Source organism: Pararge aegeria, chromosome 5 (assembly GCF_905163445.1).
Source record: "Pararge aegeria chromosome 5, ilParAegt1.1, whole genome shotgun sequence".
Taxonomy (NCBI): Eukaryota; Metazoa; Arthropoda; class Insecta; order Lepidoptera; family Nymphalidae; genus Pararge; species Pararge aegeria.
The window spans coordinates 16,446,130-16,518,218 of record NC_053184.1 but is presented as its reverse complement, the minus strand read 5'-3'; the positions used below and the strand labels follow the sequence as shown (position 1 = coordinate 16,518,218).

Genomic DNA, 72,089 nt, shown 5'->3' with positions numbered 1-72,089 from the left:
CATGTAGTAAAATAATTATACAAGAAAAAAGAAACATAAATATAGAAGCAGAATACAAAAGGCTGCCTTATCGCTTAGCGATCTCTGCCACGCAACTCCAGAATTAGGGAAATAAAACTACGAAACGAATGATATTGTATTAATTGAATTATTGTGTCGTGTATAAGCGACAGCATATTGCAATAAAGTCAATAATATTATCAATAGCAGTTAGTTCTTGTAAACCTATCTGGTGACGTGAGGGACAAAGAATAGTCACTTCCAGGCGACTTGCTTAATCATTGCACGGTAATGAAATGCGAAGTGAACGTGCTAAGTAAACGATATACGAGCAAGCCAGTTCGCATACGAGAGAAGCGAGTGCTTATTGATCTTAGCTTTCAATTCAATTTTAGCATCCCATTACGTAAACTGTAAAAGATCTCAAAGTTGAAGATATGAATATAACAATACAATTCATTTATTAAAAAAAAAAAAATTGGGTAAAATGCAATTCGAAATAACTTTTCTGACATTTCGGCATGCAAATATACAAATATTATTTACAGATGGTAAATTAATAATCTTGATGAATAAAAATGTTCAGTAAATTAAAATTTGAATTTCCTAACACAATGTCACAGAAATAATAAAATGATTAAAATACAAATTTAATCATAAATTAAATTAATAAAGATTAAAATAACAATTGGTCATTCAAAACTCATTGAAACTATAAGAGTAATTTAAAAAATATATTTCATTTTAATTACGTTAAGTAACCCCTTCTCATGGTGGGAGGAGACCCGTGCTCTGTAGTTGGCCGGTAATGAGTTGATATCATGATGATGAGGTTAATAAATGTCGTAGTATGTAGCCGTAATGTAAATAATTTTATTTTAAAGAATTTTCTCGGATTTTAAATATTTTTTTTGTCTATTTCCAGGATGAAAATTAAAAAGAAAAGAATGAAAGTTACTTTAAACTTGACATAGCATTTAATCTTCTCATAATTATTGAGTCCCAAATATTGAAGTCTAATTAAACCGGTTTACGAATCGATATTTTTCGTAATCCGCAAACATGTAAGTGTAAAACATTAAAGTCGGTTTAGATTTTTTATTTTTTCGAAATTCCATACCAGTTTTAATTCTTTGGCATTATAAGGCTACTCTGTTTTGTTGGCTTATCTATTGTCGGTTTTTGGCGGTTTATTTTTTCAAATTTCTTATGCACGGGCTACATCAAAGAGATTACCGCTTCTTGATAAGACAGCCCTTTGCATGTTCCTTTTGTATTCGTAGCCTTCGTGTTTTCCTTGTATTTTTTTTAGTTTCATTGTGGTGCAACAATATGTATCTTTTTAAAAGGTATAACTTGTTTTGTTCTTTTGGTGCTTCAAATTCGAAATAAAAAAAAGTGTAGTTGAGAATATATCCAGAAGTTTTAAACTCAATCAAGCCTCGACGTTTTTAAAAGGTATAACATGTTTTGTTCTTTTGGTGCTATGCATTCAAAATAAAAAAAAATTAAATTGAGAATAAGTGTAGATGTTTTGAACTCAATCAAGTATCGACGAATTTAAAAGGTATAAAAATTTTTGTGTTTTGATGCTTTAAATTCAAAATAAAAAAAGTGAAGTTGTATCTTTTTAAAAGGTATAACTTGTTTTGTTCTTTTGGTGCTTCAAATTCGAAATAAAAAAAGGGTAGTTGAGAATATATCCAGAAGTTTTAAACTCAATCAAGCCTCGACGTTTTTAAAAGGTATAACATGTTTTGTTCTTTTGGTGCTATGCATTTAAAATAAAAAAAAATTAAATTGAGAATAAGTGTAGATGTTTTGAACTCAATCAAGTATCGACGAATTTAAAAGGTATAAAAATTTTGGTGTTTTGATGCTTTAAATTCAAAATAAAAAAAAGTGAAGTTGAGAATAAGTATAGATATTTTGAACTCAATCAAGCATCGACGATGGAAATAAATAATAAGTTTTGTATACGTATCAATCATATTCGGGATGAACGTAAAAATTACTTTCATCCCGGGAAAATATTATCGTTAGAAATTACGCGCAGAATAGGACGTCGGCGATAATAAATATGTATAAAGCAATTTAAAGCAGTATGTAACATATTTTTATAATTTATCAAAATTGCGACTTGTGCTACTAATTTTTTTTCTCTTGGTGCGGTAACTGACAGTAAATTAAATTTTTATGGCCATACAAAATGCGCTTTTGTGTTACTAATGTTCAACATTCACTTAGGTAATGAAATGTGTGCTGCTAAACTCTAATAAACATTTGAACCATTTCCGTGAACTATTTGTAACCTTTTCTTTAATCGGATTAAGTTATCACATTATAACTTGCTTTAATATATATAATAAAACTTATCTGAGGAGATTAACGTGAGCACAGTAGCAGACTAATCAAAACAGTTTCCAAACAGACGTCAAACGACTTCTCTTGATGAATATAGTTACACACCCGTATCTATAGCATACCCGTAGCATTTAATCCCAACTGATACGTGACTATTCGGTCGATTACTTTGTAAATAAGTCTAGATGAAGTTTGTGCTAGTCTGTAGGATTAGTTAATCTAGGTTCAATAGTATAGACCTTTGGTATTTATTTGTAGTGGTTGATATAATTCTGCAGTTATAAATTTACTGTGCCATTATATACTCTTTGGCACTCAAATGCTCTATGGAACTAGCTCTATGATTAGTGTTTATTACTATTATTATTATTATTTGATTCTACAATTATATGTTTACTTTGCGATTGTATACTCTTTGGCACTCAAATCTGAACCAGCGCTATGATTGGTGTTTGTTATTAGTTAAGTCGGAATATAACCTTTTGTGTTCTACAATTGCCTGTGGCAGTGTTGGTTCTTATTCAAATAAATAGTTCTATCATCAAGGGTAATTTAGCAGTGAAATAATTTTTAATTTATTCCAATCGCAAATTTGATGTAAAAGTTATCGCGAGTTTAAAAAATTTAAGGACTACACCTAAACAAAACTTATTTAAATGTTATTATCAAAAACTACATCCGAAAACAAAATCAAATGCGGACAAAGTCGTAAACAGTTAGTTATCACTTAAACCGACTTTGTGCGATAGTTATTATTACAGCCCACTCTCATTAGAGCAGCGAGGTAACGTAAGTATATGACCGAAAACCTTTTTCCTAGCTGTGCCCAGTTGTGGGATGAATTTAATAAGCTGATATGATGGATACTCTTGTGTTAAATTTGATTTCAGGGCTTCAATTGTATTTATCTTTCTATAGTAATTAATTTACATAATGAATGGTGTTTAAACAAAGTATGTTATACATAAATAGTACTTACTTTTAAAGCTAATGGTGATTTTTCATTTGAATCTAACAAGTGGAAACATTTTTATCGCCTAAGTCCTTATAGCGTTCAGTAATTAACCCCTTTATCATCTTTCATAACGAAGAGCTATCAATAACGTTTTATCAGCTCAAGGTATGTGTCAACGTATATTCAAACGTAATTACCATTAAAATAACAAAATGGAACTCGGCTTTTAACTAATTGTTGTTTAACTGGTCTCATGACAATAATGTCCCACGCTATTTTAATTATGTACCTCCGGTTTGTTACGTCGGGGGATTGTAATTATGCAATCGTCGTTTATAGGGGGTTTGATTTTTTCGACAGATTTTTATTGGTATCTATTTAGCTAAGCAGTTAAATGTCAATGGAGTAATCGATAAAGAAAAACGGTTTGATAAAACCTGAATGCCTGAGAGTTCTTCAAAATGTTCTCACAGATATGAGAAGTTTACAAACTGCACTTGGACAGCTTTTCTGAGAGTTGACCCCGGAATGGATCGGTAATGTTTTGAGAATAGTTATTCAAGATAATTTCCTTACTTTAATCAGATATTTATACTTTGCATACATGCGCATACAAACTAACGGATGATCCAAATACAACATGTTTAACTACTTCCAATTTTAGATTATTTTTGTTCCTTATAAAACTTTTTAGTGTAACATATTTTTGTTACAGATAGCCTTAGTATTATGTGTTTTATTATTTTAATGCATATCAGATTCCTAAATTACTGGCAAGATCGCTTAGTAAATTATAAAAAAATAACAATGTTGTTTTTAGCCTGTGCCAGTCTAGTCCCGGATAGCAATCACTACCTCTTGAGTATAATTTTCAAAGCCTACCAACCCGAATTAAAGCAGCGTGGTGGGTCTATGCTCTAAAATCTTACCTTATATGAGAGTATAGACGTCCCGTGTATGTCCAGCAAATCGTTAATAAACTGCGGATTATGAGGATAATATTTTTTTTTTTAATTAACATATTTGTTATTTTTATTAGTAAGTATAATGGAGTGACCCAGCAGATGGCCCATAAAGAAGTGGTGATAGCTCAGTGTTAAGGACTTCCGCTTCACTTTTAGGGGCCCGAGTTCGAATCCCAGCACGCACCCCTAACTTTTCTAAGTTATGTAGGTTTTAAATATTTAAAACAACATTTGCAACGGTGAAGGAAAACATCGTGAGGAAACCTGCATGCCTGAGAGTTCTCCATAATGTTCTTAAAGGCATGACAACACTGTGCCCTGTTGTGGCGAAACCGTCAACAATTCTAGTTGTTCCCTAGTAATCAACATCGGACAGTGAAGAGAGGTTAGGTTAAGCCAGTTTATTTATAGACATAATATTATGGATTTGTATACCCGTACTTAGAAAATATGCACAGTTGGTTTAGCAAATTACTGTGTACTCAGGGCTAGGTTTGCGTATTTTATTTTAACGCAACAAATTGTAGAGAGCACGGACGCGTACTTCTGCTTCGCGTTTATTGCTTTGACCTCGGCTTTGAATCGTTGGTTTAGACTAAGTATACACTGAGTGGAATAATAAATCTTGTATAAATAAACGTAATTATGTTTTACGTTTTAACCTTATTATTAATTTTACCAAGCTTCAGGCAGATTGGAATTTCAATCTAGCATCTAGAGAATTCATTTCATTAAAAAAAAGATACAGTTTGCTGATAATAGTTAATTTTTTTTTTTCAAATTATTGGCAAAAGCTAAGATATAAGCGTCGTTTATCCATTTACGTGCTCCCTTTATAGGGATCAATAAATAGCCTAAATACAGTCCACTTCTGGACTAAAAACCTCTTTCAAATGGAGGATTTGCTCATAATCACCAATCTGAGCAGACAGATCCCTGATTTCAGTAGATGGTAGTAGTTGAACAGAGTAAGCTTCTTTCCGTTCTCCGTTATATACCCTTAGACGCCTCGTAGAAATAAAAGGTGTATTGAAAGTTGTATTCTGAACTGCCGTCACCACATGTCACAGTAGTCATATATATGTATGACTAATGTATTTGATATGACGCAGAGTGCAGGGTCTAATATTCCCCACTTTAAAAATAAATCGAGGTACGGGATTTATTAAAGCAATGAATATATAGGATATCCGAAAAAACAAAAAAAATTTGGGAAACATTACCTACACCGCGGTTGATCTTTGCGCAAAAGATCAGCCTGGCTGTTTATTAGCTAGCAATTTTGGCTACATGAACTTTACAGTAATCGGTTTAGTTATAAGTTTTATTGTAACATTATCAATAATAAAAAAAAAATTGTACAAAAGAGACCGTCAACTAAGAAGTAAGAAATAAATATTTTCTACAACATTCTTTAGTCGGTGCTAAGTGAAATGTAAAAATTACTATGTATAGATATTTTGCATACGATTCCCTTTTATAAAGTAGCAGATAGTCACTTTTATAAAATGAGACCACTTCTGAGGTATGAACTGCATATTTAGTTGTGCTATTGCATATGAATCTCTGTAAATTTTCTCGGTGATGTACAATAAAGTGTATTAATTCATTCATCGAACAGAAAAAGAATCATCAAAATCGGTTCATAATAGGTGGAGTAATCGCGTAATAATTATACAAAATAAAACATAATTTTTTTTATGACAGTTAAAAAAAAAAAAACATAGTGAACAGTTTTTAACAATACATTTTGAACAAAGCATAGTCAATAATGTTATTTCTCCCTTTTATATTTTGGTATGGTTAAACGATCAAGTTTAACATGGTAATGGACATTTTTCTCGCCCTTCCGTGCCGTGAGATTTGGTAATTTATGTTAAAGCTCATTTCCATTATAGTAAAGTCCGGCTGTTTTGTCGGTTCCAGGTAGATTCGACAGGGGGAAAAATATTATCATAACGGAGCTTACAGCTCCACTGAACTTTGCAAGTTTAGCATAGATTATTCGGCTTTATTCTCCACGTGCTGAGTTATTAGAACCCCTTTTAATACTTCCCTGCCAGAACCTTCAAGACCATAGAGCGTATATTTTCCAAAAAAAGTTTGGTTTTTTCACTTATTTTGAATAAACGGGGCAACTCGAGCTACATTATTTTAAATAAACCATTGATTATCAACGAAAACTCAAACTTGTTTTATAATTACATGCACTAAGTATAAAAATCTTTTCTTTAAAAAAAAAAAATATATAACTAATAAAATAAATCATATTTAAAGAAAAGTAACTATATTCAAACCATCATTTTCACCTACATGCTAAATGGTTTATTTACAAATCATTCTCTATAGATGTTTAATCAAAAACCAATTTTAATGTCCTCATCATTTAAATTCAAATCATCAAATAAATTCTTCATTCAGATAATTTATCACAGGCATGATTTTTACTTTGACTTTATTCCTCTGCCTAAAGTTAAAGCTACGAGGTTCTCCCTGGTTTAAGAAAAAGGCGATAAGTATAGGTATATTTACAGATACATTAAAAATAATGTGAGTTAAAAGTTCGCCGTCGTGAAAATCGGAAGTAGTAGCCCACACGAGAACGGGCATTCGCTCTTAAAAGTTACATTGCGTGTTGCTAACACTAGATTTTATGAGGATAAGCTGAAACAAAAGTTTGCTTTGGCGCAAGGCCTTTAACTTTGTAACCACAATTTAGTTTTAGCATTTTCGCTTATTCACTTCCCTTCTTTTTGGCCAATTTAAAACAGATTTGTCTTTAAAATTTATCTTTAAGAAATTAAAACTTAATAATGTTGAGTATTATAAAGAGATTCCCTTATATCCAGATTGCAATACTTATAAGTGAATGATAACAAACGGCACAACAATATTGTGTACAATAAGTCACACTACCATTACGTGCATAACGAGTTCAAGTTAAGACAGTGTGGTCGTGGTTGATCAGAATGCAATTTCTCTGGCTAATACAGCCCCAGCGATGGGCCTACATTTGTTGCGGCATTGGACTATGGAGGTTTTTTTTACCAAGTACTGTTGAAGGATTCTTTAGCATATTTCATAAGGAATCACCCTGTAAAAATATTAAATCAAAAGAAGCATAAGTATTTTACTATGCAAACTAATTCAAAACATTCAAGTGTTTACTGATGACAACCCTATTGAAGATAAAATACCGACACGCGCATAGTACCTATGCTAAGACGACGCGACCTAATAATGTGACAGGAGTCACTTGATTTTAATTTTGCATGTGAGGTTTGGGTGTTAACAATTCAAGATCGGTTTGGTGTGGAGTATAAATATTGAAGAAGTTGCAAATTACACCATACATATTCTCCTGCTTTTCACGGAGTATAGCAAATTAAGCTTCATTTTATATACATAACATAACCTCAAAATTTATTAAGCTTAATAAAAACGTTAAAATTTTAAACGATGTTCGGTTGTTAGTTATTTAATAAACGGTCGAGCGGAAGCCATTTCAATGTAACTTTATGTCTGACTCTAATCGAGGGCGTAAAAACCGTTCTGAAACTAAACTTTTTAGAACATCATCACTGAATTAGTTAATCTGAGAAAAAACTCTCAAACATAACACTGGCCATGTAGCATATAAATAAGTCTTTTTGAATTAGGGAAGTCATCTTTCATCTCTTTTCGGTGCGATTAGATATTCATGAGGCGCCACTAGGCCCGGCCATGTCTGTTTACTCCCACCACCCCCGAACGGTTTTCGTATTTTCCTTGCATGTAAGCAAAAAGTTCTACAACACAGCCGTAGCATGAATCTATAATGCGTTATTCTTGCCCCCTTGGCCTTCTATATGGTCCAAGAGCAAAATTGTGTCGAGGTATTTGATTAAGTTTAAAGGATATTTGAAAACGGTGAAGGCCTAGTGGTAAGACTTTTTTGTATCGCTGGAAAACTTTATGACGACTTCCTTGGCGCAATGGTGTCCATTCAGAGGGATTTTGAGAATGTATTATTTCTGAATTCTCTCTGGTCTGGTCTGTTGGGAGGCTTTGGTCGTGGCTGATTACCACCCTGCCCACAAAGACATGCCGCTAAGCGATTTAGTATTCCGATGTGATTGTGTAGAAACCGATTAGGGGGTATGACTACTATACTCCCTAACAGGTTAGCCCGCTATCATTTTAGACTGCATCATCACTTACCATCAGGTGAGAATGCAGTCAATGACTAACCTGTAGTAAAATAGATGAAATAAATAAAAAAAAACATTTTTTACAAAACGGAAGAAATCACTGGGAACAGCTAGTGAATGCTAAAATAAAACAGTGGGTAATGAATTTCGAACTTATACGTAAGGTATGAATGGTCTTCAAAAATGACAAAAGAGTGGCCCTAACATAAGTCTACTTTAATTTTGGCACCGTTGCAGAACTTGTTTAACCTCATACCAAGATCCAGAATTTTATATACTGATTTTAACTCGCGACGCAAAAAAGACAGGGTGTTATAAGTTTGACTTGCCTGTGACATCGTCTGTGGCATCGTTCCCGAACGGATTAACCGATTTAGCTGTTTGATGAAAATCGCTGGTTTCAAGTGTAAGGTCTTCTTGACTAGAAGTATTCGCTTCACTATGATAAATTTCAAATCCAAGATGGCCGTCGCTACAAAATAGACGATTCATTTTTTTCTCCCTCAATATGTTTATCAAATAAAAAGGCTTGACTAGGAGATTACTATTTTTAATATCTATTTGCAAAAACTAAAAACGCTCATAACTTTGAAAGTTAACTCTAGCCCCCCGAAAGAGACCAAAAGTCCATACCACTAGGCTATCGACCAGTGGCGTGCATAGAGGGTATGCACAGGGTATGCAGATAATTTAAAATGAAGAAAAACCCCAGTACGAGCTATAAATACTTAAGGATAGGCTTTTCATAACTCTTACAATGCCTATCCATAAGTTTTTTATAACTCTTACTGGAGATTTTCTTCATTTTATATCATCTGCATACCGTGTGCATTCCCCTTTATTTACGCCACTGCTACCACCGCATTTAGGCTCGCGTCGCCATAAATATAGGTATTTTTGCAACACAAAAGAATAGGAAAAATAAAAGGAAAACAGTTAGGATTGTTTTTTTTTTTCACAAAAAACTATTTTATTTTGTGTTTTGTATATAATAAATTATTACACTTTTACTGTACACTTGAGAATAGTTATAACGTTATAAAAATTGTCATAGCACAGCACATAAAATTTGAGGGCCTCTAAATACGCGATTGCTAAAGAAAAAGAATGCATGAAATGTTATAGGATTCGTGGGATTAATAAACTCACATACATCTAGTTATGTATGTATTTATGTAAGTTTCTTAATTCCTGAACACATTAGATAACTTCTTTTACCGCTGCTATTTTCTGGATTCATAGAATAAAGAAACTCACAAACATTACTACAAAAAAAAACCACATTGGAACACCTAGCCTAGTTTTCCACACACCTCTCAAAAAAAGATTCGGAGAACAAACACCGTGTCACTTAATTTTTATCTTTGTTAGGTTAGCTTCTAATTCGTCTGGGATCTTGTCAGTTCTTGCGCGTATCGCGAACAAGTTAAAAACTATGAATCTTCAAAACTAGTCGGGCATACACCGACTAAACAACGCTCACCTCAGTGATATTGAATTATTTATCAACTTTATCATCAGCGTCTAAAAGAAAATATTCTATTTCGTATGGGATATAGGGTAAACAAACTAACTTTTTTTTTAAACTTTATTATTTCTTTATAATGTTTATTATAGATGTAATTTATAGATCGTGCACATAGCACAATCAATTATCCATAATACATACAACAAATATTTATACTATTGTTACTTGTACAATAATAAACTTTTCACATAATAATAACTGGTTATAGTAAACGAGTTCTGTTACGTAACCTATTAAGTAGCAAATATTTCGGTGAAATATTTTATCTCCTGTTACATTTTTACACAAAGATGATTTCTCAAAATTCTATCGGACAACATGTAGAGACCCATTTACAAATGCTTTTTACAAGACGTTTTCGTTTATTGTCAACAACATCACCTAATGACACCCTTAGTAGTACTCCGCTAAATGATAATATATTTTCGACATCAATGATTTATAGTTCAAGCATCTCGCATTCGTAACCTGCTGTGGAATCTCAAGAAACGTAGTTCAAAATGGCCAAAAAAATTTTTTTTAGCTGCTATACATCGTCGTATCATCGCTGATAAGAGTATGTTTGCTAATATTTATAATTATTATTCTAAACTGCGATCAACTAAATGTATTTGCGTGAATGATAAAGAGGAGGAGGTTAGTATCTTAGCTCTTTCATCTCGTATGCAAGTAACTTTAGTTTTTTTACATTAATTATACATATTTTCATTGACTTCGTTTAGCTGCTTTGATTTTAATGTTGGTACCTACTGGCCTGTATTACGGACATTTAAAGGACACCTTGCATTGGTAGTAGTTTTTTCCTAAAGATGGCAAATCGTCCGATCTGTGGTTTCATTACTGACACCAGTAATGAGTTGGGCGTAATTTTAATGACAAATTTTTACCATCGCTGTAATGGACAAGTATTCATATTACATATTACAAAAATATATTTTATAAATGCAGTGGTGTCGTATCAAATCGCTTTGCCAACGATACCCCTGAAGGTGTCGGTTAGATATGTAATTGACAATGAAGAGACGTTTTTGCCTGTGCAAACATAAATTTCAAAAACATTTTATTAGGAAAGCCAAATAGATTTTTTTCCTTTATTCATAAAACTTTTTTTTACATTTGAGTACAGTTGTGTTACCTGGGATTTTTTTCGGGAGGATTGAAAATTGATACATTTTTATTCTGTAACGTAGTTTAGTTTAACAAATCTTTCTTACCGGGTTTTTGGCTCGCACACCCACCCGAAAAAAAGCATCCTGTTATCTCTCCTACCTTATCAAGATAAGTTTGACAGTAACCAAAAAAATCTGATTGTTGTTTTTATTTATTTTAAAACCATTTGTGTAGCATCTTCACATTTAAAGTTTTAATGCTAATAAAATTTAGTTTTACGTAATCTGCTAAAGTTCAATTGAAAAACAAAGTTACATTTATTATCTGTACGCAGCAAAGCACGTTGCGTTCGACGTATACTGTAAAAAGAAATCTTTCCATCTCTTTCTGGTCTCTCACTAACAAAATGTATTGCCCATTCTCACCCCTGGTATCTCCCTGAGACACAATGAACGACTTCTATTTGGCGTCCAAGGATTACTTCTGTGTAACGTAGAACTTACCTTTTATCTTTACCAAATACCTTTACCTTTTATAAAAAGTAAGTTCTACGAACTTACCTTTTATCTTTACACATGCAAAACTTGAAATAAGATAGTATTACGTTCATGAATTTAGGATTATATACATTTTAGAGTTGATTTTTAAATCAATAGAATATTTAAGTATTTAATGACAGCATCTGTCTTTGAAAGCACTTAAAAACCTCAATACTACAAATGAGGGCAATTTAAATGTGTTAGGACGGGGAACGATTACATGTGCTTTGACTTTTAAATCAAAATATTCGGACGAAAACATACTTAAAACACGCGAGTCAAACGAAACTCCTAAAACCCAATATTGCGACCCGGATGGTGCGAGTTTAAAGTATGTTTTCTTCTTTATTTAATCTTTTTTTTATAATTTACAACTGCATACTCTTTACTAATTCGTAAACACATAGTCCCTAGACAATCCGAAACATTTATTTATCAAAAAAATATTCCTATTTTAATACTAAAGGAAAGTTCACGCTTAGAGGAAGGTAATTTACAGATTGTTAAATGAAATCTTAATACATCGTTTATCTAAACTGTAAAATTTATATTTTCTCCTATGTTATTACTATAAAATTTAACCTATATTATAACTAATAATATGTTTAATTACATAAGACTGTACACAGGTCATTGCATTTACAATTTGACTTTAAAATAATTTAAGTTTATATCTCGGGTTAAATTTTACGAAATAATGTTGTAAAATAGAGACTGATAGTAAATTACTTTAAATAAATGCTTTAAATTCACATATAACTCGACAAAGTTGTTTCGATCGACAACAACAAACAATTATGTGACATTAGTATTCAGTTATTCGATTGCATGTTATTTGTAATTATTATACACTCGAGTTCTGTGCTCCTGATATTTTAATAACATTAAAAAAAAATGGATCTGGACTCTATCCATACCTTGTTTCAAAATTTTTACCTTTGTGTATAATTATGATCTCCTGGTTTTTGTCTTTAAAGTTGTTTTATAAAACTTACAGTTCGTTTTAGTTTTATTAGTCACATACTCGTACAAACAAAGACTAACTTCAAATAAAAGCTTTAATATGCTATAGTGAAACCATCGATAATAATAAATTTTGAGTGGATCGAACATTATTTTATAATATCTTTGATCGACTATAATAAACACGTCCAAGTCAATTGTTTTAAAACAATTTATTTTCGTTTCGGACATTTTTATTATTATAGTATCCTGTTATCTGGCATTGATCGCACTGCAATACTTTCAATAAAATACCGCGAGATAAAATAAAATGCGTTTTATCGATACACGTTTTTTAAACAAAAAACGTTCCTCTTTGAACTTTCATTCAATATTGACATAATAAACTGACAAAATGTTATTATAAGAGAATGTTATTTTGGACTCATTGCTGTTAATTTGTTTTTTATAACATGTTATCTATCCGGTTCTTCTTTTTGAATAATGAAATAAATAGAGTTTATACATAGAAAGATTACCACCATTAGTTTTTTTACCACGCGGCTCTGTTTCTCTACGGTGTTCAAGTCAACTTCGTGCTTAATGCATTTTGTGACGTCTATTTTGGCACTTCTTCATATTAGTACAATGAAATTGTAAAGAGAGAATTTAGATGGCTGCTTTTAGTTTTTAAGTTGTCAAATGTAAAGCTAAAGTGGCATTTATCTGGCTCATTTACATTCTTATTATCAGCAATTCCTAGAAACATGCCATCTCTCTCGTTATTCAGTGATAATTGAGCTCCTATCCATTCCGCTACTTATACGCAGGTTGGCGTGCTTATTTATCTGGAGATGTTAAATCGCTACATTTAGCCACAGTTCATAATTAAATGAGACATACGTTACTTTAGGTTCTTGTAAATCTTATTTTTTTTCTTATTTTTTTTTTTCCACGACGTACCTATATTAAGAGTTGGAGAATAAGGTTTTTAGGAAAAAATTCTTGAATAACTGCGAGAGCTTCATGCGGATTTAGTATTTTCATAAATAAATTTACGATTATTATAAGCAATTATAAAAATGGTTGAGGAAATTCTTGTTGCTTCTATTTTTGAACACATTTTCTTATGATTTGTTTTTCAATCGTAGCTTTAAAATAATGATTAAACATTTTGAATGACCTGTGTTAGTCGTTTTTGTACATAATATTTACAACAGTTTTAAATCCTCTGATTAATTAAATATTATTATTTATTTACTAAAACTTTACTTACAATTTTACATTCCTTATTACAGAGTTTAGCTAGATAGAATGATTCGTATATCTTTACTCTTTATTATAGATAATTATGTACAATCCTTGTATTCTCTAAACATTTGTGTTAATATAGTATTGTCAGCTGTTTTTTTCATTCCTGTTTACTTATTTTTCTCACCAATTGTTCTCTTACGCTTTCCTCTGTTTTGACAGTCACTTCACTTTTCGTCACTTTTCGATATCGGAAGGAGAATGCGAAAGTAATTCCAGCTTATAAATGGTCACTTTATGTTATAACTTTGAACATCCTATCTACATTTTAAATGTATTTATATGCCATAGTTAAAAAAAAAGAAGTCTGTTATCAAACAAAAAACTATTTTTTATCTCACCCCACATCACGCAACGCATGGGTGAATAAAATACTATTATTTAGTTTATTTCTGTTCAGATTTATGCAGTCACACACTATAAACATTTGAAATAGTCTCATGTTTAACTGTAGTATTTTTGTAACGATATACATTTTTCTTATATTTAGTTGATTGCATATTGCCGTCAGAATTCAGATCCGCAAAAGCAGTAATAGGCGTAAGATCCAAAACTCAACGTAATCTTAGCACCTACTGAATATGAGACTTACCTCAGTAATAGAAGTCAAATTTATAGCGTCTTTTTCGGCAATCTGCAATCAACATGACTAAGTTATTAAAGAATTACCTCCTTACTAATAAACGTCGTAGAGTGGTTGAATAGTTATCCATTTTTGTCTTCTTTCGAATGTCAAATTACTGATGGCAGATAGAGACGAAAAATTTAATAACTAATAACCAGCTAATTTTTATTAGTAAGGTCCTAATTGTTTTCCTACTTTTACGTGTTTCCTTTTCTAATAACACGAGATCTTTTTTATCTATGGCATAGTTAAGATACTCTATAATGGTTCTAAGAAAACATATTCTTACTGCTATACATGATAAAAACCAGTACAGTCATAAGTCTTAGAATAGATTATATACATTTCTATAAGAAACAAGCACATCTACTTGCTCAGGGATTAATTAAATTTATATAATACATAACACAACCCACACTATAAAATAGCAAAACTAGTTCGTCTGTTTATATTGATATTTGCGCCATAAGTACCTACAATATTATAAAGATTCAGAAAGTCATGTAATACGGAGCAACTTATATATAATCTTAGATTGGCGGCCCTTTAAAACGAAACTTGTAAACATGCTAGTTTTTTATTAATACGATTTAAAACCATATTTTTGTTTGCATTCATAAACGACCGATCATGTTAAATATATCTATGATTATTTTTCCAATGTCGCCGATTTTCACCACGACCTGAAAGTGGATATTGTAACCGCGCCGCGACTTGACAATCGCCATAGGGTATTTTTAAAAGCGAACAATATTCAATATCTTTTGCAAAATGTTCTGTTTTACACCAGTACGTTATGTTTTGGGGTATTAACTGGTTTGCCCTTCCAAGTCAATATAAAATAACTACAGATGCGTAGATCTTACAGAGTAGATGCGCTAAATATATAAAATAAATAAAAAAAATATGTATTAGAACAACGAACCAAATCTTCAAAAAAATGCGCAATTGCGGCTTTATCGCTTAAAGTGAATTAGTCTGTATCACTGAGCTGTTATTTTACCTCTAAAGCCACACTATTCTGTCAAATTATTTAACAATATAGTCTAACTGACGCGCTGTAGTTATTAACGTTTTAACTCTTTGTATTTGTATTATTATAATATAGAACTAAAGCCATGGCAGAAATTTAAGGTCTGGGATAAAATGATGGGGTGTTATCAATCACATGAGGTAACTTTTAAAATAGATCATTTAAAACGTAAAATTACAATCGACTTACTTTACTTTTTACTTTAAAACAACAAATAACTTAAGACTAATATTAAGTTTTGTTTCTCTTTTTTCCGACAGTTATATAAGTAAAAGTATGTTTTATTGAACAAATAACACAAAATAGAAGTTGAAACAGTATCAAAATAAATAAATTAAGTCCAATAATTATAAAGAACAGGGTTTTTTATAAACGACTGCGCACTTCGATGTGGTTATGCGATAGCTTTGAGGCGAGTGAAAAGTTTACGCTATGGTTTTCAAAGAGAATTGTAAGACAGCCGGCAATTGTTAAGTCAATGGCACGAGCAACTTTATATCTATAACTCCTAGCACAGTGCGAATCTCCATAGATAATAACATCTCGTTGGTGGCACGTCTTATTAAATTAAATAAAACATGTAATTGATTGTAGAATAAAATACATTTTCAGAAAATATTTTTTATTTAAAAACGCATGTTTGATTTTCGTAAATGATTAATTAATTATTTTAAAACTATTATTCAGTAATTTTTTGCCCTTATATTTTGATTAAAATAATATAGTTTCACGTATTTAAAAAAAAAACTTACCAGCCGAATATGATGTAGCATTTTTAACAATTCAGACTTGACAGATAGCTTTTGTTGAAACAGTTAATAATAAGTACGGTAGATAATCAAGTATTATTTTATAATATTTTATCGTATGAAAATTATTTCTTAGAATAGGGTATGTGACTCCATCATGGTATTTGACAATGTTTAACAGTGACACGAAATTAAATTCCGATTAAGTTATATACGTTTAATAATGGTTATAAGACAGATTATAGTGATACAATCCCATGAGGTTTATAACTCCATAGAATGCACTTTATTTGTACGACAAATTAACGTAACTTCCCCTCCATTTAAAACGCTTCTAACTTTAATATTAGGGGTACATAAACAGTCAAAGTTTTGATTAGTGTCAACAATCCTATTCTTAATATTATATAAAATCACGTTAAAATAGGACCTGCTATAATATCACAAGCATCATTATAAACAGCGAAATAGATTGGGATACTATTTACATGGATAAATCTGTTTGCAGATGTCAAGATAACGCGAGGAACAAACTGATGGCAAGCACGACGCAGTGGATCGATGTTGGGGCGAATGCTTGGCCTCCTCTCTGCATCGCGGCCGGGTATTCACCTGACAAAGGGAAAATCGAATTTGCTTCTTTGGCAAACATTAAAACTGTTCTCAACAATAGCATTGCCGATTGAACAAAATGTTAACGGATCTTTTATTCGTGACAATAGTGGCAATATTGCCATTTTTGCAAGAAGTTACTTGTGAGAATATTATCCAAAGTTATATAATTAACATTCTTCAAGAAAGCTTACTCATGAGAATATTCTCGCGGGGCAATATTGATATGCTTGCAGGAAGTTGGTAGTGAGACTATTCTCGTGAGGCATTAATATGTATAATATTGCAGTAAGTTTCTCATGAGAATATTCTTGAGACGATTTATTGTCATTAAAGCACGAAGTTAAATGGCAATACAGTATATGTAATTCCACAAACTTATATGGCCTGGTATCAGCGATGCTGTTATTACCAATAAACACTTAAATATGGTTTTATAATTACTATTTACTTTAAAGTGTTTTTACCTACACTTGGATTAAATATAAATTTTTATACATTTTAAATGCATATAAAAAGTTTCGGAACTCTACGGACTCACTTAGCTACGGCCGTAGCTAAGTGGTCAAAGCGCTAAAGCTATATGAATTTTAAATTTATAAAAAAAACTTAAATATGGTGTCAGTAAGTTTTAATTTTTTTACCAGGCCTCATAAGTTTTTGGGCAAGAAGTTCTTCGTGAACACTGAGGCTACTCATGCGGAAAAGGTTAATTTTTTGCAAGATTTAATTGTAAGACTTTTTTCTAGAAATCCTCGTTAGCTGCTTGTAGTAGTACTAGTGGTTAAAAAAGCTCTTGCGTCGCAATGCAATATATTGCACACATCTTTTTAATATCGTTCAAGCTGCGGAGTAAACTTATTATAAGATTTACATACTCTATTTTCGGACACCAAAAAATAACGCCAAAGTGAAATGAACCGATAAGAGAAACGAGTTGAAAAATCAATAACACTATTTTTTTTTTATATACGTTCCGCCCAGAGCGAAGACTGTAGCAGTGTGAATGAGTTTTTGCTTTAAAACAAGAGCGGCAAGTTCTAATTTGCTTTGTCGTTAGTGTTTGACTACTCGAAAACGACTCTACTATTGCGAGTGTAGAAATCCAAAACTAAGGATACGTGTAGAAGACATCTATTCAAAATTATAAGAAAAAATTGCGGAAGATTTTATTACTGCTGTTTCTTAAAGAAAAGCAACGGTCCAATTAGACACGTTTCATTTCTTTGATTCATCGCTGTCGTTTTTTTAATGGTTTCGGCATCTACGGATTTTACTCAGTCTTGGGATTTAAAAATACTTTGCTCCTTTATCTTACGGAGGTCGTTTATCAAGGAAATTGGGATCCTAATAGATAGTGCTGTCATAGACTTCGGATATTGTTTTTATTTTATAGATGGCTCCTTCCTCCTCCTACTCCTTTTGGCATCATAAGTTTCATACTGGAAGTTTAATAGGCTTAAGGCTTCTAAGCTTTCTTTTTTTTTAGTAAGCAAGGGTTTAGCTCATGACACTTTTTGCATGTCAGATTGAGCGATTTTAATGTATTTTCATATTGACTCTTCTACCAATCAAATATCTATTTAAATTGATATCAAGCAACTCACGCCATTTTTATAGAGTTTTTTATTAATTTTCCCGTGTGATGTCATTACTCTATGTACCAATAAAATGTATTTTTATTTAACTTATACGCACTTTTATTTCATAATGACTTAAGAACCGGTCTTTTTGTCATTTATTTTTTGAATGAAAATTATGTTGTTTAACAGTTTTATCAGTACTATTACCATTGTATTGTGTATAAGCAATCTTCAACAACATCCGCAGTTTATACAACTTGAATAAACACGTAATGGCATAGACAATTAGACATACAAGCAGCCAACGAATATCGATAATCAAGTAAAGGTACTCGCACACCATATAATTCCACAACCATTTTGACTCAAATTAAAGCATTGAAGTGTTTTGAAGCCTCATGTAAAGTAACATAAAGTACAATTTGAAATTGGTAACTAGTGAATTACAACTGTATACTACTGATCCAATAATAGTGAACAGTTTGCTTATAGCACATAGAAAAAAGCCCCATACTCCAATGCTAAAATTCAGCCGAGTTGATGTTGAGTCGATACTGCTATTTTGTAGGTGATGGTAAATTGGCAATGGGTAATGAGTGTTACTTCTTTTCATACCAAAAAGCTTATAACTAGGTAACATTAAGCTAATAAAAATATGGAAGTTAAACTCTAGTAAAATTGTATGAAAAAAAAATATGACCACCTTAGCCTCATAATTTAGAGGAAGTGGCAAAAAACCTCCTGGATAAAGCCGAATATTCTAATGTTGGAAAAAAATTATCAAATCCTCGAATAGGCAGTGGCGTGCGCTGGGTTTTTGATTAAGATAGCTTGGAAGGAGAATGAATGAATGAATTGATTAATTAATGAATGAAGGAATGAATGAATGAAAGAATTCATATACTTTTATTGCACAACACAAAAAGTACATAAAAAAAGAAAAGTATAACAAAACAACGTATAAAATTTTCGGCCTTATCACTTCATAGCGATTTCTTCCAGGCAACCAATGGCGAAGTAAACAAATGCAGAATGGTATACAATGGAAAACCTTCTCATAAACGAGCTATACAATTATTGTGGTAGGCATTGCTTATATGTAATAAGTGCATGCCACTGCCGATAGGAGACTTAGGTTTAGTTAAGAATCTGAAACTCACCGTTTAGAACATGTACCACGATGCTCTTAGCCTGAGCGTTGCTCGGGTTGCACTGGTACGTCCCTGAGTCCGAGGGACGTGCTTGCTGGATGAGTAGGAAGGATGTGGTAGTCTCCCCCTTCTCGGTAACAACTGATACGCCACCCCTTGGCGAGTCGTAGCTTATTATCTGGTTAATAAAAACAAAACACGACATTTAAAGTCAAAGTCCAAGTCAAATCAATTTAATTTTATCGAGTCAACTTTAATTTTATCTTCACTTTTTGTTTAATTAAATTCCAAGTTGTGTACACATACTTTGGGTTGTAGCTTAGGACAAAACTTGTAATTACTTATATTTAGATCTACTTTTAGTTACCTAATAGCAATAAACAAATAAACAATTAATCTATTTAAAAAAATAAAATCCTTTTTCAAATAGGTTACATGTAACGTAAGCACCAAAAATTCACTTTTGGTGCTCCCATTACATGTAATATACGAGTATGTAAATAGAAGTGAGTTGATGGCGATAACTAAATTCGTCAACTTAACACTCAAGATACAAGATTCCGAACGCACCCTGGTCTAAGAAGAAATCACAACTAACTTAGCCGGTTGTTTTTTTTGTCATCACCATCCCACATTGTCATTTAAATCTATTTAAGAAGCAACCTGGTTAGAGCAGTCGTTTATTCTCAAGCTTTCTTATCGTTGACGTAGTCGTTAATACTATAATAGGACTTTTCTATAAGCTTAATACAATTAATAATTACTGAACATCATTGAAAAACTCATAGCAAGACACTTATAGAAATCTTAATATATAGATTAAAGTTAAATAACATGGAGTAATATTTAATTCCGAATCTATGTTATCAATACAAGAGTCATAGCATAAAAGAATAAGCTAGCTGAAGTGGCAGAGGGCGTGTCATGTTTATTTTTTAAAGATATATTTGTTAGTAGAAAAACATCGCCGGAAAAGCCTATGTTGCAAATTTTTTTTAAGTCCTCTAAAAATTTGCCTTTGACTGCAATCTCACCAGGTGATAATGATGCAGTCTAAGATAGTAGGGGGCTGACCTGTGAGGAGTATGACAGTTATTTTAAGTTATAGTTAAATCGCCGAGAGGCGTGTCTTTGTCGGTAGGGTGGTGACTAGTCTCGGCCGAAGCCTCCCACTAGAGAAAAACAGTCAATGCACATTTTAATTGATTAGTATTTTAATACGTACCGCATCATTATGATTCCAAAATATGTATGCCGGTGGCTCAGGCGAGTACAACACTACACATGTTAGGTTGATAGTGCTGCCCCGGTCGATGTACAGGTCTGGACCTCCTATTATTTCTGTCGTGGGTTCTGAATCAAAATATAATATTAATAGATTTCCCTGTAGTAGTTTCACAGCTAAAAACTATTAAAAATATTACACCGCATCTTGACGAATAATTTCACCGAAATATCTAAATTGGATTGATTTATCGTCGAAAATCCCTCGGTGCCTGTAGACCAACAGTCTTTGAACAGTGCGTGTTGCCAGTGATGACTTGAAACATGGTCGCTTATTATGGGCCTCATAATAAGAATCAGAGTCACTTGTCACTCATACAGTGCTGGAATGACGACCCCGCAAAGGTAAAAGGCATCGTTGGTCGGCCCCCAGCGAGGTTGATAGGCGACATCAAACGAGTCGCTGGGAGCGGCTGGCAAACCAACAGCCCAGTAGGATGGATGTTGTAACTCACTACAAAAGACTGTCCAGCAGTGGACTTCAATCGATTGAAGGGAAAATGATGATGATGATGAATGACCTAAATTGATAATATCCTAATGGTATTCTAAGCTTCAAGACTTTATACACCTGACACCAAAGAAAGAAAATAATACGACATTATTAATAACAGGACCGCATAAATAACAAGACGCAGCGCACTGCTATATAGGGTACATCTACACACATCTATAAATCAGATACCAAATGTAAAGTGTTTTCTAGAAGTAATAAATAAACAAATCCATGATAAGTAAATAGTATTTCAACATGTTTAAACAAACGACTGAAGTGTGTGTAAATAATATATCTTCCTTTTGGAGCTTTAATCCTTGCTTTAAACATTCATGCCCGTTTTTTCTAATGACGTACAAAGCAATACTTAAATAAGTAACACCTTATTTTTTTGAATATATTCAATGTACAGATCACTGCGCGCAGTCACTACAGATTTTTACTTAAGACTTCCTAAAAAATATTTTACGCCACCCTTTTTTTGCTTCTGAGTCATTTTTCTTTGTGTTGTAGACTTACGTACTTTGTCTGATATAATAATTGATATATACATATATATATATATATATATAGATGTATATTTTTAATTTGGTAACTGCTTCTTGTGCACAACGTAACCCTAAAGTCTAAGTGTTTTTTTCCCTTTCCTTTGTTGTGTTGCCTGGCAGAGATCGCTTTTTAGCGATAATGCCGCCCATTGTACCTGTGTTTTATTTTGTGTTGTTTTTGTTTATAGTTTAATTTCCTTTAGGTGTAGAATAATGTGTATTTTGATTTTAATTTCATTTTCAGATCTTGAACCGTTATATCATAGAATATGATGTAATTTTGTTTTGTTTTGTGAGTGTAGTATTGTTTATTTTTATTTATTTTTTAAACTAATCAATACTAACTTAGTGGTTAAGGATTTTTTACTAATATACTAACAATGGAAATGGATTGAAACGTCTTAATAAATGATTATTATTATTATATTATACCTAAAGGAACTGCAAGTTTGCTGTTCGGCAACCTTTTCAACAACTTACAAGCTATACAAGTCTTCTTATAAAATAAATAATTTATCAGTTTAAATATTATTTTTATATGACACCAATGATTATCATTTGGCTTTTGATAATTATGGCACATATATATTTTGCATCCTGGAAATGACTATAAAATGCTTTTTATATAAACAGCACCAGGGTAAAATTCCTGGCGAGTAAAAAAGGCATTCCTTAACTAGTACCCAGTACCTGGGAATATAATATTTCTGTCCCGGGAGCTAATGATTCCCGTGGGATTTTTTCAATGAAACTTGGACGTAATCACGTAAGTTTCGTTTAAGACCAGTGTCGCCATTTTTCGTCTCCTTAATTATCAGCCGGATAATCAATAATATCCCACTAGTAGGCCTAACTACTCATATCAAAGTTGCAGAAACATTGTAGTTTGATAACAAGATATTTAAATACAAAATGACCAGAACTACAATTTTATGAATAACAACTAGCTTTAATAAATTTTGTGTCGGCAAGAGACTCAACATAATAACGAAAAATCTGTCCCTCTATTCTGAAGAAATTAATTTCAGTCGCGAAGACGTTTTTTACAATTCTCCGGGGTTGTCGCCCCGGACTTTTATTGCTTGATAATAAACGGGGCGATAAACATCGTTAATGTCAGCCATGTTTTTACATCAAGATATTAATTTATAAGATTGAGCAGAGACGGTGGCGCTTTTAGAAACAATTACATGGACTTACAAGAATTAATTAATTATTTCATTCATAAGGAAAAGTTGGCTTGCGGTTGTGCATTACAATTTTGAATTATTATTAATCTTTTTACAAACCCTAAATTTACAGTATTTACTTACATATCCAGGATGCAAAATTGTAAATGTAAAAAAGTGTTTGTGTTTCCCTCGTTTACGTTCTGACTAAGCAACCAATTGACTTGATTTTTGGCAATAAGTTATTTCAAAAGATGCAGAGTAACGTAGGCTAACTAGCAGTGGCGTGCATAGGGTTTACCACGTAGTTATAAAGCAGGAAGATCGCATAAAATTGAAATATTCTCCTTCTATACACGTCGTATGACATTTTTAGGGTAGGCAGTGCATTTGTGTATCTATGAAGTGCACGCCGCTGCTAACTAGGTAATTTGTGATCCAGGGAAAACGTGGGTTTGATTCCCACAACTGGGAAATATTTGTGTGATGAACAGGAATGTTTTTCAGTATCTGGGTATCATATGTATTTTTAAAGTATTGGTATATATTTATTTATTTATTTGTTTATCTAGCAGTCAAAATTCAAAATTAATTTATTTCAAGTATGCCTAATATAAGCACTTTTGAAGTATGTCTGTTTGTAGTGACTCTACTGTGTCATGCTAACTTACTACATCTCTGAGGCAATTTTCAAAAGCATCTTATTAAATAGCATAATAGTTGTACCATGAGGGCGTATGGCCTTCGGTAGATATTAATCCGGTATCCCTCCAAACATGTTTTGTAGGGTGAAGAAATAATTAAACATTTCGTGTCACTCTTGCATGCCAATAAGAACGGCATGGAAGTTGGAAAAGGGGTTTAGGTTGCGTGCGTGCCATTAATATGCCGCACATAATTAACGAACTTGTTCAAACGTAAACATTTTAGTACCCGCTAACTTGTGGGGGCTCGTGACTCGATTTACTTTGGTGGAACTTTTTAACGAAATTCAACTTTGAATGTTGGTTTATGATACTTCAATTTACTTGTATGGAAAGTTGTGAAACAGTTAATTATGTTCTAAAGTTCTACAATTTTGTTTCCAACAAAAGAGTATCGCATTCCAAAAATCAATTTTAACATTTTGCAATTTATCCTAAACCTTCATCATCATTATCATATCAACTCATTACCGACCCACTATAGGGCACGGGTCGCTTCCCACAATGAGAAAGGGTTAAGGCTGAAGTCCACAACGATGGTCCAGTGTGGATTGGAGGACACACCTTACTAATATTATAAATGAGAAAGTGTGGTTGTTTATTTATCCTTCCTTCATGCCCTAACCAAGCAACTAATGTATCAAGAAACTCTATGCTATACAACGTGTCACCGAATTACGAATTAATGTTGAAGGATGCGTAAGTATATTTCATAAGGAATCAGCCTGTAAAAATATTAAATCAAAAGAGGCATATTAATTTTTCCAAGAAAACGAATTCAAAACACTTAAGGTGTTTACTTTTGGCAACCCTATTGAAAATAAAAGGCTGACACACGCGTAACTACCTAAACTACGCGACGCATACATAAACATAAAGTCACATGATTTTAATTCTGCATGTGATGTTAGGGCTCTATCTGATTTATTTCAGTATAATTTTTGGCAGTGGTTTACTCTAGGTTTTCGGTTTCACAGATAAGTCTCAGACACAGTACATAATGTACCTCTAAAGCCTGTGTAGTATTATTTCGGTTTTTATTAACACGTTGTATAACTCTATCTAAGGACGATAAGTAGCACTTGCAGGCTACTTTAAAACTTAGGAAACCGTACTGTTCCCACAGGATTTGAAATAACCGTAATAAACACGGGCGACAAACGCAGGCAACAGGTAGTAGTTAAGAAAGGCAGTGTAATTTAATTCCGAACATAAGTAATAAACAAATATTTTATATTTTGATATTTTAAACAAAAATGAAGCACGTTAAGCCGTCGGTCGCGGTTATAATAACTTTTCATAATAATTGTCACGTCGCTAAAGCCCACAATTCCATATGGGAGCAGCGTGGTGGCTCTATACTCTAAAACCCTCGTTTTACAACAACTGTTATAACAAGTGATTATAACCGCGACCTGTGCCCAGCCGTGGGACAATGATAGGCTGACGATGATAATAAATCTATGGCATTAACAATGTTCGAGTTAATGTCCAGAGTCTGACCAGTTATAAGAGGCGCATTGCAGCAAAAGCCTCGTGATTGGTCACTCGCAACACACAAACCTATAAGAAGCATGCCTGCATAGGACTACGAAATGTTCAGTTTAATCAGACTCGACATCAAGATATGTACTCGTAAAATGTGACGTAAAGTGTATGCAATGCAATATGTTTTTATTGTTGCTGACGTCATGTTGCAGACAATACGAAAGACAGGTGCACATTTCAAGGGTTTTATGGAACGAAGTGGATAATCCAATATATCAAACCAATATTTCATTGGAGAGAAACAATGTTAATATCACTATGAAGTTCTCTTATTTACACAATTATATATATATATATATATATGAATGAATGTTTGTTTATCCTTCCTTTACGCTCTAAGGACGTAGAGTACCTATAGGCTACTTTGTATCCCAGTATAATAAACGGTTCCCAGAGGATTTGTAAATAACTGTTATAAACGCGAATGTAAATCGTGAACAACAGCTAGTTATTAATAATGCATGTTGTCTTCACTGAAGAAATAAATTTATTCAAAATTCAAAATTCATTTATTTCAAATAGGCCAAATATAAGCACTTTTGAAACGTCAAGTCTGTCTGTTTGTAGTGATTCTACCACCGGTTCGGAAGGCAGATTCTACCGAGAAGAAGCCGGCAAGAAACTCAGCAGTTGCTCTTTTCCAACATCAACAATTTACATTTTGCATTTTAACATTCATTTTTCTATCTTGTGAGAGCTGAAAGCGGAGCCGGATGCTTCCAAGCAACCTTGTCATTAAAAAATTCATCAATTGTATAGTAACCTCGCTGTAATAAATGTGTTTTAACAAATTCTTTAAACTTGTGCATTGGCAGGTCCAAAATCACCTTAGGAATCATATTATAAAAGCGTATACTCAATCCCACAAATGATCCCTGTACCTTACGCAGACGATATGCAGATGACACTAATTTATGACCATTTCTTGTAAGTCGTATTTTTGAACAAGCATCGCACTTAATTGTCCTCTGTACACGATCCAGTAAATACTCTCGATAGATAAGTTTTAAAGATACTCTGTTACAACTATTAAGAAGGTATTTACTGTCCATCCACAATAACAATAATCAAAACAGTTTCATAATACGCAGAATCAGAACTAACGGTCTAGTGAGCCTAAAAACCTTCGGTCAAAGCCTTCCAGATTTTTTTGCATTTTATCACTTTACTTGTTGGATATCCAGGTTTGCGGAAATCCATAATATATTATGAAAATTAAGCTTAATTGCGAACAGCGTAATTGTGATTGCGAGTGATCTTAACAATTATTCATTGTAAAGTCAACATCTCCTGAGGATGCTCCGGTTTCGGAGCGAAACGTGCGTAGAGGGTACATTGCCGAGGATCTGTTTGGTGTGGAGTATATGGATTTAAGAAATTATAAATACACCATACAGATTCTCCTGCTGTACGCGGAGTATAGCAAATTAAGCTTAATTTTCATAACACTTTACTTGCATAATCCTACCGGTCACAGATTTATATACGTAACATCTCTTAGCAACCGATTATACCGACCAATAATATAACCGATATCCGATACCGATATAAACGATATCGAATGTTATCACCATCATCTTAGTCTTGGTTGGAAGGCTTACGTAACATAATCATCAACAAATAAACCCATTATTTGCCCACTTAACAGGGCACAGGTCACCTCCCACAATGAGAGGGCCACTACGGTCTTAACCCCCTGTTAAGACCGTAGTGCACCACGCTGGCCTAATGCGGATTCATGGTGGACTCAACACACCTTTGAGAATATTATAGAGAACTCTCAAGCAGGCAGGTCTTCTTATGATGTTTTCCTTCACCGTTGAAGCAATTGATATTTTTATTGCTAAAAACGCACATAACTCAGAAAAGTTAGAGGTGCGATTCGAACTCACCCCGCCGATTCTTCCCACTGGTCTATCACCGTTTATTAATACGTAACATACTGTAATTGGAAATACTATTAGGTGTACTGGTTAACGGCTGATATCGAGAGGTTATATGCTTTCTAAGGAAAGTTAGTGACATATACAAATAGGACGTAATATATAATGTTAACTGACACGTGAATGTGTAATTAATTTCAAACTTCGTCAGTGACCAAAATATTTTCAGGTGTAGACTGTGCTAAAGACTATTATCGAAAGGTTTCGCTTTGGAAGGAAAGTTAGTGACATATGCAAATGGGAATGCAATAATATACAAACTTACCTGACACGTGAATGTGTAATTAATTTTAAACTATGTCAGTGGCAGTATCAAGGCTCATTCCTACGTGAAATGCAATTTGTGACATAGGTTAGCATTTCATCACCAATTACCTATCATAGAATGACTTGAGCTACAGAGAAACGGGGATCAGAGTGGTTGAATTTATTGTACCTGCTAATAGAGACAGGTTTATGGTTACACTTAAGAAAATTATTTCGGACTATCTGATAGTAGCAGATGCACTTTTAACATGTGGTTCACTCCGAACAAAACACGGTTACAAGCGCGTAACGTCATCCATGGCGTTCTTTCCGCGGTTACTTTCTTTGTATCTCAATAAAACTGGAAAAGAAGAGTACCTCATCTTTTTATGTAAGTCGGTTAGAATGTAAATGATTCTCACGAAGGAAAATACGCTATTTTGTCTGGCCAAGTTGAAATTGTCAACCATTTTTTTTTTTAACTACTCCAATATTTTAACGCTGTAAAACAATATGGTTATAAACCCATAAGCGATATTATTAATTTCAAACACATATTGAAAAGTATTCCGACTCTCAATTACAAACATTAGACTTGTCCTGTCAAGTTCAAGTCATTAAGTTGAATTCAAGTTATTGTGAATTAAAGCTAGCCTCACAATGGTCATTACCCTGAACTGTTTATTATAACTGTGACCAAAGTCTGCTAATGTATTAATTGTATATATGACAAAATGACAAAAAAGAAAAATTCGCATTTTACGAGTAACTTAACTTGCGCAGTTTACATTTACAGTGTCAAAAGTTCACTTACCAACGACGTTCAAATGTATAAAATGGCTCATGTGTGGAGTCGTTGAAATCTGGCATTCGTAGATACCAGAGTCCCTGTGCTGCGGATATTTTATCTGAAACAAAAGAGCAATAATAGTAAATCCATCCTAACATTATACATGTGTGTGTCTGTTTTCTGTTTGCTGTCGATTGGTTCATATGATATATCCTTCAGAAAGAACCAATCGACGTTGGGTTCCCCAACTGGTGGCGAAGCGACGTCGCACCGGTAAACGCAGATTATGTAGACACCCAACGAGGTAGGCATATGACATCAAACGAGTTGCAGAGAGCCGCTGTACTCAAGCGCCACAAGACCGTGGTACTTGGAACTTGCTATAAAAAACCTACGTCCAGCATTGGAAGTCCATCGGTTGATATGATGATGATGATGATGATTCTACAGATGGGCATAGGATACTCTTAAGACTGGGTAAATTCACGGTTGTTTTATTTCAAACATTTTTATTGTGATTTTTGAAACTATCTATTTATATATATATATATATAATATAAAAGAAAACCACTGGCTCAGTAACTAACTAATCACGAATTCTCAGGAACGGAGATTTCGTCTAGTTGGAAAGGTAGGTTTCTTCTAGGACGTTGGTTTCAGCTAAGAAACGGTTTTGAGAAATTACCCCCCTAATAGGTGGAAAACAGGGTTGGAAGTTTGAATGTTAAGTTTAATTTTTTCTTTGGTAAATGCAAACTACAAAGGTTAAAAAAAAATATTGCTACTAATAGAAAAATATGAACGTAAATTACTTAAAAAATCTCATATATATTTTCATCCCCTATTTGATGCCATTGGAGTTGGAATTTTTAAAATTTGTGATACACTTTGTTTTTTAATCGAAACCCATAAATCATTTTCATGATGTAACTGAAGGATTTCATACAAAATTGCATCCCGCATTCAACCCTCTTAGGGTTGAAATTTTCAAAAATCCTTTCTTAGCGGATTCCTACGTTGTAACAATTATCTGTGTGCAAAATTTCAGCCCGATCCCTCAAGTGGTTAGAGCTGTGCGTTTATAGATCAATCAGTCAGTCAGTCAGTCAGTCAACTTTGCCTTTTATATACGAGTATATAGATACACAGATTATTTAAAAACTTCCATCCAAAGTACCGTATAGCCATTTGCCGTATAAACTATTGAACTGATCTTAAGGAAATTGAAATTTGCCGGTAGCTTCTCAAACTCACTAGGAATCAGGAATTTCTACACTAGACGAAGTCGCGGGCATCTTTATCCCCTTGAGGTGCACTACTAATATATTTTTTAAGAGTTATAGAGACTGCGACCTTATAATATATAAATAGGCGTAGGCGGTCCCGCGGATTTCTTTTAATTCCTATTTCTTTTAATGAATAATACATATTTATTTTTTCGGGGCAGAACAAAATTTAATCGCGGGCGAAGTTGCGTGCAGCTTTCAGTTAAATACAACGTGTAACAGAATAACAAAATACTGTTAAAGGTATAAATTTTATTTATAAGGAACCACGAAAAATATAAAATCAAAAAAAGCATATTAATTTTTCCATACAAACTAATTTAAAATATTCTAAGCGTTTGCTTCTAACAACTTTGTTTAAGATAAAAGACCGACACGAGCATAGTACCTACGCTACGCAACACGTACCTAATTAAGTGACAGGAGTCACATGATTTTAATTTTGCATGTGATTTTAGGGCTGTATCTGATTTCTTTCAGTGAAAGCTATGGCAATGGTTTACTCAATAACTATTTAGCGTTTTAGTTCCACAGATAAGTCTCAGAGACAGTAATAATGCACTTCACCTGTGAAGTATTATTTCGGTTTTCATTTATATATAACATATTTTAGCGCTGTCATTAAAATTGACGCAGTCGCTACCGGACCGCTAAAATAATTTGAAACTTTTTCTTAAATAGTGATTCTCCTTAGCTCTAAAATCCATACTTTATATCAACGTCAAATCCGATACACTTACGATGTTTTTTGTAATTTTGGGGATTAATATCATATTTGTCCCCATTTTTATAATACTCCACTCACATATACCCCAACCCTCAACAGCTTAAAAACATGCATTTTGTCTCATATAATTTATCTAATAAATCTCACAAGATATTTGATCGCTTTTGTGTAAAATTCGAATCAATTTAAGAAAATGATACCTTAGAAATTGGACGTAATCTCGCCGATATAATTTCAGCTATATGATTTATTTCAATTACATTTAAAACTGTAATATCTAAACTCGATTTTCCAGTCTACAGAATAAAATATCGAGACTAATATTATTATCGTTTTAGATATCGTTAGGTTATTAATTTTATTAACAAGTCATTCACTTTTATATTAAGCCAAGAGCACACTAAAATACTTTTGCAAACTGCCACATGAAACCAAAAGAGTATCATCTCAGTTTTTGTTATTGTTGTACGTGTATTGTTTAATTAGACTTATTTCATATTAATGTCAATAGCTATTAAACAATCACATTTTATATACTAAATAATCGCACTCAGTCGTAACATCCATATAAACTGCAATTATAATGTGTATATTTATGTCACATCATATGTTACGTATATGTGATTTGACATAAATATATGGTGTATATATGGTCAAACGCGTTGGTCTGCCATGCAAGATGTTTGAGCGCTGTGACTTTGTCATTTCTTATTTCTCAGTTTTTATGGCAGTGATACGTCAGTGTCAATTCTATATAATTAAAAAAGGGAATGTTCCAATTTAATTTTGCAACGCATCGCATTGTTATATTTCAAGTAGAAATAAACGTGAATCCTAATTTAAACTAAATAGTTGAAGCTAAATCATTGTAATCTGATACTAATATATAAATTTGAAGTTTATGTTTGTTTGTTTGTTTACTTGAACGGGATGATTTCAGGATCTACTCGTCTGATCTAAAAAATCTTTCAGTGTTGGATAGCCAGATTGAATGATTTTTATTATTATTATTATATAGAGTTAGATCAATTAGAGAACTAAAAATTGAATAAAAAAAATATATTTAAGCCTATTAAAATTCAAATTAAAAATTTCTTACGTATGATGCGTTCATACATAAATAAATAAATAAATAAATAAATAATAAATAAATAAATAAATATACTACGACAATACACACATCGCCATCTTGCCCCAAAGTAAGCGTAGCTTGTGTTATGGGTACTAAGATGACTGATGAATATTTTTATGAATAATATACATAAATAATAAGAATATAAACACCCAGACACTGAAAAACATTCATGCTCATCACACAAACATTTTCCAGTAGTGGGAATCGAACCCACGACCTTGGACTCAGAAAGCAGGATCGCTGCAAACTGCGCCAATCGGCCTTAAATATGTTTACATAATTGTATCTATTTATTAAGGAAGGCTATAATCATGCTAAGATCAATAGCAGTATTATAGCACCAATGAAGATTTTTTTTCGTTCTGAGAGATTCCATTGCGTGCTACGTAAACGGTTAAAGTTTAGATAAAGTCTTGTATCACAAAGTTGTTCCCCTTTAAAAGATATAAAAAAATGTCTGTAACAGCATTTGTCTATCTTTTAGGGTTGACTTATATAAAGTCGCGAGGGACTGCTTGTGTTTCAAAGCAATGATCAATAATAATAGTGTGTTCGAAGCCTTATCTTCTGGAATAAAGACTTAAAGGTAAAGTGGTTATAAAAGCTTTATAGTCTGTATTCTTTGTTTTTACACAACATTAACTTTATGAATATTGCTAATGCTGAAAGGAACAGGTTTCATCTGTTTCTTATTTTATGGTTCACTTAGAGAGGTAACTTAAGTGTCGAAACTTTAAGGGGCTAAGTTACGAGTGATTATACTCGTATATCGGCTCAAGTTTTGTTGTGGTAGAGCTTTTTATGACAGAGCTCGTCCGGGAAAGTACTATCGCCATGCTTTTTTCTGCCACTAAGCAGCATTGTTGCAATGCTGTGCTTGCGGGTGTAAGTAACAGGCATATGAAGTTTAGCCTCAAATTGTTGGACACAGAGCGGCATGTTACAGGAGGTGCTCTTCGCATGCCTTGTAAAGAGTTGCTCTATTTATAGGCAATGGTTTTCCACTTACCATCAAATGGGCCATCTGTTTGGTCCGTCAATTATTACTATAAAATAAAGTCCAACTACAAGATAGCCCTTGACTGCAATCTTACTTTCTGGGAAGTGATAGCAATGGGCTAACCTGTTGGGGGTATGGAAGTTTTATTAAACCTATAACCAAATCGGTTTCAACGCGAACACCGGACGTTAAATTACTTAGAGCCACGGCTGAAGCCTCCAGACCAGACCAGAAATCATAAATTTCCAAATTGATGATTTCAATTTGGAAATTTATGCCGGGATTTCCTGGAATCCCGGAATTCCCTGCCGGGATTCGAACCTGGAACCTCCCTCTTAGCACCATTAGTGGGTTTGTACACCAATTTTTTATTTTTTTTTATTAGTATATTTTAGCTTTTTTCCCCTGTACGCTTCCCGTGACTCTTTCTGTGACGCGATATTCTCTATTATATCTTACCTGTAAAGTCCAGTCTTCTGAATGAGGGAGGTGTATGGCTCGAAACCGTTGATCGCTGGTATACGTGTAGCGTCCCACTGTAAGCAGGTGAATGTCTCGGTGCCGCACCCACGATACTTGCATATTCAACTGCAACAAAATAAACTAAGTTATTGAAGTTTACTTCTTTGGAACGTTAAGGAAAAAGATGAGAGTAAATTTTTACACCCTGAAGTTAGCGATAAGGTTTGACAGTGTACGGTGTAAACTTTCAATTGTCGAAGTCTGCGGGCTCATCCTGGCGATTTCATTGATTCAATTGTACGAAAATCTCAAATGGTAATGTTGAGTGAAACTTGGTTGTCCGATAATGAGGCACCTACTGTTATATTTTTTTTTGTGATATTTAAATAAACTTTATTTAATTAGATAAAGCGTTATAATGAAACTTTCAATGTATTAACTACCTTTTGTCTATTTTTCGTTACGTTAGTGTTATTTTTTCTATAAACCTAAAAAAAGGGAAAGATAAAATTTTTGAAAAGATTTTTTTCTTGTTACGCCAAAGAAGTATAACTTCTAACTCGTGTACATAAGTACACAAACGTTTTTTTTAATATAGTGTGTAAAGCCGATTAATTCTGAATCAAATATCTCTAAGTTCATACCAAGACTTTTAATACCATCATTTCAGGTTTACTCTTTGCGATCATCATCATATTAAACCATAACGTGTTAATAAGTAATGGTTAAGGCCGTATCCTCCAAGCTGCATTAGTAGATGCCCAACGCCTCAAAAAACACTATTAAGTCTTAGACATGCAGGTTTCACGATGTTTTCCTTCACCGTTAAAGCAAGTGATTTTAAATTGCTTAGTTTAAAAACGCACGTTTCTCGCATAGCACGTTCGACCAAAAGGAAAGCCATTAGCTTACCGAAAGGCTATCAACAGTTCCTTTACAATACTTAAATCAAATTATATAAGGTACACGTTGTCGGGATAGGACCCACATGTTAAAATCATATTTATTTACCTCAGAATAAAGAACATATAGAAACCGTGTATGCGACTAATATTGAAGTATCAGAAACCGCTCCACTTTAGAAGTGTTTCTCGAACAGGTGGTTCACTCCATTAAGCAGTTAGCAGTAATTATTCTACCCTCTAGTGGTATAAACGTTTACCATAAAATAGGAAAAATAGGAAAGTTTGTTAGCTAGCAACTATCCGCGGGTGTTAAGTGAGAAATGCGCGGGGCGTTTACTCTGTTTTGGACACAATGCACTGCATGCAATAATATTGGATAGAAGCAGGCGTTACTTCTAAATCTATGATATATTATCAAAATTAAGCTTAATTTGCTACCTTTCTGACCCCACCTTATCTATCTAAGCCTAAATAAAAGTAATAAGTATAAAAGGCGAATTTTTCACTTAACAATTATTCATTGTAAAGTCAACATCTCCTGAGGATCTCCGGTTTTGGAGCGAAACGTGCGTAAAGGGTATATTGCCGAAGATCTGTTTGGTGTGGAGTATAAGGATTGAAGAAATTATAAATTACACCACACAGATTCTCCTGCTTTTCGCGGAGTATAGCAAATTAAGCTTAATTTTGATAATATAGCATGCAATAATGGCTGAATGAGGGTTTGGTATGTAGGTACTGAATTCAGTGTTCTTCTACCAATTTTCCGGTAAACTTTCGTGCTTTTTATATCTTTTATCCTAAGGGATAGTCTTCCGGGCTACAAATGGGATAATATGCCTATCTTCAGCGAGCTATCTAAATGAAAAATTTGGTCAAGATGATTTTACTGATAAGAATTAGTAAAACCAATATATGCATAGTATCACCAATATATGCATAATTTATGTAAATGTAACCTTGTTTATTTTTTAAATCCGATGGGAATATTCCCCGAGACTTGCCCTTGGATAAGGGGTATCTTAAGCATCCGGCCCCGGTTTCATCTCTCACAAGATGTAACTCTCTCACTCGTAAAAATGAAAGTTAAAACGTAAATTGTTGATGTTGGAAAAGAGCAACTGCTGAGTTTCTTGTTGGCTTCTTCTCGGTAGAAACTGCCTTCCGAAGGGATGGTAGAGTCACCATAAACAGAGACATAAGTTAATTTTCAATATTTTTTTAATTTTATGTCCGTTTACAGAGTTAGCGTTAGGAGTTAGTGTTAGCTAGCTGTGCGAAATTCTTCATAATATATGCAGTGGTTGAGCTGAACATTGTAAACAAACAGACACACTTTCACACAAATTATAATGTCACTAAATAAAAAAATCCTGCTGGGCGCAGGATTTCTCAAGGTTACTTTTCTTGACTTAACTAAATACTATACGAGTATACCTAAAATAATATGGATACATTAACAAGGTTCATTCCACTCACTACATAAAATTTGAGCTCTTTATTAATATTTTGGTAATGGAACAATATGTTACGTGGAATAAGCACTTTGTTTTCCAAATGGAGTATAAATTTCATTTTAATTATTGGTAGACAATGGATTGAAGGTAGAAACAAAATTACTGTGTAAATTAATTAAACGCAGAGTCTATTATCTGAATTAAAATTAATGAAATAATATCTAAACAAGAATTAATATTTATGTAAAACTAAATCGCTTTGTTTACTCGCTCGCAAAAAAGATGCAGGTATATTCAAAATTGAATTTTATTTTATTTTTCAGCGTACCTAACCCGTGCTTTTATTTTATTTGCTTTTGTTTCAGTATGCTCTCGAATAGGACATATTGACATTTCGTGAACTTTAGTTTTGTAGTTTTTAAATACATTTTTCAATGAAAGTAAAATAACGGCTGTGAAATGTGCAACTCTTTTAGTATCTCATGAAATAGATACCAAGCATTCGGTGTTTATTACCTAAGCTCAACAAACCGCATTTCAGCAAAACCGCAAGGCAAAGCTCTCCCTATTCTCTTAGGAAATCTGTCTGAGCTCTCTTCCTTTCGCTCGATGGGTTAATTAGCCGCCGAATTCAACTAGGATGGGTAGCGCTTGGGAAGCTTCGAAAGCTTTTCATCCAAAATCCCTCAATGGCTGAAGATCAAAGTCTTCGAAAAATTATGTTCCGAAACACGGTCACTGACTTTAGGCTTCATAAGACGGCTCAGGAGGGCGGGAAATGGAGATAGCTATGCTCGCAAGTAGGAGTTTGGCTACGTAATAAAATGAGAAATAAGGAAAACCGTAGAAGTTGCACCAACACAGCTGTTAAGATTGCAAAGCTAAAGTGGCGATGGGTGTGAAGGGGGTAGATAGCTCAGCGAGTCGATGGAAGTTGGGGTCCCAAAAAGCGTGAGTTGCTGAGGCAAAAGTAGTATCAACACTCAGTGCAGCACAGTGCTGAAAGACCCCTAATTATTTATTTATTATTTATACTCTTTATTTGTACACCACTACACAGTTAGGAAATATAGGACGAATAGATAGAAACACAAAAACTGGAGTAGAATACAAAAGGCGGCCTTATCGCTTCACTTAGTAGACAACATCAAGCGCAGGGAGGTGCTGGACAAATTCGATACAGGATGGTGGAGTATAGAAGTCCTTACAAAATATCAGTTTCCATTTCTATCGGTCGAAATAATTATGATGTTATAAAGGCCGATGTTAGTATATAAAATATTAAGCTACTCGAAATTTCTTCAATTTTATTCAAATTTTATATACTCAAATTTTATTTCAATTTCTGCCGAAATTGGAAATAAAATTTATCTTACTTCCTTGAAAATAGATTTCGAGTAGCTTAATATTTTATATACTAACATCGGCCTTTATAACATCATAATTATTTCTATCGGTCGAAATAATTATGATGTTATAAAGGCCGATGTTAGTATATAAAATATTAAGCTACTCGAAATTTCTTCAATTTTATTCAAATTTTATATACTCAAATTTTATTTCAATTTCTGCCGAAATTGGAAATAAAATTTATCTTACTTCCTTGAAAATAGATTTCGAGTAGCTTAATATTTTATATACTAACATCGGCCTTTATAACATCATAATTCGACCGATAGAAATAATTATGATGTTATAAAGGCCGATGTTAGTATATAAAATATTAAGCTACTCGAAATCTATTTTCAAGGAAGTAATATAAATTTTATTTCCAATTTCGGCAGAAGCGCTTTGAATTTATTAGCTATGAGCTTCCAAATAGCAAGCATCGATAATAACAATTTTCTTTCCAACTTTATCACTTCGCGATACTCTTAACGGTTCTTTGGGCGTAAAACTCAAAGATTTACGAATATTTGAATTCCGTTATGGTGTTTTAACTTTAGAACAAGATTCTAAGCGAAGGATTAACAATGGGTTTTCCAAAACAATGGGCGTTTACTTTAATTAAGGCAGTTGATTAAAAGTTTAATACCGGTATACTAAATCATCGAGTTAAACTTGTACTATTGTATAACAAACGGCTACTCTGATAGAAATAGGTACCTACTTGGTATTCATTTTAATGATTAATCTGATAAGAGTTTTAAAAGCATTGAACCAAATGGAAATACTTAAAAGCTTTTTTATTGACTTCATTTAATGTAATCTACACAAACAGCTAAATCTGAGAAGAATGTAGGTAAGTTTGAACCTCCTCAATCACGACACGCGAACGAACTCTGAAATAAGGATCTGGAAAAGGTTAAAAACTAGACGATAATTAATGAACGTAGAATGTGAATTATTAATTGAAAGTGTGGAAAATTTACTTTCCTGTACTGGTTACCTAATCGATTGTTGAACAACAAATTTTTACCTCCAATAATCAACTTTACAACCATAATATTGTATTAACAGTAATATATTTTATGCCTTGGTCCGGAAATCAAATTTTTTGGATTGTACGTGTTCTGTGGAGAGATATGGTTGCTAACTATGGGGCCACAATATAAGAAATCATATCAGAGTTACTTAGTGAACGATGGAGCTTGCAAGTCTCCTAGTATAAAAAAGAGTGAATTTTTACCAAATAAAAAAAAACAGTTCAGATACTGTATTTACGGAAAACCGTAAATACATATACATTTCCGTACTGACTTTATCGACTTTTTTATTATATTCCACTACAAGTTGCCCTTGACTGCAATCTTACCTAGTGGTCAGAGTGATGAGTCTAAGATGATAGCGGGCTAACCTGCTAGGGCGTGTGTTATTCATACCCCTAATCGGTTTCTACGCGACATCGCATCGCAACGTAAATCGCTTAGCAGCTCGTCTTTTGGTAGGGTGGTAACTAGCCACGGCCAAAGCTGAGAGGCCCACCAGACCAGACCGAGAAAATTCAGAAATTATAAATCCCCAAATTGCTCTTACCGGGAATTCAACCCGGGACCTCCTACTTAAATTCAGAGCGCTCGCCGTTGCGCCAAGTAGGTAGTCAAAATATTGTTAAAGAAAGTATTGGGTTGAGTAAATACTTTTGTAGTTCCTTTTGAAGTTGGTTTTTGCTTTGACACCAAATCTATCGAACACAGTAAATATCCATTTGCACAAAGCAATCGACGTCAAAGGAGACAGCCATACATCGTACCGGTCACCACAAACAGTGCCGTTTCCAGCAGCTCTCAGCGACGCTTAATTAAATTAGCTCGTAACTAGGTTACGAGCTCAAACGTGCGCGTGTTTTAGACTATAATAGGATCTTTAAAAGATATAAAACTTGTATCAACTGCAATTAAAAAATAGATATAACGGTGCCGATTCTGTTGAACTAAGTCTCTTAACTAAATAGGCAGATATAAAAAGGTTTTAAAGAAACACTTTTTTTAATAATTCAAAATACCTAATAAACTAGCTCTACGATACAATTCACAAGTTTCTCAGTTCTCACTTCCATCAGCGGTCCCCAAAGACTGCCCCGCGTGTTCTCATTTCAAACAGCATTACATTATAAGAATTAATTCTTGACCATATATAATATCAATAATAAAACAAAAGAGATTAAAGGTTGTTTCACGTCACGCTGCGAACATATACAAACCATTATAAATGTTTATCAAAACAATATGTTAGCGGTTGCCCACCTGGCTGATACTACGCTATGCAATAAACATGTTGAGATGTCACTACAAGATTCATTGATATAGAATTGCTTATTAATTAATTATTTATTATTTGTACTATTTTGATTTATATAATTTACTAGCTGACCCCAGCGCCATCTATCGGGCTGATTTGTAAATCTAAACCATCCAGTGGTGCCACCCAAACGCATATCGAAAAATTCATTCAAATCGGTCCAGCCGTCTAGGAGGAGTTCAGTGACATTCACACGCAAACTAGGAATTTATATTTAAAGATAATAATACTTATCTAAATATTTAATTTTTAGATAAGTATAATCAAATGAAAGTAGAAGCATTACCTTTTCAAGCATTCATTCTTTATCAAGTAATTGTAGGGGGAAACCCTGCTCGATTATATGTTAAATGTAATAAGTGAAAACTAGTATTGTACCAAGTCATATTTAACCCCACGTTCTCCAACAAATAACTTATTTAAGCTAATGTTAAATGTTTGGTCTCATCATCAGCATATCAATCCATTACCGGCCCACTACAGGGCACGGTTCTCCTTTTTCAATGAGAAGGGGTTAAGGCCGTAGTCTATCATGAGATCACAATCTGTTCCTTTACCGTTGAAGCGGGTGATACTTTACTTAAAACGCACATAACTAGGTGCGTGCTGGGATACAAACTCGGCCGCCTGAATTTGAAGTCGAGCTCATAACCACTGGGGTATCACCGCTAAAAATAATTTTAATTCATGGATAAAATAAAAAAAATATTTGTCTACATAATATCTTGATAAAATTTGCAACTTGCAGTGATATTACAACTTTACTTAAAAGTCCAGGTATCCAGTCCTATCCAGTCCAGTCTAGGTAAATATCTTTGGTTTACTGTCTCGCGAGGTATGAAAAGTAAGAAGTTCTATAAGTGAGTTTAACGCAGGTATTATGCTGCTTTCGTTTTTGACGCTCCTAAACCGCCTCGCTACACTCAGGAATCCAGATGCAACACCCTCGCTAGTTCGGGAGTTACTCCTAAAACCCCACATTACACGTTACGTTGGGTTTTATCCCGGCACCCGTAACGCAAGACATTGCATTACCATCTTCTTGAATAATATACTATTAAAACTACCAAATTATCTATCACCAAGTCTTCGTAAAACATTACATTACGCCTTTGTTGAACAATATCTTATCTTATCTTATATCTTTTAACGAGCAATTCTTGTATATATATAATTGGAATCTCGGAATCATCGATTCAATCAATCTCGATTTTCATAAAATTTATTATACAGGGGGTTTCGGGGGCGATAAATCGATCTAGCTAGGATACATTTTTAGAAAATGTAATTTTATCTTATATATTTAATCTTATATCATTAAACGAGCAATTCTTGTATATATATAATTGGAATCTCGGAATCGGCTCCAACGATTTTCATAAAATGTAATATACAGGGGGTTTCGGGGGCGATAAATCGATCTAGCTAGGATTCATTTATATTGGAATCTCGGGAAAAAAACTACAAAAATATCCTTTTTGAGAGATTCTGATGCGTGCGATGCGTGAACGGTAAACGTTACGCCAAACGACGTAGGTATGTAGTATATTGGAATTGCAGAATTGTTTTTTCTTTAAAGTTCTATAAAACAGTCCGCGACAACAAACGAATATTTATTAGGTCGGCTAAGTCGCGGACGAGGTCGCGCGCGTCCGCTAGTACTATTTAAACTACCAAATTAATAAATATAATTAGTCTAAGTATTACTTAGTTTTTGTTTGATAGTTTTAAAGATGTAAATTTCGATTAATGAGACGGGTAAAATATACTGCACAGAGGCCTATACACTTTGTTACTTGGAAAAAATACCATTGAGCTTAGAAGACAAACTCATGCATTGATACCACAAATAGTTCCCAGGTGCGAGCTTTGCTTAATTAAAATAGCGCCCGGAACTAGGTTACGACATCGATGGCGCGCGTGGTATTGAATAAAAATCCCAACTTTCACTTGCGCTAGTTGGACTTAATAGATCGCTAGATGGAGGTACAGATTTTACCATTGTCTGTGGCAGTAAGTTAAGAAATTTTACAATTTTCAAAATTGTAAAGAGAGGTGTCGTTTTTTTTCAGAGAGAGGTTGCTGATTTTCTTGGGGTTACTGTTTAAGCCATTTACTGTAAGCTGTATACGCTTGAATGAACAGTGACTAGCTTTTGTTGGAGTGCATACAGAAGGCAGTTGTTCTTGAAGCGGCTCGCGTAGTGGAGGTTCCTCACCGTGTAGCCCTGACCGCCAGTGGCTTGGGAACACAAACGCTCCGCAAGCGGAAGAGTGCTTTTCTTTGATTCATTTTTATATTAGTGTTACTTTAAATATAACTAGCGGACCCGCGCGACTTCGTCCGCGAATGAGCACGCTCAAAAAGGATATTTTTTGCAGTTTTTGCAACATTTCTCATTAATTATAGTAGCCATTGGTCGTAGCATGATATTGTATATCCATAATTGTTACTATCAATCCAAAAGAAGAAGTGAAGAAATATGTCCTTGATCTCCGACAGTATTCATCAGATCTTAATAAAATTAGACGATACATGCTTGGTAGTACACACTGTGAAATAAAAAAAAGAATTTTAAAATCGGTACAAATTGAACGGAAATATGTAGTAAAATTGATAAATATTTACATCCCATTTCTCGGAAGAAACTTATTGTTTATCGGGATAAAAAGTATCCTATATGTTAAACCGAGATATCAGCTACCACTATACCAAATTTTATTCAAATCCGTTCAGTAGTTTTCACGTGAGGCCCGGATAGACAGACAGACAGACAGACAGACGGACACATATAAAATACAAATCGGTTTTGGACTCAGTATCGATAATAAAGCATCCCCCGGTCTAAATTTTCCAAATATATTAAATGTACAGAAATCTTCCAGTCACAGTTTTATTATAAGAATGTCATAACATTGTAGAAAAGTAAAAAAAAAATGATAGGAAAAATAATAATAATAAGACTTTATTCAGATGTGGTTTGATTTTGGTTACACACAAGATTATTACTGTATTTAAAACAATTATTGGTTTACAAATTTAAACTACTGAATGCATTCAAATTGAACTTGTGATGATCTCAGTTAAGGATCCTTTTAAAAAAAATCATACAATGCAAAGGGATTTATTTCATTAGTTGCGAAGTTGGACCCAAGTATGCAGCGGTCAGCACTCCTTTGTGAGATGTCCTCACAATACGTTCCGTCTCAAGTGGTACCAACATCTAAAGCAAGAATCTATTTCAGACGTTCCTCAAAACTGTATAATAAGAATTTAATGTCATTTTTATAATTAGAATTATATTCTTATAGACTAATGTCTACATTTGTGTTGGCACACAATTAGTGCTCTTTCCCACTACAAGTTAGCAATTAACTTCTTCTGTTCCTTGTCTCCGTACTTTGTTGGCCTGAACCGACCGTTGTACGTGTGGACTTATGGAAAATGATGTTGCAGTCTAAGATGGTATCGGGCTAACCTGTTAGGGATGTGGCAGTATTTATATATACATAGGTTTTTTGCGCATCGTCGCGGAGCGCTAAATCGCTCGGCGACACGTCTTTGTCATTAGGTTGGTAATTAGCCACCGCCGAAGCCTATCAGGAGGTAAGACCAACGAAAATTCATAATTCATATATTTCCAAATTTCCCCAGCCGGGTATCAAACCCGGGACTAATGCTATGCCAGCGCTCAGTGCACCAGGAATGTCGTTAATAAGTAGACTCTCGAACAGTGGCATGCACTTCATACAAGCACAAAAGCACTGCCTACCCTAAAATTGGTCAAAAAGGAGAAGAATTTTTCCATTTCATGCCACCTTCCTTCGATATGCATACCCTGGTCAAAAACCCGTTGCATGCCACTGCTCTCGAAATACTACATCTTTTTGTAGGTATAATACGTTGCATAATTTAATTAGCTACCGAAGCACAGCATGCAATTGTGTGGGCATTTCTGAATAAAAATCTAAACTAACGAGCATTTTAACTGAACCTGTTATAGCAATAGACGCCGTTTGAAATTGTGCAAGACCTTCCACGTAGCATTATGCTCAAATTGCTACTTGCTTTTAATATTCCACGCTATATTGCGCTATAATATCTACTTATTAATGTAGCTTATTTTACTATAATTATTATTTCTTACTGATTCGGGAATCAAGGTAATAATAGGCGTTTGTTCATCATTATCTTCCGCAGCCTATTAAAGTCCCACTGTTGGGCACAGACCTTCTCTCTCATAGGGGAGTCGGTTTTTTAGAGCATAGATCATGCTGCTCTATGACTATACCGACTTTTATCACAAGTTAGTGGTAATAGCTGTGGCCTGTGACCAATGGCATAACGTGTGCTTCGAGTTACGGACACCGCCAATACTAACTCCGGTATAATATTGCTTTATATAATAAAACTTTTTAACAAAATATCATAATAACTAACAATTTTTGATCCAACCTACTTTTCGGAAATCCATGATCTATTATATATATATAAAAGAGAAAGTGTGTGGGTATGTTCCGTATAGGCTCCGAAACGGCTGGACCGATTTCAATGAAGCTTTCAGGGATTCTCCGGATTGACCAGGCGAGTAATCTTATAAAGTTTGGTGACGATCGGAGCACTCCTATTTTTGAACTGTCAAACTGTCAAATACAGCTTTTATTAAAAATTTAATGATGTAAGTTTATTGTTTAAATAAAATAAAGCAAAATCTAACCCGGCGAAGCGGGCTGGGTACGCTAGTATATAATGAAAATTAAGCTTATTTTGCTATACTCCGCGAAAAGCAGTAGAATCTGTATGGTGTAATTTATAATTTCTTCAATCCTTATACTCCTTCATTGTAAAGTCATCATCTCACGAGGATGCTCCGGTTTTGGAGCGAAACGTGTGTAGAGGGTACATTAGAGACTACGGCCTTAATCCCTTCTCATTGAGAGACGAGACCCGTGCTCTGTAGTGGGCCGGCAATGGGTTGATGTGATAAATAAACTAACTAACTTAATTTTATTAATCTTAAATATGGAGCGGAGATGGCCTAGTGGGTAGACTTCCTCCTATTACCGTTGTGTAAGTATAATCGGTTTGTCGTCAAATCGGTCGTACCAACCGAACGAACCGATTCCATGCATCTCTTACTTTAAGGACTTTTTTTATCTATGTAATTATACGTATCGAATTGCGATTTCCCGTCTCTCATTGTCTTATTCCACTAGTTAAGGTAGCCTGGAAGGGATCACTTTTAGAGATAAGGCCGCCTTTTGCACATAATTATGTTCAAGTGAGTGTTCCTGTGTGTGTTTCCAATATTATGCAATAAAGTTGTTTAAATAAATAAATTTATAAGGAGTTATGTGCGGTTAAAGCAATAATATATCTTTTTTTTTAACAGTGAAGGAAAATATCGATAGGAAACCTGCCTGAGAGTTCTCCATATTGATATCAAAAGGCGTGTTCACACCATACCAGCATTATGGATTACGGGATTAAAAGATAACGACAATTTATTATTCACTCTTAATTTAAATTCTTTTAGTGTTAGTATTCTTTTAATTGGAATTAATTGGAATTATTCTTAAATATACGCGTCAACCAACGACATGAACTTTTGCACACTTTCAAGATCAGAAAAGTTGCATATGTGGGACCCGTGCTAAGGGCTCCTTCAACTTGTTATGATGAGAAAAGTTGCGGGAAGAAGAGGCGTTGGTCGCAGAAAAAAGTCCTGGTTTCGTAACATCAGAGAGTGGACTGGAATCGCGAGTGCAGCAAAATTATTTCGCCGCGCAAAAAATGGACATGAATTTACGAAGCTGACTGCCAACCTACGCTAGTCGGAGAGGCACCGCAATAAGAAGAATCTTAAATACGAGTATTCAACGAGAATAGCCCAGTGAGTAAGATTTCGGCTTCCTTATCGGTTGGGCTGGGCTCTCGCGCACGCACTCAGATTTGCTCGGCATTGAATAAAAACCTATACATATCAGCCTGTTAGCTACACTTCTTCTTGTATAAACAATAATACGAATGCATGCGTTAATAAGCTGTGAACATTGGCACTATAAATGTTCGTAAAAGTTCTTAGACTTGTTAATTTATTATGCACATTGAATAGAAAATATTTATAAAATACTAAGGTTTTAGTAAGGGGAACATGAAACGATTACCACAAATAGTGGCCTGATTCTATTACAGACTGATTGAATTAACTTCGGAAGTGAGTTGCGACCTCAAACATGCGTGCGGTATTGAATAAAAATCGGAGCTTTTGATCTCCATTGTTTCTCTGGTAATAAAGGTAGATGGCGCTACAAATATGATTAGAAAGAGTTTTGATGACCTCCCTGGATTAGTGGTGAGCGTTGTGGTGTGGTCAAGTGGGAGGTTCCGGGCTCAACTCCCGACGGGGGAAATTTGGAAATTTATACTTATATGAACTATTATTTTGTTGTCTGGTGGGAGGCCGCTTACCATCATGAAAATGAGGGAAAATGAGGGAATTAGCGTTTAGATACTATGCCGTGTAGAAACCATAGGATTGTTTTGGTCAAATCCATCCGTCATAGCTCTAGCAATTTAGCTTACTTACCATAAGCTGATATTGCGGTAAAGATCTCACTTGCAATAGAATAAAAAAAAGAATTCGAAGCGCATGAAGATTTATTATTTCCTAAATTATATAACACTCTTCGATCACTATATCGGAAAAGAAGTAAATCATCGAATACTCAACAGGAACCAATTTCCTCGACACCCGTCTATGATACTTTATACAACGGTAAATAAGGAGCCATTTTGTAGAACAAATTGCACGAAGAAGCCTAAGAGAGGGAAATAATTCATAGTAAATAACTTAAATTACCTAAGATATCTATGTCAAAGAATAATAAAAACACCTTATATAATCCTAATAGAGATTAGATGTTCATAATATTAAATATCTTTGCATCATCATCATCATATCAACCCAATACTGTTCCACTACTGGGCCTGTCTCCTACCATAATGAGACGGATTTATTGCCGTAGTCCACCGCGCTGGCCCATTGCGGATTGGTGGACTCCACACGCCTTTTGAACAGTATGGTAAACCATGCAGGTTTTCTCGATATTTTAATTGCTCGAAAATTCTATTAGGAAATGGTGATAGCCCAGGATGCAGGCCTTTGACTATACTTTCAGGGGGTCAAGTTCAAATGCCAGCACGCACCGCTTACTTTTCTAAGTTATGTGCGCTTTTTGCAATTAAAGATCATTTAACAAGTATAAATAATAAATTGAGGATCATGTTAATTTGATTTATATGTGTACATATAATACTCTAATATAATTTTAAGTTTAATATTACTAGAAAAGTAACGTATCATAATCTTTGTAAATGATTTTATGAATAAATTTCTAACAGATTCTGTAGACTTAGTCATAAAAATTTTATAAAAATTCTCTTTATGATATCATAATCTTGCATGTGATATAGGTTCCCAGTTATTAAATGAAATATACGAATCTGCTCTAGCTAATACGTAGTCGTAAAATGAATGCTTTTAAATCTAGATCTGGCTGACTAATGTGAAAAATTATATTCACCGCATTCAGAACCCTGAGTACTCACGAGATTCTATTAAATTATTATACAAACCTAAAACATTTATTCCTTTTCTTCGTTATGTTCGGTATGAATGCTTCCTGAATATTATAATCTGTTAAGATTAATGCTTCCTAATATCATTATATTTGAATTTGTCTTTCATTTATCATCTTCATTCAGACCTTTTCAAGGATGGCTTCTAAAAGATTATGCGCTGCGCAACTCATTATGGAAACATTCAAACCAAATTCTTTCTATTCCGTTTATCGTTTCATTAAGCACATCCACAATTTTACTCATATAATTAAAATCATCTCATTGGAATTTGGAATCTACATTATATGAAGGCCTTTAATTATTAGACTAAGATTCAGACTTAATTTATCATCTTCATCCAGAGCTTTTCAAGGCTTCTACGAGGATAATATGAAAGTCATTGTGGGGGTTAACAAAGCAGATTTTACTTTGAACACTTCTACACAAGCGTATTCCATTTTAAACCATTAATTTTCATCTGGCGTGATAGCGGCTAATTTATTTTGAAACAGTTGATAAATGTTTGGAACCCTAACTAAAGATCCATTATAGAATCTTTAGCGTTTAGAAAATATTAAACGCTAGAAAGAAATTCAAGTAAAACAATTGTATTATAATAAAACACACATTACACCCGCAACATCGCCGCAAGAGAAGTGTTAAGCGTATCTATTTACGTACATTTATCTCGAAATATAACATTATGTTTATGCAATTTAAATTTAGAAGTCGCAAGTTTGTTAAACGGTGAATAAAATGTTAGTTTTACTAATCAAAAGATTTGAGGCTTTTTTAATGCTTTCATGCATTGATTTAATATTTTATTATCGCTTTCGTGATATGTATTCTTTTGTTATGCCATTATGCCGAACTTGCATTTTATAAGCGGAAGCTCTTTCTATTTTAGAAATAGGAAAATTACTAGATACTGTTGACAAAACAATAATATTTGTTCTCTACGGGAATATTAAGGGAATGGTAAAATATTTTTATCTCTTGTAGAACAAAATATTACTAGTGAACTCTTAACTAAATTAAACGATTATTTAATATTTCAGTAGATCCTTGTATCTACCAAAATTTACTTCATTCTACCTCCGATTATATTATCTTAATTAGAAAAGAAAAAAATAAGCTTAATTTACTATACTCCGCGAAAAGCAGGAGAATCTGTATGATGTAATTTATAATTTCTTCAATCCTTATACTCTACACCAAACAGATTTTCGGCAACGTCAACAATTATTCATAAAGTCAACATCTCCTGAGGATGCTCCGGTTTCGAAGCGAAACGTGAGTAGAGATTTTCCTGCTATTCGCGGAGTACCGGTACCTATAGCAATTTACGCTTAGTTTTTATAATATATCATGGAATTCCGCAAAGTAACGCATGCTTCTATCCATTACCTCAGATTACGCGAACTGATCAATGGCGAACAAAAGTCAGTATATACATTTCTAGAAAAAAAAAGTTTAAAAAAGGTTTAATAACCTCATTACGATAAAATAAAAGAGCTTGCACTGTTATCGTCGTGAATGGTATTAAAACGGTCGTGTGGACGGCTGCCATCTCGTTACCGAGCCGTGTTATTTATACAGAAGATGCGGCATCATGACTTAATGAGACTTTTATTTATAAAGTCGCTCTCACAATGGGGACTTTAAGGTTGCATTGTGCTATTGTTACGTTTTATTTTAAAATGAGGATTTTGTGGTACACCGCTATGTAAATTGGACGTTAGCTTCGCAATAAGAGGGACTCGTTAGTGTGAACGTGTGCACTTAGCTTTTCTATTTGGCTATGCGCTACCTATTTTAAAACGTGAATCGTGATACTCTTTCGTGATATTTTCATTGCTAGTAGTAAAAATGTTTCTGCATTTGTGTCCTTAAACTCAGTACAAGGTACAACTCTTCAAAAAAGTTAAATGTCAATAAAATTAATGAATAAATATATTACCACAATGCACACATCACCATCCAGCCCCAGAGTAAGCGTAACTTGTGTGATGGGTACTAAGATGACTGATGAATATTTTTATGTATGTATGTGTGTCTTATTTACATAAGTACTTATAATATACATAAAAACACCTAGACACTGAAAAACATTTATGTTCACCACACAAATATTTTCCAGTTGTGGGAATCGAACTCACGGCCTTGGATTCCGAAAGCAGGGTCGCTGCCCACTGCGCCAATCGGCCTTCAATAAAATACCTTGCTGGTTGGAATTGATAATTTTATTGAAAGAAAACATTCATAAAAACATCACTTGTGTTTATAGACTGCCTATCTAGTCGAAATCTTTTTAACATCTTATAAGTTATATTATAAACGAGCTAATCCCGTTAACAAACTGTTTTACAGTTTTACTTCAGGTGTGATTGAGGTCAAGAGCTATATACGTAAAAAAAATATGTATTAAATGGCGCTGTCGTAAAGAGTAAATAAATTCATAGTAGTGAATTCTCCGCAAAATAATATGAAATCGTTTACGTACCGTTTTATTTCCTAAGTTTTTGACGCGGCAGTTCAAGTAAGCGGTCTTGCCAAGTAACGCGGTCACATTCTTGGAAGCCGCCAAGTCGAAGTAGGGTCCGGTCCGTGGGGTAGGTCGGGGGGCGTCGATTGCCACCCCTGGCCGAATCACGTTTTCCGCCGCTGGTGGTGAAGTCGCCGATGAATTCGAAGGCAACCCTTTGCCAAGTTCGCGTTGCGCTGATGACACTGCGGACAAAAAATATAGTTACTAGCGGTCCCTCGCGACTTTGTCCGCGTATAAGTCAACCTCAAAAGATAGACATACGAGTATGCTATTGCAGGCTTTTGTTAGAACTTTTAAAGGGAAGCAATTTTGTAATGAATTTATTACAATGTTTCGTTTAGTACTGAGTGCTATGATTTATTTCCTGACTTCCAAAACGAGGGTTATATTTTTACTAGATATGTGTGTATGTAACGGCATGCTGATTTGGCTATGTCACCAGGTTACAAATGAGCGAATGAAATGATTATTATATAATAAAAAATGTTACTTTTTACTGTACAAAATTTCTCTATATAACGTTTGTCACTTTTCAGTTCGTCCACCTATCCAAAAAAACACGTCAATCTTAAAACACCGTTGCGCGGATTTTTAAAGGAAAATGCGTTTGGCGTTAAAGCCTAACAAACATCCATCCATCTATTTATCCATCCATCCATACATACATCCATCCATACATACATCCATCCATCCATAAATCCTTACTCACAAATTTTCGCATTTATGATATAAGTACGATGGTTCGCATGCATTCGATCGCAGTCCCATATGCTTTGCGACTCGCTGTTATCTGTGAATAGTTATGTCCTTTATCTCCGACAATATTTACCCGATCTTCATTAAAATTACACAATACATGCTTGATAGTATACACTTTCAAATAAAAAAAGAATTATTAAAATCGGTTCAAATTTAACGGAGCTATGAAGTAAAATTGATAAAAAATTTAATCTCATTTCCCGGGAGAAGCTTATTATTTATCGGGATAAAAAAGTAGCCTATATGTTGACCCGGAATATCAGCTACCACTATAGAAAATTTTATTTAAATCCGTTCAGTAGTTTTCACGTGATGCTCGGACAGACAGACTGACAAAAATTAAATAAAAATCTGTTTTGGACTCAGTATCGATTAAAAAGGATCCCCAAATGTTCAAAATATATTAAACTAGCTGTTGCCCGCGACTTCGTCTGCGTTTGATTTTGTTTTTAAAGTATTCAGTATCGCTAGCCTTAAATGAGTATAGTTGTATATACATATAACATGTGACTGTCAATTAATTATAGACAAATAATTTGCAATAAAATAAAATTGTGACTTTACTTAAAGATCTAAGCTATCCTATCTCTTAAGTTGGACCAGACTGCCCACGGTGTGCCAATTTAATTTAAAATCGGTTCAGTAGTTTAGGAGTCCATCGCGGACAAACATCGTGACAGGAGATTTATATATATTAAGATTACAGGAATCTTCCAGTTTCAGTTTTATAGGTATAGATTTTGTCTGTCGATGATGTGCTGTCCGTAGTCGCAGTGTCCGCAGAAAATAAAGGTTTTCACTCACAAATTGGGAGCCCATTTTCGTTTTATTATTTTATAAGATGAGGCATCCATGATATTTTAAATAATTATTTTACTACAAGCTTCTGAAGCTGATCTAAGGTACCTTGTATTTCAGCTTCAGTGCCTTCACCCTCTATAGTTTTTTTAGCTTAAAAATTATACATGTAGTTTTATTTTAGCGATCACAATATATTAATAAATAATTATAAGACTTCCTTCCAACATTTTGTTTTTGTTTATATTTTTGTAGAAATTCTTGCAACAATACTGTTTTATTAGGTTTTGAATAAGCCCACTTAACAAATTTTTCTTGTAATATGTGGTTTACGCTGTTGACGCCGCAGTGAGTATTTGTACTATTGTTTTAAATCAATAAATAAATTTAATGATGATGAATGTATCCATCCGGGAATCGACCCGGTACTTCCACTTAAAAAACCCCAGCGCTCACCAATGTGCCAGTAAGATCGCACATGTTGAACGAGTTTTTACATGTCACAGCGAACAGAGAGTTCCGTTGTTAGCAGCAATTCCTAACAAGTGAGTAATTAACCGCAGCTTTAACCCAACATGAATGCCTGTGTGGTGAGCTCATTGTTGTAAATTTGTGTAACATGGCCCAGACCTGTACACAGTGCGCTAGTTTCGCAGGCATAAATCACTGAGAATTTAGTAATTGCCCTAAATTTAGGTGATGAGAATGTAGCTCATTTACCCTTTCTAGTGTGCGTAGCCGGTCATACGTGACTAATGTGTAGCCGCCATTTTGCGGTCTCGATGATCTAGTAGTTAACATGTTTTTTTTTTTCTTAGAGTCATAATATCAAAACATGACCGGCCTACTACAGGACACAGGTCTTATACCACGATGAGAAGGGATTAAGGCCGTAGTCCACCACGCTGGACCAGTGCTGATTGGTGGTTTTTTAAAGTAAGTGTACGACCATCGTTTATAAACAGAGTAACACTTTATAGGGCATGCAAGGAGCACGTCCTGCAACATAACGCACTATGTCTATAATCACACCGCCCTACGGACCGGAATACGGTATTGCAACAATGCTGCTTAACGGCAGAAATAAGCATGGCGATAGTACCTCCCCGGACGAGCTCTGTCACAAGAAGCTGTACTACTACTAAAATATTTATCCTGGTTTTACTACTGATTCCCATCATCTCACTACCGTGTAATTCTTATGTACGCATCAAAAGTACCACATAAGGGCCTACTTGAATAAACATATTTTTGACTTTGACTTTGACTTTGATTTTGAGGTCCTGGGTTCGAATCCCGTGTTGGGCCAAAGTTGAGGTATTGTGATTAGAATTTTCAGTCAAAGCCCGTAGTTAGGAAATTAGTGGAGTCAACCCCCGTGCCTCGGAGAGCAGGTTAAGCCGTCGGCCCAGGTTATTATCACTAACTTGAGAAAATAGTCGTTAAATATTAGATACAAGATCTGTTTGGTGGCGTATAAGGATTGAAGAAATTATAAATTACACCATACAGATTCTCCTGCTTTTCGCGGGGTATAGCATCAAGCTTTATTTTCATAGTCGTTAAAGCCTACCAACCCGCATTGGAATATCGTGGTGGGTCTATGCTCTGAAATCGTCTCTTTTATGAGCGAGGTGAGTTAATAGGCTGCGGATGATGAGTTTTGGGCCCCCATTTTAACTTAGTGCTGTGCTTCTGGAATTGGCAGACTTTGTATTGAATACGAATCCATACTTATATTATTAATGGGAATGTTTGTCTGTATCTTTGTTTGTTGGTTTGGTTCAAACGCTGCACCGATCTCAATAAATCCTGGAGACGGGCATTGGATACATTCTATCCGGGAAAATAAGGGTTATAACAAACGTGGGCTAAGTCGCAAATGTAACTGCTAGTTATTTTATACTAATTTAAATATATTGTGGGCTGAATAATAATATTATCGGACTATTAAATTTTATGGGAACAAAGACCAACCAAATTGAGGATAACAATAATATCACGAAAGTAGATAGAATTCTTTGTGAATATTTAATTAAATAATAGCTTACAATGTACAAAAAGTCCGCGCTTTCTATAAAGTCCTAAAAGTGTAATGCAATCGAATTTGAAACGTAATGCCTTTGCATAAATGCTAAAATCCAGTGCCGCTTGGTTCTTTTACATTAGCCTTTGGGCGAATGGATATATAAATTGTATGACTGCTCTGTTTTAGGGAACGCCCAAACATAATATTTGCTTTGCCAATGCCACTTCTGCGAAGTGCTTTTAACCCACGCATTTAAGGTCAGTTCAGACTAATACAAATTGATAGGGAACAGAAAGGAAAAGTAACTTAGTAAGTTAACTTTTTTTTTTATAGTAATAGTTGACGGACCAAGCGCATGGCTCACCTGATGGTAAGTGGAAAACTATCGCTTATAACCAGAGCAATACCTCGCATGGCATGCAAGGAACGCGTCCTACGCAAGAACCGCCCTGTATCTACCTAGGGCTTACGTGTTTAGCGTCATGTGTTCACAAAAATATATCAGAATTTGAGAGAAAATGTGACTGCAATAATTTAAACGTTAAAAGCAAATATAAACTTGCAGTTCAATACACTAGACAACACAAAATAAGCAATTCATTGAAAGGAAAATGTTTACAATTTGACAATAAAATACCGGTTAATAACTTGGAGATGGCCTATTGGCGCAGTTTGCAGCGACCCTGCTTTCTGAGTCCAAGGCCGTGGGTTCGATTCCCACTTCTGGAAAATATTTGTGTGATGAGCGTGAATATTTTTCAGTGTCTGGGTGTTTATATGTATATTCTAAGTATTTATGTATATTACTCATAAAAATATTCGTCAGTCATCTTAGTTCCCATAACACAAGCTAGGCTTACTTTGGGGCTAGATGGCGATGTGTGGATTGTGGTAGTATATTTATTAATTATTTATAGACATGCACGAAATGCGATAAATTTACGATAAAAAGTTTCGTTCAGCCCAACACTAGCTAATATAAATGAGAGTAAAATAGACAACATTAAATAAGTTTTAATGGTATAACTAAGAATGGGATCCAGATGATAAACTTATGCACTGATAAAGTAAAGATCACTTAAGTTGGTTGATGGTCAGTGTTAGTAGTCAAAAAGTTAGTTACAAAATATAGACATAAATAAAAACTGCCTAGGATACATGTGTGTTACGTATACCCACGGGATAGCCATAGTATGTCTGCTAACCAAGAAGCGGCCGTATCGCATCATGTTCAAGTTACGTCCGCGCAGCGAATTCCGGAGGCTAGCTTTGAATTTGTTCTCGCTCTTGTTGTCTCCTAATCCTAAGGTTGCCTGGCAGGATTGGTTTTAAGCGATAAGGCCTTTTGTATTTTAATCCAGTTTTTGTGGTGTACAAATAAAGAGTTTAAATAAATAAATAAACTCTTAGACTTATAAATTTATATTAGTCTTCACATATTTGTATTCTGCACCCTGCTCCAACCCTAAATATAAGTTGTTAAGTACAATACAAAATTGCGTGTTTGATTTCTCTTGTCTGAACGTAGCTTTATACCCAGAAAAGTTAAGATAAATGTAATTGTAGTGTAAATTGAAACGTAAGCGAAGTTTTGATGAAAATGAAATAAATATGTTTAATAATTTTACGACAATATTTGTTACCGTTCCGTTGTATATATGGTAACTACAGGGCAGAGGACTTCTCCCACAATAAGAAGGGTTTAGGCCGTAGTCCACCACGCTGGCCCAGTGAGGATTGGTGGACTCCACACACAATTGATAACATTATAGAGCATTTAGGTTTTACTCACGATATTTTTTTTCACTGTTGAAGCAAGTTATAATTGAATTGCTTAAAACGCACATAACTTAGAAAAGTTAGAGGCGCTGGTATTCGAACTCGGCCCCAAAAAGCCGCTAGATTATTACTCCTTCTCGGTCACAGATAATGCATAAACGATTTTACTGCCACTAAAACTATTCTTGTTTTCTATCCAAAATGTGCAAGAATGAGGGCGTAGAGAATTGAAAGTGTGATTGGTGGGGCTCAAGTTGTATATTATGTAACGTCATAACTTGTATTTCCTAAAATAGGTTTTCAATATCAAAAAAAGCATCACCGATAATGATTTTCGGAGTTGTCGGTGTTATTTATCTTTTTGTATAATGTATACTAGCTGACCCGTGCAATTTCATCTGCACCAAATCGGTTATTACCGTAAAACGATAAAAATGACATTTCTAAAAATGAATCCTAGCTAGATCGATTTATCGCCCCCGAAACCCCCTGTTTACTAAATTTCATGAAAATCGTTGGAGCCGATTCCGAGATTCCAATTATATACTCGTATATACAATAATTGCTTGTTTAAAGATATAAGATAAGATATCACTCTACAGGTCTACCACCAGTGGTGTTTTAACACGACGCCTACTATACCCATCGGAAAATAAATCATTTATTCAGCGAATTCGAAAACATTTCAGTATTTTTGTGAATGTACCTGCAAGAAGTTCGTTACGCAATCTCTTTGATATCTTTGTTTCTTTGATTACAGATTGGTTGCCGATGTAGACATCGCATACATTTGCATAAACTAAATTTCCGAATAGAAACTAGATAGGTGCGTATTTTCGACTTCTACTGACGTTTTTTTTTATTATATTGAATGAAATATTTTCGTTTCTGATACCAATACACGATCGCATAATATTTATTAAACTAAAGCTTTCAAGTAACATGATATGATGGCATCTTATTATTCATGAAAATTAATGCTTATCTAATAATAGGTATCAAATTGGAATGTGGCCTATTCTAGAGCACTTTGAGGCTAGATGGCGATGTTTGTATTGTCATAGTATATTTATTTATGTATTTACTTACGATATTAATCTCCAGGACGTAAAGTATAAGTCAAATTTCTTTAAGACTAATACAGTGGTTAAGCTGAACATAAGTAGCAAAATAACGGATAGAGAAACAATCAGAAACAATATCACATTAATAAAAGGTATTACTATTATTTGCCGACCACCCTAGCGCAGTGGTGAGGACTTTGAAAAACCAAAAGTAATAAGAATCAGTAGAGGTTATAGGTTCGATTCCCGGCAGGGTAATTTGAGAATTGGTTAATTCTGAATTTACTGTGGTCCACTTCGGTCTTGGCTAGTTACTTCGCCACCAACAAAGACGTGCCATCAAGCACTTTAACATTCCGTTTTAACATTCAGGATAAGAGATAAAATAAATTTACACCCTTTCATAAAGTAAAACAAAACTGTAACATATTGAATATTATACATATACCGTCTTAATATATTAAGAATACGAGCCAACATTGGAAATGTTTGCCTTCCGCATATATATTATATTGAATTCAGCAAACATCCGCTGCGAGCATTCGTTTGTACTGAAAATTCAGAATACTCTTTATTCGAGTAAACCTTTACAAGCTCTTGAATCGTCAAGTCTGTCTGTTTGCTAATGAGTCTACCACCTTTCGAAATAACAATGCTATACAAGAGGAGAAAACGGCAAGGAACGCAGTGATATACTATTAATTATTTTTGCATATGAATTACGTACCATTTAAGATTATTATGTGATGTTTTTAAAGACGAGTTCTCATTTCTCAAACGGGTTAGCGATCGCTGTGGATATTAGTAGTATAGCTGTACCACTGTACTACCATCAACTGCGCTTGCTACAATACAGAAGGAATAGGGATTTTAATTACAGTGCCGCTATAGTTTTTCTGCCGTGGTTACCAGTTTAATTTCAGGCGCATGAGGCTTAACACCTATGCCAGTCGATGGAAACAGTGCGGCACTTTGTCAGGGCCATTACACCTGGCAAGAAACTTGGTATCCTCAATAAGGTGAAGCGGTCAAGGTTCGATAGTGCATGGAATACAACTCCCATTTACGGGATGGCTTTACCAAGTATCAGCTTGATGCATTGGATTCGATCGCCGTGCTAGAAGACTAATCGGTGGTGACCTAGCCAATAAAAAACTTCAGAGTTTGTAGCATCGGCGCAAGGTTGTCTGCCTTTCGATATTCTAAAAGATATATTTCGGAGAGTGTGCTCAAGAACTTTTCGATCTAGTTGGCAAAAAGTTGAGGGGGGCCTCACCTTTTTACCATCGAACCGCCTGGCACCGTAAGGATCTGCATCCCTACTTGGTTGATTTACTGCGGACGCGTGCGAAGCGCTTTGTATCTTCGTTTCTGATTCGCACCGCAAGATAGTTACTATGAAAAAGGAAACATAGATTTATCCTATCTTAAGATACTATAGTTCAATGCCTTTGATTTCGAGGTAAATCCTAAAAACCTATCAGCAGTGTTACAATATTGTAGGCTACACCCCTGACTATTGAGACCAGTAAGGGCTCTTTCTCGCCTAGAACTTATCACACGATTGCTCGCTCTGTGTAGACGGCTTCGTCGTTTATACATAACTTTCCTTACTCAGTGCTAATTTATTTTACGGAAATTTCATAAACCTAATAGCACAATACAATTTTAAGAGCGGATTCATGTGAAACTTAATTTAATTTAGTCTCTAAATTTTCATGTCATCTCGTATGAGAAAGAATTCCTTTTTTGAATTTTTCTCCGTCAATGTAACTATTTTTAATAATTAAATCAATAGTTTAACAGTGGAATTCTATGGATACATAATGAAAATTAATCTTAATTTGCTATACTCCGCGAAGAGCAGGAGAATCTGTATGGTGTTATTTATAATTTCTTCAATCCTTATACTCCACATCAAACAGATCTTTGACAATGTACCCTCTACGCACGTTTCGCGAGCATCCTCAGGGGATATTAACTGTATAATGAATGACTGAAAACATTTTTTTTCTCCTGCTTTTCGCGGAGTATAGCAAATTAAGCTTTATTTTCATAAAATATCACGGAATTCCCCAAAGTAACGCCTGCTTCTATACAATATCTATGGATACACGCTACCCTTTTTTTATTAGCGAATGGCAATACTCTATATCGCCTAGGTACTCTGTAATTAAAATAAATCAACCATAACACTAACTTACGTCATCATCATATCTACAATTAGACGTCCACTGCTGGACAAACATCTTTTGTAGGGAGTTCCGACGCTACGCCTACCTGCGACGCGCCTAATGTCGTCCGTCCACCTCGTCGGGGTCGACCAACGCTGCGTTTACCAATGCGGGGCTGCCATTCCAGCACCTTGGCACCCCAACATCCATCCCTCTTCCGAACTATGTGCTCCGCCCGTTGTTATTTGCACTTATTTAACTTACGTACCAGAATAACAACCTCCATTACCAAATTACTGATAAAACTTCTTTAATTGCTAAATATATCACGACCTCTATCATGATTAATGGGCGGTTGAATGAAATAAACGGGCAAAGATGCGCAATAATAAAACTGACCATTACCGAAGTAAACAATATTAGCGAAAGAGTCGTTGCCATAAATTCAGGGGCAAATGCCCCGGTTGCGACAGTTGGCGAAATTGCGGCGAAAGATACATTATTTCTGGAAGATACAATCCCGCAAAAAGGATATAGTTTATCCTATGCGCGCATAGTTTATGAATTTCTTACAAATAATAGTATATACGGTGATATTTTATGCGTCTGCAAGACGACAATTCCAATCCATCCGATTTAAAGTGTCGTTAGACAGTATTCGTGTATTCGTAACAGTTTTGAAACAGGTGCTGAAATGAAGTAGGTCTATACGTAACTACATATTTGCATATTTTTTTTTTTTTTATTAGCAGTTACTATCACCTTACGCTGTATATTTGCATTATACAGCGTAAGGGGATATTACTATCCCCTTACGCTGCTATTCTTTGAGCCATTATACGAGCAGCAAGTGATGGCTCAAAGAATATGACGGGCTAAGGAACTGAACACAAACTTGAAATGTCTCCTATTGTCACATGTAAGTAACAACTATCATCAGGGTTGAGGGCTTCACTCGCTCTGCAGAGCTCAAAGTCATCATGAGTTGAAATAGCTTGACTAGGGCAATAGACTAAATATAAGCATTGTTGCAACTTAGCCGTTCTACAACTAGTTGCAATTTATACCCTGTTTGTTACTCATTGATGTGACAAGGATAAAAAGTAGGTACCTAGGTCTGTGCATCCAGTGGCTTGCATAGAGGGTATGCACAGGGTATGCAGATGATATAAAATAAGGAAAATCACCCGGACGAGCTATAAATACTTAAGGGTAGGCTTTTAATAACTCTTACAAAGCTAATCCTTAATTTTTTTTATAACTCGTACTGGAGATTTTCTTCATTTTATATCATATACCCTGTTCATACCCTCTATGCACGCCACTGTGTGCATCATATATATTTATTATCACAACAACCGATGGACATCATTTTTTGGCCATCTTATCCAAGCGCTACGGTATTGTATCGCTTTTATTTAGAAATTTGACCTCTCTAGCAGGTCCCGGGTTTGATTTCCGGCAGGGGCAATTTGGGATTTTATAATTTCAGAATTTTCTCTGGTCTGGTCTGGTGGGAGGTTTTGACCGTGGCTAGTTACCACCCTACCGACAAACGACGCTAAGCGATTTAGTGTTCCGATGCGATGTCGCGTAGAAACCCATTATGGGTATGACTACCACACTCCCTAACAGGTTAGCTCGCTACCATACTAGACTGCATCATCCCTTACCACCAGATTACAGTCAAGGGCTAACTTGTAGTAGATTAAAAAAAAAAAGTTGGGACCCGAACATCCATCGATCTTCCCAACTATGGGAATAAATTTCAACCTATTGCTAACTCTGGTACTACCAGCTCATTTCTGATTTCTTCGCGTAGAGAAACTCCAAGCTTCAGCTTCCTTTCGTAGAATTTGATTATGTATGGTTCGAGTAAAATGAATAACTAAAAGTCAGATAAGTAAGTATCAAGTACGAGGTTTTAATGCCCGTAGACCAAGCCAAGCAAGAAAATCCGATAATCCAAAGAGAGCTATTATATTTTTATCCACAAAAAATATTTCTTTTATAAATACACGTTAGTACTGGAGCGGAATAAGGGCTGAAAGCACACACCGCTTATACTTTAAATGTTGTGAAAATAACTGTTTGTGAAAATGTTTGACTCTTTGCTTGTAAAAAGAGGTCATGATGGAACTACGAAATGAATAAAATATTCATAGAGGTAGTTTAACATTTTGTAGTACAACGGTTTTATTTCCAACCTCTCATTACACCTCACTCCCGCGGTTTCTCACGCATGTACTCTTCACTTGTATCATTGTAATTATGAATCTTTACTGCCTAGTCTTTTTAGGGAAGTCCACCAATCCACACTAGTCCACCGTGGTGGACTGCTACCTTATCCCCATTTTATTTTGGGAGGAGACCCGTGCCAGTAGTGGGCCAGTAATGGGCCAGTAAAGACTTGATATGATGATGATAAATACCAGAGAAGCACGTCTTTATATACTGCTGATTTTACATTCGATCGATAAAATAAGTAAGTCTTCACAACTTCACTTAACAAATATTCATTGTAAAGTCAACATCTCCTGAGGATGCTCCGGAACGTGCGTAGAGGGTACAGTGCCAAAGATCTGTTTGGTGTGGAGTATAAGGATTGAAGAAATTATAAATAACACCATACATACATTTCTATAGTCTAGAAAAATAGTATAGAAAATTAAGTTTAATTATCATAATATTTCATAGATTTCCGCAAAGTAACGCCTGCTTCTATCCAAGTCTTCAAAATATTTACTATCTTCGCACAGTACCTTTTCCCCAAAAACCGGGTAAATTGGAAGAATGCCTCATGGTATTAAGGTGGCCTCTGTATAGTGTTGGATTAAAAAAAAACAAACAAAAACATTTCTTAATTGATTATAAAGGATTAAGACCAAGATTCGCTACTCCTTCTCCGGTTGAAGTGACTTTGAATTTCCTTATCAAGTGCTACAGTAGTTTTATAAAGTTGGTAAATAATTAAACTTGTGATAACTATAAATTCATTTCATTGGGATTTTTACAAATGCGCCAATAATTATTACTTAAGTAATAAATCGTATTTAAGAATCAATTGAAATTATATTTGATTCACAACCAATATTCATGAATTGAATTGGTGGTGATATAAATACGAGAGCATTTTCGATACACTTCAATCCTGTATTGACTCGAACCATGCTAACATACCTTCCACTGTCTTAGTCGCTATCACAAGCGATACTATTTCAATGTACTTACAAGTACAATGTTATTTCACGTTGAAAATCGCAATAGATATTACATTTAGAACTAGGTTTTTGAAACGAGTGAAAAAGTTAATCCGTTGCGACAGAACAAAAATATCCACAAACGAATATACGTAGGGAATGAAAACGAAACATCAATAGCCCGTAGATGTCCATCTACATTTAGATGGCTGAACTAGGTCACACAGTGTTTTCAAATGTCTAGGTCTACCTAAAATATCACTATCTACATTGCAAAGTTTCCTAATCCAGAAACGAAATGTTCAGCTTTACATTTGATAAATTCGCTATCCTTACATAATCTGTTTGTTCCTAAGGATGGCGCATTGTGCTTTGTTTATTAAGTATGTATTACAACTTCTAGGATTATTAAATTTAAAAAATACTTTATTCATTTGTGAACTTATCATTATCATCGTCATATCAACTTATTACCGGCCAACTACACGGCACGGGTCTCCTCCCACAATGAGAAGGTGTTAAGGGCGTACTCCACCACGCTGGCCCAATGCGGATTGGTGGACTTCACACACCTATGCGAGCAGTAATAGCTCTTAAGTATGCAGGTTTCCTCACGATGTTTTCCTTCATCGCTTCAAGCCAGTGATAATTTTTTTTGCTAAAAACGCACATAACTTAGAAAAGTTAGAGCTGCGTGCTGAGATTCGAACTCGCCCCCCCGAAAGTGTAGTCAAGGTCCTACCCACTGGGCTATCACCACTTTAACTTATAGTTATTACTAATTACTGAAATTTCTATCAATAAGTAATTTTCACGACCTCCTTGGCACATCGGTGAGCGATGTGGTTCAAAGTGGGACGTCCCTGGTTTTATCCCGATAGGGACAATTTGGGTATCTACCATTTCTTAATTTACTCTTGTCTGGTCTGGCGGGTTTGCCTTGGCTAGTTAATATCCTGGCGACAATAACATGCCACCAAGCGATTTTGCGATTTGGTACGATGTCTCGTACATACTCATTACAGGTATGGGTTTCTATCACTGCCATATCACCAACCAGTTTGCTAGTTACCATCTTGAACTGCATCACTTAGCATCAGACGAGATAGCCGGTAACGGCTAACTTGTAGTTTCCCAAAAAGAACTTAAGTAGGCTTATACTTTTGTATGTTAGCCACGAGGTCCAAGATTAAAAGTTGTAAAGTAAGTACCTACTGGTTTTCTCTCTTAAAAACACCTAAGTAGGTACCAAATTTAGTAACAAGTGTGGCAGTTTAAGTTGTTGAGATAATTCAAGTTGCTCATACTAGTTACTTTGTTTAACAAATGTTCAACTCAGCCATCATAAGAAACCTCATTAACTAACTACCAATGAAATCTTGAAACTACAACCGTATTAAACTTTCAACGAGAGTAGTAACAGTTCTACCGAAGTCGCAACACAGCACAAACATTGGCGAACCTTTTAAAGATTAAAACGAAGAAAAAACTTTGAACAACTCGGAATAAAGTGAGTGAGAAAATTTCTCAAGACTTCGTTTCAGTAAAAGTCTAGAGTAGACAACCGATTAATCGGCATCCGGTCCAATGAGAATCGGTGAAAATGAATCATAAGACATTTATTTCTTAAACAACTAGCGCATTAGTTCAATTAGAATATCAAATGTTACAGTAATTTCAATTTCAATTTCTTTATTTGCAGATTGAGTTACATAGTTGGTGGGTATAATAGTGCTACAATCGCCATCGATTGGCATGCAAATTTGATTTCTTAAAAACTATGTCTTTACAATGCTCATGTAATTAAATTCTTATCAGGTATTTAAACTCAATAATAATAATATACAACAAATCTAATAATAAATATATGTCAAAGTTTTATAAAATGTCACATTAATATTCTTTAATATCGCTTTTTAAGTAAGAACTCTTTAATTTTACGCTTAAATGATATATAATAATAAATGATATAAAATATCACACACGGTAGCTGCATCACCAGTTCAGTTATTTTTTGCTGGAACTTGGCTGACACACTGTTGTGTTTATTGTGCTAACGACTAAGACACCGGGAGGTACCTCTGCGTCGTTTGAGTCCATGTATGACTGAAGTGTATCGATAATGCAGTCGTATTTATATCAAAATACCCACCCACTCAATGTCATGAACATTGGTTGTTAATCAAGTATAATTTAAATCGTTCCTTGAAAACTATTTGTTAACTAAATAATAATTATTAGCGTATTTGTAAAAATCCTAATAAATTTAATAAAATATAAATTTATAGTTATCAAAAGTTTAATTATTTATCCATGTTATAAAACACTTATCACCATTTCCTTCATATTAACTTTCGTGGATTAAATATAAAAGAGGTTACCAATGGAGAAGTCTTGCAACGCTGTTGATTGACATCACGAACTTTCGAAAACCGTCAAAAGAAAACGAAGTTCCTGATCTGGGCATTGTGGCTAGCCGTGTACGGGTTCCTACAATGTATTATGATAGGCAAAGTTGCTGCGAAAAGGTGCGCCGGTCGCAAGAGGTAGTCTTGGTTGCGCAACGCCAGAAAGTGAACAAGGCACGCAAGTGCCGCCTAGCTGTCTAGCCTCGCGAGAGACATGACGCAATATCAAATTCTGATGGCCAACCTTAGAAATGCACCTGAAAAAAGGAAAGATACAAATGCTCTGCCCTGCCACGTATATATACATACACACGTACGGGCGGTCGATTGGCGCACTGGGCAGTGACCCATCTTCAGCTGGCCATACGCAATGACGAGGAACTGAACAAGCTTCTGTCCGGCGTAAACATCGCACAGGGTGGTGTACTGCCGAACATACAGGCGGTCCTGTTGCCCAAGAAGACAGAGAAGAAAGCCTTATATTGTTGTATAACCATCGCACAACCGAAAAATGTTTGTGTGATGAACACGAATGTTTATCAGTGTCTGGGTGTTAATCTGTATTTTATAAGTGTTTATGTATATTATTCCTGAAATTTATCATCAGTTACCTTAGTACCCATTACACGAGCTACGCTTACTTTGGGGCTAGGTGGCTATGTTGTAGTATATTAATTTATTTAATAAAATACTATTGCAGTGGAAAGTGACCTGATAAGAAAAATACAACAAACATAGCCGAGTATTATTACTGTGACAAAGGGTTCCTTAAAGTTTTAAGTTACTGAAAATCCACTTTAAACGTTTACGTTTACGGAGCTATTTTATGAGAAAATGTTTGGAAAAGATATTGTGTTGATAACCGTGCTACTGGTTGAAAAAATTATCTGACATCTGTTTCCCTGAGTGATTTCAAAAAAGTTTTCCTCTACTTTATAAAAATCCAAGATAAAGGAGTGCAAAACTTTCTCGAGCAAGCATCAAATAATATTCTTAAGAAAATTCAACCTTTTATATTTTAACCGTCTTTCTGGAAAGGCGGGACGGTTTTTTGCTATATCATAAACGTACACCCATTTTCTGTTTCTTGTCCTCGTTTCTTTGTCGATTCGTTTTTTTTTCGATTCGATATTATGGAAATGATTCCATCAAAACTACTTGGAATTTTTTAGCGATTCATCACTATCATCGTCAATGCATTACCGGCCATATAATACAATATTGCCATACAACAAATAAACAAAAGTGACGTTCGATAGCAGTGATTGCAAGATTTACTGCCGGTCTTCTCTCATAAAGGCCGTAGTCCACCACGCTGACCAACAGGGCACGGGTCTCTTCCCACAATGAGAAGGGCTTAAGGCCGTAGCCCACCATGCTGGCCCAGTGCGGATTAGTAGACTGCAAACACCTTTAAAAACGTTATGGAGAAGTCTCAGGCATGCAGGTTTCCTCACGATGTTTTTCATAACCGTTAAAGCAAATGTTATTTTTAATTCCTTAAATTAAAAACGCATATAACTCCGACATTTAGAGGTGCGTGCCGGAAATTTAATTTGGTCCCACTGAAACAGAGATCGACGCTATAGCCCCTAGGCTACCGCTACTTAGTCTGTAGCGATAACAATTTACTTACCTCTATTAACAATCTCAATAATATGTACAAATAATATTAAAAATAACACTTTATAATAACCGACTTTTAAAATCAAAATTTTACATAGATCGGTTACATCAACACAAATGAACTGTCAGCACTTTTCAAATATCAGAGCGTGATTACACTCCATAACTATTCCGACGTTTTGCCTTATTTATTTATAAGACCGTAAGTATGAAAACCAATTAATTTTGTTATTAAAGGCCGGTTTTAAAAATATTAATTTTTGGATTTTCATTTGAAATGCCTAGTAAAATTTATACCTGACATGCAATGCCCACTCGGTAATTTTACAATAATAATATTTTTTTTATGATAATAATAATCATATTGGAGCTATTTATTTTAAAAAAGCTACGTAACGAGAGTTGGCGAAATTTTAATGGGACCTTTTGCGAGAGCTTCTTGACTACCGAATAAATATATTTTATATTTTTAGCTCAACCGAAGGGTCCGCTTGGCCTAATGATGAGTTATTTTTAAATTGAAAATTATTCGAAAGTTTTAATGAGAAATTCGATACTTTTCTAATCTTGAACTCTGAAAATACCTATGCGATATTGGTTACTCTTATCAAACATATTCAGGTATTTTGTAGTGATATACACTATGTCTATCAAGACAAAAATATCAGACACAAACTCCAATGTTTTCTACGCAATGACATGACTACGCCAACACAGATTATTAAATGTCTACAGAATGAAATTCTGAACAAATCCCTACCATAATAAAAGTACACGTACCAATCACTTTGACACAAAAAAGTTAAGTTATAATTGCGTTACCTGGAGGACGCACTGTAATAATATTACAGTAATAAAAGGTTGACACGAGTATGTCCTCGCATAAAGTTAAATTAACGAATGAAAATGAATTTATTTTATATCCAGACCCTAAAGCCCTTCTCCGTACGCACGTAGGGTAACCATACATATTTATTTATTTTTTTATACTCTTTATTTGCACACAAATAAAAATACAGAAGAAGAAAAGAATAAAAGAAACCGCAGACAGAAGAAGTATACAAAAGGCGGCCATATCCTCAGTAAGTCACGATGAATGTTAATAATTTCATGTATTGAAGCTGTTATATCGCTATGGGTAGGAGCTCGACTACACTTTCGGGGGGCCGAGTTCGAATCCCAGCACGCACCTCTAACTTTCCCAAGTTATGTGCGTTTTAAGTAATTAAAATATTACTCTCATGATCGGTGAAGGAAAACATCGTGAGGAAACCTGCATTCCTGAAAGTTCTCCATAATGTTCTCAAAGGTGCGTGGAGTTCACCAATCCACACTGGAACATCGTGGTGTGCTGCGGCCTTATCCCATTCTCAATGGATTTTCCAGCCTTAAGCTTGATTTGAACTGCATAACAGTGCCAGATAAAGCTTAAGGTAGCAAAATGAACTTTGGCTCCCGTTGCGTAATTGGTAAATAAGTTCCAGAACATATTACCATTATAAAAAGACGGGTGGTGTATATTCGCTGTTAATACTTGGAGTGAATAGCTTCTTTTGGAAAAGTAATAATGCAACCACCGCTACAGAACCGTGGCTTACGAAATAGGCGGTTTCCGATTTCGTTTTAGTTGAGACTTAATAGCAACTACCGAGAAGTTAATTTCTAGAAAGAGATTGATTACACATTTGGACATTTCAAATAATTGAATAACTTTATGCATGGTAACCCTATATCCACATAGCAGGGTTTCCTCAGGGCAAATCGAGTTAGGTCGCTGGCATGAGTATGTAATGCATCGTTACGTGAATGTTTTCGGTATATTGCCATCGGGCATAAACCTCAGAGAGAACATGGCACCCGTAAGAGGATGAGAAGGAATGTTTTGCTATTATATTTCATAAAGATTTCATGTATTTGTACTCCGAATCCGTGATACCGGCTTCAAAGAACCGAAGCCTCGGATACAAACATGTAGGCGGCATAGTAATACCCTAAAAATCTCCGTATTGTGTTCAAAGTATATTTTGGTTATTTTCCTTTTACCTAACGCTATGTTGAGCTAACATCCAGACAAAATATAGTTTAGTAAACACTACTTCCATAAATGAATTATTTGTCTTTGATTGTAGGGTTCTTTGATATTCATTTGAAAGAAATATATATATATGTATGGGCGAAACACAATAACACAGTCTAACATAAATTTGCAGAGACGTGAATTTCAATATAATTCTGTTTATCAATTGAGTTATTTTAGCCCACAAATTATTCTGAATACGTTATCCAAGGCAAGCCAATATTTTTTAAATTAAAAATAGAAAAAGTTTAAAATTAGTATAATTTAACAACTGAATTTAACTTTAAATTCAAAGATGTGTTTGTTGATTCTTTTATCATGCATTTGTATCTGTTATATTTAGTTGCAAATATAAATAAAATTATACAGATAGATAGAGAGACCGATATGGGATGCACTTTAAACTGGGAAAATAAAGGGCTCTTGCGGGATTTTTTCAAAATAAAATAAACAAAAGCTTTTATATCGCAAACCGAATGTGACCAAAAGTGGTTTAGCAGTATTATTTAAATACACAAACCGAAAGTTTCTTGAATTTATTCACAAAAAAAAAAAAAATAACATAGAAATCAAACCTAGAACCACGTGATTTTAATTGAAACATGGTAATCACTAGAGCAACTTAGACTGCATCCACTAACTACCAGGTAAGATTGCAGTCAAAGACTTGCATTACACATTTACCTCGGTGGAAGGGTAAGTGATCCTGCAGTCTAAGATGATGAATGATAAATGAATGAGCAATGATTGATGATTCGAAAAGCAAAAAGCTTTTTTCATCCCGAAAATACCAATCCTCATTGGTTTTTAAATTCTAGTCCATATGAATCAAAAACGAACATTACATATATTAGAAACATAATGTAGGCGTCCTAGAATTCTATTAAATCATGCACAACGAAACCGCACAAATATGAAAATTTGGATAAACCAAGCAACGACGAGACGAGACGACATCAGAGCACTTTAAAGTCAGAGAAAGGGTGGGTTTGTGTCGCGGTCATTGTGAAGATAAAAGTTTTAAAATCTTCAGCGCATGCTAAACATAATAAATATAAAGGATTAACGGTAATCTAACTTCTTCAATTTAACATAAAGTCTCTTTGTTCTCAACCTCGTCAAAGCATTTTTGAAAGTAGTGAAAAGGTCATGAGTTTTACGGTGGCAATAGTTTTATTGTCACCTTCGTAAAGTCAAACTAGCAACGCGCTGCTCACTAAAATGTTGTTAAAGCCGGCCAAATCACAGCGTCCATCTTGCGCCCGTTTGATTAAGAGTATATACGCATTCCTACAATTATATAATTCTATCTAAAAATTGCAGAGTTCAATCTTTCTTCTTAAGAATGTAGAGACCCTCGCAAGGATGATCATCAACATCACCAAAAAAAGCATCCGTAGCTATGCATAGACCTTATAAAAATAAAACAGTATATCAAGTGTGCCCTTCACATTTAAATAAAAGAATGATTTCACGGCATAGCTCTGTAAAATGTTGCGCTTGTAAAATGTTTTAGTAATGTCTGTAAACATCGAACATTTACCCAAAAGGGCTAAACAGCCCTTGTGGGTAAATGGCCGGGGTCGGTTCATATTTTTATGTCAGCTACACGTGTAGCTTGTTTAATTAATTATAAAGTCTCCCCTTGAGTTTTAAACTAATTTGGTATTATCTAGGCCTATCTAGATTATCATTATGTCAACCAATCCACTGCTTGACATAGGTCATTTGTAGGTAATTCCAAATACCATGGGCTTGTGTCGCTTAAATCTAGCAGCTTTCAGCGACTTGCTTGATGTTATCCATCCACATCGTGAGGGGTCTACCAACGCTGCGTTAAACGGTTTGAAATCGCCAATTCAACACCTTGTAAAAAAACCCAACGTCCATCAGTTCTCCGAGCTATGTGCCCCGCCCAAAGCCACTTTAGCTTCGCGACTCTCGCGCTTTGAGCAACGTCGGTAATTCTGGTTATCCTACGGATTTCCTCACTCCAAGTATAGCTCTCTCTATTGCCCGCTGAGTGAAACTGAATCTTTTTATGGGTCTATAATAGCGACCACGTTTCAGAGCCCTAAGTCGTCACTGTCAACACATTTTTCACGAAGTGTTTTGGTCGAGAAGATATCACAGAGTTCCCCGAACGCTGGTTATCAGAGTTAACTTACTGAATGGCGTGTCCTAGGTAAAGGAATTGTTGACAATTTCTAGTGCAGTGTTCTAACAATGGATGCAGTGGAACATGAGCATTAGACATAATCTTCGTCTTGCTCATGTTCATTCTTAAGCCCACCTCTTCAGAGACTCTGCTAATGTCATTGGGCTTCATATTAAGGTCTCCCAGAGTATCTACTATTACGATTACATCACCGCCTTACTAAAGTTGAGTGATGTTTCTGACGATTAACGTTTATTCCCAGTCCGTTCCAATTCAGAAGCTTAAAGACGTCTTCGAACGTAGTAGCAAAAAACTACTGGGAGATTACATCTCCATGACGCACTCCTGGCTGGTCCTGTATACGATCTGACATAGTGGCGCTTATGTAAACACTGCAACACTTGAATATACTGATAGTAGATTCAGGATACATGCCGTAAAGTTAACAAAGCTCAAGTTTCCAACGAATTAAAGGCCTTCCGCATCATCTCACTGCAATTTAAATAATTGTGACATCAAGACCTTTTGGAATTTGGACAAATATTCGATTCTTACCTTACATTTAACATACTACAAATAAAATCATACCCATGTTGGTAAAATCGCCCCAAGCGTTGTACAACCCTATATTTTTGTGGCATGACCTATATTAGAGCCTGATACATACATTACACCAATAAATAGATTAACCTAAAACAAAATTAATAGGCATAATGTTTGCGAAGTATTGTAAATATGTACATTTTAATATTCGTACGACTGTAGTTTATGCCTCCCAGTTAACCAAACACGATGCATTCCGTTAATTAACCTATTTCGTTAACATCCGTTATTCCAATTTCACTATATTTGAACGATATCTCGGCTGTCGTAATTACGCTTTATGTGTTATTAATAATTCATTAAATATACAATATTAACCCGTTCACTCGTATATGAATTATAAGTGGCTTGCAAAATGAGTTCTTGGGATTATACATTTTGTGCGCTGTAGTTTTTCCATTCAGTTTTTCTTCTATTCCTATTCTGTAAGGTAAATAGGAATCTTTATTAAACGCTATGCAGGTATATAATAATCACAAGGCTTTCGGTGATCGCACTTAGTAGGGACGCAGTTTGGACAACACGATTTGTCCAAAAGCTGAAATCAGCATAAAATCTAAATATTATTATTTAATCATTATTCCATAAAATTTTACTCACAAGTCGAAGGGTTAGGGGTTTCTGTAATTTTACACTTCAAAACATAGAAACCATAAAAGGGTCTAGAAATATCGATTTCGTTCAACATCGCAGAGGTATTTCGTTTCACTTCACTCTACTAACAATTGAAGCCTCAATTAGCAAAACGGGTCGTTTTCACTGTCATGTTCTCTGCGCGGAGCAAGCTTAGAGGCAGATGCTACGTGAAGCTGTTGAAATCATTCTTAGTTTTCAAGCCTGGCGATACTAAGTGTCCTGCTTTTGCGGGGATTAAGCTTGGTTGGCTGAAGTAGCGAATCCAATGAGAAAAGAGACTATTTATGACAGCGTATTTTACGCCGGTGAATTTAGTTTTGGTGACAAATGTGAATACTACGGTAATTCCTTGCTAAGAAGACCTGTAAATACTCGTCAACCTGGCGAGCCTGTTAGGATTCAAAGATAAGCTTAGTAAAAGCTGGAGTACCGAATCCAAAGGTTTTGTTTCCGCCCGGTTCAGGTGACAAAGAAGATTTTTTTTTTATATTTATATACTGGGTTTTTTTTATTTGACAATTCACAATTATTTTATAATAGGAGGTTACTAAAAATTATGCAACTCTAACGGATTAATTATTTGTTTGTGTGACCTTCCAACCCATCAACTTGATTCTAGAGTTAGTTGAAAGGACGTTGAGTTACATAGGCCAGAAATAAACGGTTCCCAGAATTAAGAAAAATTCGAACAAAATATGTTTGTATAAAGGATGATAGATATTATAGACTGTAATGGTTTATTAGATTCGGGAGCCACTTGCACCGTATTAAATCACAAATTTGCTGACACTCTAAAACATCTTGGAGTGAAAATTCATTATAAGACTTAAAATATAACTGCGTTTATATCGATGCATTCTAGAAGTATTTGACTTTTATTTGTCAGGCTTGATATAAAAGACACAATACGGATATCCATATGGTGGTGCCATCCGTACGAAGCTCCGGGAGCTCCGCTTGGTAATAGGTAGGTTTAGTAAATTGTACATCACAAATTAGAACAATGCGTGCGAACCAGCAACTAATAGGCGATTGCAGAATGACGCAGTACCGTATTCCCAGCAATTTGGGCCTAATCGCCGCAAACCGCCTCCTTTACGAGCTACGACAGGCACAGAGGGGTGAAATGTAGGTAAAAGGTGGGTGAAAGGCACCTGAATGGTCGCGTGACTAAACACAATTTGATTTTTATCAAATGCGGAATATTGAAAACTCATAATGCACTTTTTCGTGCTTAAGCGTAAGTATGTGAGTTGGTTGTTAATTAATAAAATATGGTTGTATTTTTTGTCATCTGCAGATTTTTTGATTTTACCGAATATGGCACTAATGGCCGACATGCCATGAAGGAGAATTTCCAAGTAAGGGAAAATACTGACTTTCGACAGACTAAAGAACATACATCTTTCCATCTTCGGTGTCACCGACAGCCCTCTATGCAGATCATGTATGAAGTCGGAAGAAACGCCAACGCACGTGTTGCTGGAATATCTGGGCGTGGCAGAATAA

The 72,089-nt window shown here is 34.7% G+C and overlaps 1 protein-coding gene across 1 annotated transcript; it reads right to left on the bottom strand.

Moving 5' to 3' along the window:
- Positions 1–16,458: 16,458 nt before the first annotated feature.
- On the bottom strand, positions 16,459–49,960 carry LOC120623976 (tyrosine-protein phosphatase Lar-like). Its single transcript, XM_039890273.1, has 7 exons — positions 49,951–49,960; positions 49,225–49,451; positions 32,993–33,121; positions 28,410–28,503; positions 20,883–21,010; positions 19,667–19,835; positions 16,459–16,950 (listed from the first exon to the last, which is right to left on the bottom strand). The coding sequence occupies exons 1-7, from the start codon at positions 49,958–49,960 to the stop codon at positions 16,823–16,825; spliced, it is 885 nt and encodes a 294-aa protein (XP_039746207.1). The 3' UTR covers positions 16,459–16,822.
- Between the last annotated feature and the right edge of the window lie 22,129 nt (positions 49,961–72,089).

Coding starts and splice junctions, on each gene's coding strand:
- LOC120623976 (XM_039890273.1), bottom strand. Junction 33,122..49,224: donor AAAACTTAGGAAATAAAACG/GTACGTAAACGA, acceptor ATTTTGTTGCAG/TTGAATATGCAAGTATCGTG. Junction 16,951..19,666: donor CGTGGTACATGTTCTAAACG/GTGAGTTTCAGA, acceptor TGTTTGCCAAAG/AAGCAAATTCGATTTTCCCT.